Below are 72,089 nucleotides of genomic sequence, written 5' to 3' on the forward strand. Positions count from 1 at the left end.
CAAAAACATAACCAAAATAGAATTTTTTGAAGGATCGGTTAATTTGAAGTTTCTTTCTAAATTTCAATATGCTCAGCTTTGTTAACAGTGAGTTGCTTTTGATCCCTACTCATGGTGGTTAACTGATAGACTTTATGCAAGTATTCAGCCATTTTGCTTCTTAATTTGATCCACAAGACCCTACAAGATATAGAAGAAATGTATTTAAGTAACAATACATAAGCATTTTTTAAATTTTTAATAAGTATACCTATTGTGAAAGCTCCATAATTTGCTTTGCTGTACAACTAAACAAATTTTCAGCTTCATTTCCAATGGTAACAACGGGAATAGAAGTTGTTGGGTCATTTATTTCACCGACAATTCGACACCCACAAGTTTAAGTTGTTATAGAGTTACATTTTCTAGATTTTTACCAAAGAAAATACAATAATAAAATATTACATTGGAATTGCTAAAGTAAATTTCTTACACCCTTCACATTTAAAATATGTTTCAAAGCTCTCAAAAGCCTTTTTGTTGCATTGGTTGGAAGTCATGTACCAAAAGGATTGTTGTGGATCGAAATTTGCAACAGAAGCTTTTATGGAATGGGTAGTTTGCTTTAAAAGAATGGTATTGTGTTAGAATATTGAAATAATATATAAATATATCATTTAAATAATATAAAGAAATATATTTTTACCAAATTTGTAGAATTTGAAATATCTTGAATTGTAGTGACATTCGGCTTAGATGTGGTTGATGCACTATTTGTAAAAGATAGATGTTTTTTTTTTTGCATCTTTTATCAAAGCATATTCATTGTGGAGTGTCCTAGAATATAATATTTTATTAATATAGATGTTTATTATATAAGAAAGAAATATATTTTTATCAAAATATCTATAAAAGAATAGAGAAATGAGAATACCAAGCTTCTAATTCCTTTGCCTTAGCTATGCTAGGACTCACTGTTATCTTGCTTGAAGCTTTGGTAGAGAGAGATATTTGTCCTATTATGAATATTTAGAGTTAAATAAAGATAATAATTTTATAATATTTAAAACGCTAAGCTAATATTTACCAGTGTACTCTTCAATAGCCAAATCTTCAACAAGAATAACAAGTCTACAATTTTCTGCAATAAGCTTTGCCTATGTTGTAGCAAAATTATTCCATGTAGTAGGGATTGTAGGTTCCATGTTGTCACATGAAATGGTAAAAGAATTAGTGCATGTCAAACAGAATAATAAAAAAATTCAAATAACAAATTTATTAAAAGTATAATAAATAATTATTGTACCCATTTTATAGCTCTTTTTCCTCTTTTACAAAATTTTTATTTTGTTATAAAAAGCTTATAATCTAAATTTGCCCATCAAAGTCCAACTTAAGCTAAACATGGTTAAGCCATGGCCCATCCAAGTCAAGCACCAACCTTATATATTTAAGGCATCCTCGTTTTTACATCAAATAATAAATTTTGAACTTTCTACTTCTAATGCTGAAATATCTAATTTTCTTGATGGTATTGATTCCTTCAAGACGCCTAATCTAAAACTTCATCATATGCAAACCCAAGTTTCTAACTCATTTTATTTGTGAAAAGCTTGGGATTGAATTCTGTTTATATGTTGCCTATTTTTAGTATAGTAATTGTTTCAAAATGATGGGACACTATTGTAATTGTCCAAGCCATTCTACTATTGAGTGGGCATAAACTATTATAATTAGGGATGAAACTCGAGTGGTTTGGATTAGGATTAAAGTGATTGAGACCCAACACTAAAACCTTGGTCTCATTCTTCAACCGATCCTAACTCAAAGTTAAAAGCCCAAGTTTGGACTACCAAGAACTTGTGCTTCTCTTCCTTTTCGGCATGGAAGAATTAGAAGTGAGAGAATAATCTAAACATGGTGATTGTTATGGGAAGATCATTCTCTTCAACGCGAACGTGATATTTCATGAGTTACATGAGTAAGGAGAATATAAAGAAGTTGTGAAGGTGTGCTGAATTAATTTATTTTGAACTCATTATATGTGGTGCTTATGGCGTGAAGCTACATAGTCATCCAATACTGATGTTTTTGAGAAATGGTGAATTATATTAAAGGATAAGGAAAATACAAAGCTGCTAAGGGAGAGCTTCCCTCGAAACAGCCACAAATTTGGCAGCGTTTGGATGCAATGCAAACGCAAATATGTACACTACATATTTACCCATTTTTCGGTTTAAGAATGTAAACACAGTTCACATTTTAAACCGTTTTTTGCATTCATCTTGTTTGGTTGAAATCGGTGCAAAAGTGTGGGCCCATCATTAAATGCTCCAACTATCTTATGCTAACTTTGGTCAAAAAGTTAATTATCAAAAGAACACAAAATTGTATCCAAAAAATAGGTATAGTAATGGTCTCTTTTGAGAGTACAAAAGTGTTAGAAAATACATTTTTGCTTTGTTAATCATTACTTTTTTACATTTCAAACAAATGCTCGTAAATGTGAATCAGAGTACATAAATACCTCGGTTCAGTGTTTGTATCGCAAACAAACAGAACCAAAGTAAGAAAGATAAACCAGACCTGCCCCTTACAAGACAAAATCCCCATCCCAAATTAAAGAGTTCCAATGACCAACAAACATCCTAAAATTAACATCTCTGAAGCTATTATTTATAACACTACAATTTACTAATGCCTTCTCCACAAACCACCAAAGGAATAGATTTCTAGAGTACCTTACCCTGCTTGGCAAAAGCCTTAATCCTCTATTAAATCTAATGGTGTGCGATCTAGATGCTCCTACTTGTAAGGCAACTTGGACGCTTGCCACCAAATAGGTCACTCGAACTGCAAAGAAAGGGATGCATCAGAGAACCCAGGGTGGCAAACTCGGTGAGGTCACTCCAATGCTTAAGTCAGTAATAGTATATGCGAGCTGAGAGTTTGAGAATAAGGAGAGCTAGAATGCACTAAATTGTGCGTACCTAGGCCCTGAAGGGGTTGATGCCCTTATATAGTTGAGTTGTCATGGGTCTCACGAAATGACTCCGAGATCCTTGGCCTAAGTAGATGAGATCCGTTTCCGCTTTACAAGGGGAGTAACATACCAATCAATAAAGTCTATCATTACCGCCCGATCCGGACGGGGAGATGATAAGGCCTGCCTTTATGCGGCATGATCCCGAGAGATTCGGAGTCCGTTGAGAAGCTTCTAGAGTCGATTACGTGTCACTTCGGTACCAGGGCATCGAACTGGCTTTGGTGACTCTGTGCCAAGGTGGCTTTGTGCCGATGTAGCTTTGTACCGAGGTGCCCAAACACTCGGGCTCCCAAACTACTGACTAGGCTCCCCTTGCCGAGTTGCCATCCTGCTGGCAGATCGCGTCCACGTGACCTTTACTTACTAGGTTGTGCCAAATCACCCCTCATCAATTGCCCCCCACTCCTCGTGCCAGGGGTCCTGACCCGACACAGGGAGTTCATGACGAGCCCAGGTGGATTTGGCACGATGTATAGGTGGTATGGAGGAAGAACCTTCGATTGGACCTGTTTGACCGTTTGGCTCGACCAAGAAATGACCTAGATCACGTATCAGGTACGCATGGATGTCACGCCGATTATAAACTCTACGGATGTCAAAACGTGCGCTCAACTGATTTCAACCTCGGATAGCATGCAGCTAGTTTTTCTATGAGCCATTAGATCACGCAGTTCTTGACCGTTGATCCCCGGATATAATGGCTATAAATAGGGGCCGAAGGGCCCATTTTCTTTGCCACAAACCGCAAGTATGAGCTCCTTGAGGTCGCGTTCAAGTCTCCTAGCTCGGTGTTTACTATTCGCGTGTCCGAGGTCATCTCGCTTTCTTCAATCTTCATAGTGAGTTCGTCTTCCCTTGCTCTATTGTCTTTTTCCCTTCTTAGTCCAATATGTCTAGTCATAGTATAGATAGTCTCCTTGATGGGAGCGATGGGTCCGTCGGGGCCGAGGTGGGCACCTCAGCCTACGTTGAGGAGTTCGGTCCTATTGGGCATGTGCTTTGGTTGAAGATCCAGATTTCACTTCGGATAGGGCGAACGTGTTAGGACAAAAACACGAGGTGTCTGAACAGGGGGCATCCACCTTGCATCCCAACCAAAAACCAGATAGCTTTGCCCTTCCACTATGATCGCCGAAAGGCTGCAATTCTTAGCTTTCCACTACCAGCTCCTCGATAACCACGTGTATAGCATTCCCTTGGGTCAATACCCCTGGGATCATGAGTCAAACAAGATCATTGTTTACGAGGAGCTGCTCGTAGCAGGACTCCATTTCCCACTTTGTAGTCTCCGTAGTCGGGGGTTGGCCATTCTCGACGGAGTGAAGGACGACCATTAGTAACCCCAGAGTCTATCTAAATAGTGAAACTTCGGTGATGATCCGCTCTTGAGTTGATCTCAACCTGCAGTTGAAGGACTTCTTGTCCAAAGAGAAGCTCGTGAAAGCCGAGTTGAGTCCTCCGGGTAGGTCGTTACCTTGGCGTATGCACATATATTTTCTTCTTCGTAATTCGTGTTTAAATTTGTGCCTAACTTGTTAATTACCTATTGTAGAAGCCATGGCTGACATCCCCGCTGACGAGCTCTTCGGGAGCATGCAGAAGGGGAAGAAGAAGAAGAAGAAGAGGGCCTCCAAGAAGGCTCGCGTCCACGCCGAGACCACCACCCCTGACATCGGTCCATCATCCTTGAGCACCAACTAGTCGCTGAGCAACCATCGGTGATCGACTTAGTCGAGGAGGACTAGGGCAAAGTTACCCCACCCCGCATGCCCGAGGAGACAACGTCTTCTGAACCCCAACACGTGCAGGCGACCACTCCATCGAGTAGCGACACCTCCGTGCAGAGCATTTTGACTTCGAAGTTCGGCCTCCTCGAAAGCAAGGATGCGGTATTTGCCAAGGAGGTTGCTCGTTGGGCTGACTTACCGGTTGCTCAGCTCGGGGCCAAAGCAGCTACACATTGCATGGTGGTACGTACTAAACCTTCGGGCTATATTACACTTAGATTTTTCTCCATACCTAGATTTTGTTTCTTCTTTTGGCAGGTGAAAACTTTTCGATCCATGCCCTGGCCTACTAGTCCGAGGTGAACCTAAAATGAGCTCTCGAGGCCAAGGAGTCCTCCCGAAGTGCCCACTCTGAGCTTAACTTAGCTCGTAACGAGATCAACTAGCTGAAGAACGATGCGCGAGCTAAGAAGGAACTGTTGACTCTACTGATGACGGAGAAGAAGGAGCTAAAGGAGCGCGAGGCGCTAGTGAAGGAGCAGACTGAAATTCTACTCCAGGTGATGGAGGAGGCCAAGGTTAAGGCCGTTGAGGAGTACAAGTCTTCGGCGGAACATCGTGAGCAGCTGGTCGAGGCCGGGACAGCGGGCTACCACAAGGGTTTTAAGCTCAGCAAATGGTTGACCCGGCATGAATTCCCCCACCTCAACCTCAGTGCCATCACAACATCAAAGATCAACAAGGAGATGGCCGTCGAAGCTGCTAAGGACCCGAACTCCAAGGAGGACAGTGATGGCGACCTTCTCGGCAATGAGACAATGGGAGAGGGAGGTGGTGCCACCAAGGACCATATGGAGACCGATCTGCCTTCCGACACCTCTGTTGGGTATGAGGAGCCCCGAGTTGACTAATACCTCTTTTTTGGACCCCCTTGTAAATACTCGATGTCCCGTGCCTCCAAGCTCACCTAAATAGTTGTAATTTTTTTGTTTTTTTTTTTGCTATGTACCCGAAATGCTTCATTAATGGAATACAACATTTGCAAAACTTCTTGTGTGCCAAAAATTTTTCTAAGTATAGATTACTCTCGAGCTGTTGAGCTCGACTCAAATAGGAATGATCTAATGTCATTGTACGTCAGGGTGAACAAACACTGTAGGGTACACGCCCGACCTGTCTGTGCCCGGGCTATTTTGCCTTACCCATGCCAAAGCGACTGGGTTTTTTGGTTGCCCATGCCGAATCAACTAGGTCTTAACAAGCCCATGCCAAAGAGGCGACTGGGTCTTAGTGAGCCCATGCTGAAGAGGCGACTAGGTCTTAGGCTGCCTATGCCGAAGAAGCGACTAGGACTTCTCTACCCATGCTAGAGAGGCAACTGGGTCTTATATCATGCTGAGGTCTATTATCAGCTCGGCACCACAGCCCTTAAGCTTCTGGAAGTGACTTAAGGTCCTCTCTCTAGTTCGTCATCTTTAGGATCGGCTTGATAATCCTGTGGACTTAGTCATTTTTTCAGTTGCATTAGGGTTTCACAGATAGTATCTCCTTAGGTTATCAACATTCCAAGCTCGAGATACCTGTTTTTCTTCCATGGTCTCGAGCTCATAGGTTCCTTCTCCGAACACCCGTCTCACCCAATATGGACCTTCCCAGTTCGGACCAAGCTTACCCACGCCGAGCTCAAGTACCAATACCTTGCGGAGGACCAGGTCCCCGACTCGGAATAGTCGCTTCCTGACCTGGGAGTTATAATACTAAGCTACTCACTACTAGTAAGCTACAGTTCGAATGTGGGCCATATCGCATACCTCCTCAATGAGGTCCAAGTTAGTTTTGAGCTCATTGTTGTTTGCCTCTTCGTCATATGCTTCGAGCCGCAACATCGGTACTTCAATCTCCGCCGGAATCACGGCTTCCGTCCCATATGTGTGGTTACAGGGGGTCTCCCCGATCGCGGTCTTAATGGTAGTCCGAGAGGCCCAAAGGACACTAGGCAGCTCGTCCACCCACAACCCTTTAGCTCGTGCAAGGTGAGCTTTCAGTCTGCGGAGGATAGCCCTATTTGTCACTTCAACCTATCTATTTGCTTGGTGATGTGCTATCGAAGTGAAATTTTGTTGGATCCCCATCTCAGTGCACCAGTTCTAAAATTTGATATGCTCGAATTGCTTCCTGGTTGTTGGGTCTTCCCATAGCTTAGGTGGCCATCTAATGATGGAGGAGTCTTTAATGGTCATCAAGATCTCTCCTCGCTTCGCGTTAAGGTGAGTATAGTTGGTTCTATCCACTGGTGGGGTCCTAGAACGTCGACCTAACCTGTAACTTTGGAAGGGGGACTTGCTCCTCGAGCGCGGTGACTTGCTTCCTTGCATTGGGACTTGCTCTTTTTCCTTTTCTGCTTATTGTTGCTCGTTCCTTCTTCTTCTCTCTTTCTCTTTTCACCTTGCTGGTTGTTTGTCTTCTCGTTAATTTCATCTTCTGTGCTGATGAATTGATCGGCCAACCTGAGGAACTCGTTAATGTTTTTTGGCTTGTTTAATACGACGTGCCATTTGAATTTCTTTCCGAGCTGCGGTGAGGCGTACCGCTGGATCAAGGTCTGGTATCTACAAGCATGTCTCGTTGAAGTGCTTGATGTAGCTTCGAATTGATTCTCCTTCCTTCTGCACTACGTTCAAAAGGCTCTCCTATGGCTTCGGGCACTTCTTACTGGTGATGAAGTGGGCCGTAAACATGTCTGCAAACTGTGCCCAACTTCTGATTGAGCCCGGCGCGAGGTTACTATACCAGGTCCAAACTACGCCTCTAAATGTGGTGGAGAAAGTCACGCACATGCAAGCTTCGTCAGCGCTAGCAAGATGCATATGGGACTGGAAAGCGTCTATGTGATCATTGGGGTCGAAAGACCCATCATACTTGTTCAGTGGTGGTACCTTGAAATCTTTCGACATAGGGGCCGCTAGGTGCTCGGATGACAGGGGGATGGCTGGCTCAATAGAGCAGGCGCCATTCTCGTAGCCACAGAGCTTACCTCTTCTCTTTCTTGGCTTCGATCTACCGGGTGGCTGGGCTTCGCTGGTGAGCTGTTCCTTGCTGAGGAGCGGCGAGTCTTACGATGTTGCCACTGCTGCTTCTTTGCTAGTGTTGCCAGCCTCAGTGTTGTCAGGTATCTCGATCTTGCTCCGAATGATGGGGCAAAGTGGATCGGGGGTCCTTCTTGCCGCTTCTTCTTCACTGCGTGATCGGTGTTGGCTGTCATGGGGTACCGAGGGGTCTCCTCTTGAGCCCGCACCTCGGGCCCCAAGCTAGCAATCTACGTTGTCCTGATGCGGAAGCTGCTGGCTATGCCTCTTAGGCTGACTAGGTTTGGGCCTATCCTTCGAGTTCCTACTTTGTGAGGCTAGGGGAGTACGTCGTTCATCTACTCTACCTTGTGGTGGGGTTCATCTTGAGGGAGGGACCGGCACCTATGAAGTTCTCTCACTGCGGGGAGGAGACTAGCGAATACCTTGATGGGCCCGATGTTGGTTCTGGTTTTGAGTTTATCCTTGATGTTGATTTGTTGGCTGGTTTAGCTGCAGTGATGGGAACTACTGCTAGTACTGCTGATAGAGGTAATACTGCTGGAATTGGTGAATTTGTTGCGTCTGAATTTGCATTGTCTGGACGCTCTGGACGAGGTCGTTAAACTGGGAATGTCCGACCCCAGGGGAATCACAGAGGGCTCCGAGAACGTGGTGTTCACCTGGGGGAGCGGGACATTCACCTGTTGGGAAGTGTGCAGCACGGAAAGTGATGGAACCCCTGAGACTGTCAAGGGGATGGTGACCTGGCCAATGGTCACCGAGGGACCCTAGGGAGTGACCGTTTGCTGCTCTTGCCCCCCAATGATGTTCATGTAGCTGGAGGATGCCATTGAGACCAAGATTGAAGTGAGATTGAGACTAGGATAGGAATGACCTTTTGATCGTTTCCACAAACGACACCAATTGATGGTGCACGATCTGGATGCTCCTAGCTGTAAGGCAACTCGAACACTTGCCGCCAAGTAGGTCGCTCAAACTGCAAAGAAATGGATGTATCAGAGAACCCTGGGTGGCTAACCTGGCGATGTCGCTCTGATGCTTAAGTCAGTAATAGTATATGCGAGTTGAGAGTTTGAGAATAAGGAGTGCTAGAATGCACTAAATCATGCATATATGGATGCTGGAGTGGTTGATGCCCTTATATAGTTGAGTTGTCGTGGGTCTCACGAAATGACTCTGGGATCCTCGGCCTGAGTAGATGAGATCCGTTTCCGCTTTAGAAGGGGAGTAACATACCGATCAATGAAGTCTATCGTTATCGTCCAATCCGGGCAGGGAGAGGATAAGGCCTGCCATTATGCGGTGTGATCTCGGAAAATTCAGAGTCCGTTGAGAAGCTTTTGGAGTCGATTACATATCACTTCGGTACCTGGACATCAAACTGGTTTTGGTGCCGAGGTGACTTTGTACTGAAGTGCCCAAACACTTAAGCTCCCAAACTACTGATTAGGCTCCCCTTGCCGAGTTGTCATCTTGCTGACAGATCACGTCCACGTGACCTTTACTTATTAGGTCGTGCTAAATCACCCGCCATCAGAATCAGTAGAGATTCCAAATTTGCAAGGATAACCGAGCTCACGCCGAACAGATATAGCACATGGGACCATACTAATGTTAGTCTTTGGTTTTATATGTTTCCTGCTTATCTCTAAATTCTGATAAAAGGTTGGTTTGTTTGGGTTACAATTTCAAGAGTAGCTATGTGAGTTGTAGACATTACATTGGAGTGGTGAACAACATATTTCAGTTTTCTTATATGTAACCAATAATCTTGTTTGAGATGGGGAAAAGCCTGACGCTACTAAGAAGTATTCAGTTTCAGGCATGCCTTCCGGTTTAGTCTTCTTCCCATTAGCGGCAATTTCGGTTATTTTCGAAATCCAACAAACTAAACACTTGGAGTTCCAACGTGACAAGTGTTGATGCTGAAACACCCTTTGTTACTTTTGTCTTATTCGCCTTTTAACACCAAAATCATTTGTCAAATATTGGAGAAGAGAAACTTATTTTCCAATGCCAATATCAGGGTGTTCACCCAATCGGACAACCGGCATTTGCAGGGGCGAGAATGGGACAAACACGCATTTGCTATTACGAATGGGACAAATCAGGGTGTTCGCCGAATAAGAGAATGGGACAAGCATTTCTAGGGTTAATATTGAAAATGTAAAATCAGGGTGTTTCAACAATCAAACATATAAATGAGAAAATAAAATTTTCTTTTCCCACTCCACCCTTTCTCATTCCATCCTTTATTGGCAACCAGACACACCATTGGTGATGATTTCCATTGGCCTTTGGAGTGACACTCCCTATGTATCTATACTACTTTAAAATGCAGGAATTGCCTCAAGAATATTTTTGGAATTTTCTAAGGACAAAATTTACCCCTCTATATTTAAATTTATTGATGAAGAATTAAGGACAAATAGGGTAATCAGTTCTTGATATTAAATGAGTTGAAAATAGGTAATTTAAAGATATTCAATACATTCAATTATCTCTCATTAAATCCAATATTTAAGTTATCAACTTGCATTCATGTTCATTGAATCATATATTTAAGTCATTTTTGTTTCTTCTCATCATTAAGTTCTATTAATTAAATTCGTACTTAATAAATTCCAATAACATAAAAGGTAATACTTTTAAAAAATACCTAGCAAAAATAGTGTTTTCATCTAGGTAGTGGTAAGAAATTAAATTGTTTTGGGTCAAATGGGTTAATCCATGTTGCCACGATTAAATAATAAAATTAAAAAGTAGATAAAATGAAAAATAGAAATTAAAAAAAAATAGAAACATTTTTAATATACATATTAAACAATAATAAGAACGATAAATAACAAGTGTTTTTATTAATGATGGAAATGGAATATAAAATTTAAAACCAATTGGAAATAAAAATATTTTCCTATTCTCTCTCATTAATCCTATATTTAAGATATATTTTTCTCATCATTAAATTCTTGTAATTAAATCCACAATATTAATTTTAATAGTATAAAAATAAACATTTTGAAAAGTTATTTGAAAGCAAAACCATTTTCTTCTCTCCAAGTGGTGGGTAAGCAATTCAACCATTTGGGGTTAAATGTATTAATAAATAATATCATAATTAAATAATAAAAAATAAAATAAATAACTATGAGATGTAAGAAGTATTTTTATTAATGATGAAAATGGAATGCCAAATTCAAGATCTACCTAAAAATGAAATAATGTCATAGTTGAATAATAAAATTTTAATAATAGAAAATACAATTAATCACAAAAATAAAAAAAAGGCAGAGAAATTTTGGGCACATATTTCATGTTATATATTTATAAAAAAATAAAATATTGGGTATATCTTTAATATTGTGCATTCATTATATTGAACAAAAATAAGTTTTATACATAAGAAATAATTTTATCAATGATGGAAATATAATACAAAATTTAATGTCAACCTAGAAATCAAACAATTTTTACTTTTAGATGGTGAGTTAGTTGTTTGAATCAAATGATACCATAAACAAATAAAAATTAAGTGCGATAAGTAAAAAATGTTTTATATAATGTAAATGAAATATATAATTTAAAGGGAAAATTATAGTCAAAGTCGGTTGTATATTTAAAATTCATAGGTTGGTCCAGAAACCAACATGGGACTCTTAGTCCATGTTGGACATAGCAAAAAACCTATACTGAAAATAGGTTTTCAATTTCTCATCCACTCCCTCTATATCTCGTTCTCCCTCCCTTCTCTCTCACTCTCACAGTCATCTTTCGATCTCTCGCTCCCTCTATCTCTCCCACTCTCTTAGCTTTGGTCTGTAGCCAAATCAAAACCTCTCTCTCTCTTTCTCTCTTTCTGTCTCTCTCTCCCCCTCTCTCCCTTTCTCCCCCTCTTTATCCCTCTCCCTATTGTTCTCTCTAAATCTTTCTCATTCTTGTCCCTCACTCTCCCTCTTGGTCAATATCTTCTTCTCTCAATCCCTATCGTTCTTCAGTTGGTGTAAATTTCATAGCCAAGAGCTTCTTGTGATTTTTTATCAAATTGATGTAATAATTTTTGAACCATACCAAGTTGGTCTCATGTTTTTTTATATGATCTAATTAATACCATATAAGTGTGTAAGAAAAAAAAACTAGAGAGGGAGCGGGAGAGAAACTAAGGGAGAACGATAGAAGTTAAGGGAGAATGAGAGATCGATTGAGAAAGATAATAAGAGAGATTGAGGGAGAACGATAGGTAGAGAGAGAGAATGAGAGAAATTGGTATATAGAACGTAAATATAAAAACCAAAATCCTTTTTATTTATTTTCAAATCACATAGTCGTTGAGCAGATAAAGATGATTGTGATTGAGAGAGTGTGAGGGAGAGGAAGAGAGAGAGAGAGAGAGACTAAAAACCCTTTTTTATTTTCCAATCACTCAACATTAAAGGGCAATTTCAATATAAGCTTTTTGTTGTGTCCAACATGGATTAAGAGTCCCATGTTGGCAATATTATAATTTGAAATATAGAGCTGGTTGTTAGAGTTTTCTTGGTTTATGAACTAACTTGTAGCCTAATTTTAAATGTACAGATAGCTCCGACTATAATTTCCCTAATTTAAAACTAATCCAAAAGCAAAGCTATTTTATTATCTAGATGGTGGATCAATGATCTAACTTTTCAAAGAAATCCATGATATCATAATTGAATAATAAATATTAAAGTTTATTTTTAATCATATTGTTAATTTTCAATTTGTATCTTAACTATATGATATATCTAAAATTCAAGTAATTAATATGAAGAAAATTTTCTCACGTGCAATGCATGTGCTTAATTACTAGTACATACAAATCCACCAAGATGCAACATGATGGGTTCGATCAAGGTTCAAAGTATCGATACGATACTCCCCGTATCGAACATATTGTATCGTATCTTTTGGTCTCGATACACCTATTTACAGGTGTTTCGGGACCCTGGTTTATTTTAATAAAAAACCATTAAAAATGTCTTTAAAAATCACATTTACAAAAAATTAAAAAAAAAACATTGGTTCCGATACGCCCTCGTATCGGTTTTTAAGTACCGATACGCCCTTGCCCATACAGAAGGGCGTATCCATATTTTGAACCATGGTTCCGATCCTATTTAAAATGTACACGTGTTAAGATGAGATGTAATAGGGGCGTATCGGTACACGTTTTCATAGGAGTTAAAGGCTAAAATGAATTTCAGAGTTCATTCATGAATCTGTTTCTCTCTAACTTTCTTATAAACCAAACAGAGAATTCAGCCAAGATCGTTGTAAATCATGAAATTAATATTATAGTGTGTAGCAGAGCCTCGCAACACAACCTTGAGGGTTTTGTAGTTTTCTCCTCTCCTTCGTCATCCGTTGCGGCCGGACGTGAAGAAACAGCAATGGGAACCACCGCAGTAGAGAAGACTGCAGAAGAGCTCCGTAAAGAGATCGAAGAGCTTCACCGTCAACAGTGGGAGGTTCGTCTTCCTCTCTCTTCGTGATATTTCTTTAAGCGTTTTTTTTTTTTTTGATTTGATTTGATCAGTTTCTATGATGCAGATCACCGAGCGCCTTCGAGACCCAAGGGGACTCCGCCGAGGAGGATTGGCCGGAAATGGACCTAGAAACATTGGCGCCAACAGAGCAGGTCGTCCACGAGGATTTGTCAGACCGGTAACCACCCACCCCATCTCCTTTTTGGCTTTTCATTAGCTTCTTATGTGTAATTTGTTTAATGAGTTCCGGTTCATCGATTTCAGGCCGATAGGGTTGATTCTGAAGATCAACCTCCTCCGAAAAGACGACTATCTTCGGCTGTCGTCAAGGTACGGATGCTTCTCTGCACTTCTGGTTCCATAAAAGATGAAGCTTTGATGTTGATTTTCTTTTCTTGTGTATTTATGTAGATTGAAGATGGGGAGGTCACTGAGGATTTGGAAGGAGCGAAAGATGTGAAAGAAAATGATTCAGCTGCAGAAGATGGCAGCGATGCCAAGACTGCTACTGAGAATGAGACAGAGAAAAGGTTATCGGACCCACAACGGCCGAATCAGCGCGGTGGATTTAGGAGAGATGGTAATCGAGGAACAGCTAAGAAGGTAGAATGGAGAGTTCTCATCGTGTATTTTGTTTTCCTTTTTTCTTTCATGGAATGCTATTTGGGAACTGATATCTCATATACTTATTTTTGGGTATTTAGGATTTTGATATTCCGACACAACAGATTCCCAGGGTTTTGCCGAAAGATGAGGACCCAAGTCTGGTTAATAGGAACAAGAGAATGTTGGGTCAGCTTTTGGGGACACTGGAGGTATGTTTAGATGATCTCTGTGGTATTGTAGATTTGCGGTTCTATGCACATCTTGACAATTTAATTTTCTGAGAAACAAATAGTGTATGCTGATCCTCGTAATGTTTCTTTCCGAATGGTTGCTTTTGGTAGCTGATTATGAGATTTAGATTTTCTAGCAAGTGTATAGTGCGGATTTGGATGCATATACTCTTCATCGTTTTTTTTTAATTGATTAACAAGATCAGGAAATATGTATGACTTTCGAACTTGTGCATAATTCATACTGTCTTGTTATACTTTTTGAAGGCTCTTTGAGAAATTGAGGATAGAAACTATGAGTTGGCACCAATTACCAAAAAGAGAAACAAAGATATTTGCAACTTTGCATGACTTGGTGGAAGCTTGATATTTGAATATAAAGAATTGTGTTTTGCATGTGAAATGATGTTATGTTCAAATGTTACTTTGAGAGGAAATGGAACAATTTTACTACTTGTACTTTGGGACAGCTGCAATCTAGTTGCTAGTTCTTCTTTGTTGATGACATCCCTTGTTAATGGTTTTCATGGGGCATAGTGATAAAATTATTTTCTTTTGATTTGTTTCTATGTAGATAGAGGAAAAATTAATTAGCCCAACATTACTTTAGCTTAGCACGAAGGTTCATTTCCATGAAGAAAAGCTTCAGTGGAAGCTGGAAAACTTAACTTACCCATTAGCAGAAGTGGGAGTGAAATCACCACCTTGTACTTTGTCTAATTTGAATTGAATGGTTTATACATTTTTAGAATCTTGGAGATGTATTGGCTGAAAGCTTTGGAACTTTTCAAAGACTTTTCTTATACTGACTTCACTAGAGGATGGAGTGCCATAGCCGGATCCTCATCCTTTTTCTCCTACAGTACGGGAAAGTTGGACCCCATTGCCTTGCTTTAGAGTGAAACTGAATTTTGATGGAAGCTCTCTAGGAAACCCAGGCCTCTCAGGTATAGGGGGTGGCTTTAGAGATGAGGAGGGTAGAGTGTTGGCATTTTACTCAGGAGTCAGGCCCTTTAGGGGTTGGAGATTCCTTAAGGGCAGAAGTTTTCACCTTATTCCAAGGTCTCAGGTTGGCAAAACAATGGGGATTGCAACAATTAGAAGTGGAGGGAAATTCCAAACTGGTAATAGGATGGATACAAGCAAGAAGCTTGGGCACGCTGCTTTTCAGACAACAGCTTAGAGAAATCTTGAGCTTAGCAAGAGAGGTTGGGGTGCAGTTTGAATGGGCAAGAAGATCAGCAAATGGAATGGCTGATGCTTTAGCTAAGCAAGGAGTTAATAGGTATGAGTTGTTTTGGGCTTGTTTGTAAGTCTGATTTTGTCAAAGGGCTGTCCATCCGGCCTTTGGATGGTGACTATTGTAACCTATAACTATTATTATTAATGAAAGCTACTGTTACTCATAAAAAAAGAATCTAGGAGATGCATGTTTTTAGTTTCTAGCAACATTCGTTGTTGTAGCTTCATTTTTTTTTATCTCCATGGGGTTACACAACAGGGGTAGCCCATATTGTTGGTGAGAAGACCCCCCTGTACTATGGGGTCTGTGACAAAGACCTCCCTGTACTTTGTTTTGCGACAAAGACCCCCCCATATTATGACTATGAGACAAAGACCCCCTTCTGTTAGCCTTCCGTCCAAAATCCGCCGTTGCAATATTTTTTAATCTTCATACTACCCTTGTAATAACTATTCAGACAATTTTAACCCTCTTTTGAGTTATATGTTTTCTCACCTTATTTCTCCATTGCAATCAAGGGATTTCTCCTTCGCAACCAAGCTCCTTCGTGACCAAGTTCCGAGTTACAGTAGCAAGGGACATCTCCCTCACGAATTTCAGCCGCACGAGATTTCTTCCTCATGAGTTTCAGTCATATGCTCCGAGTTACAGTAGCAAGAGTCTTTTCCCTCACGAGTTTCAGTCGCAAGGGCGGAATACCTTGTCCTACTTCGGTGAGTGGTCAATATTAGGGGTTATCACTATTAGTATATGTTTTCACTTTGTCTGTAGTTTTATTAGGGTTATCACACCCTACAAATGAGAACACCGACAAAAATGGCCAGAAAAAAGCTCCAGCTATTGCCAACCCCGCCACCGCGTCGGGTCTTTGCTTACAGAGCTGGTTATGGCAGGATGACTTGTTGGAGTTGGAAGCAGAGATGGTAGGAGCTAAGGAAGGAGTTGTCGAATTTGGTGCGTTAGCCGTTGCAGAGGATGGGGACGAGGAGACAGAAGATGAAGCTCCGCCAAATGAAGAACTAAAACTCCATTGTTCAATGCTGTGAGTCTCTGTACTCCCCTGAGTCGAACCAGAGAAATCCACGTTCATGAAATCGTTGACGAATTGTTCCAGGTCAAGATTGAATGACAAAACCGGATCGGTTGGCCGGAGATTTGAGTATGAAACATAGATATTAAACGATCGAGTCGGGCCATCATAATCGATCCAAGCATTCACGGGATCCCTGCTTTTTAGCTCCACATTAACTGCACCCAAATCACCCACCTGAGTAGTAAGCAAGCTGTTCAGATCCAAATCCACATTTCTTTCAATAGGCCAAGGAACCCACCAATGTTGCCGACCGTCTCGTCATCCAGCGAGATTAGAAAAGTGAGTCCTTCGCCGATGGAAGATGGGTTGAGATTAGTGACTGAGAATGAGAAAAGTCGAGAAAGAAGCCGGAGGAGTCTCCGACTGGCAGAACCTGACGGGCTTACTGTACACGATCCTCTCAGCGCCGGAATTAGGGACAAACAAATTACGAGTGAGATGCAAGCTGCCATTACTCAAATGAGCATCTCTGAGAAGCTTCAGACTGTTTAGAGTTAAAGTTCCAAGATTAAATTGTGTTGATTGATAAACAACTGTGTCGTCGGAAAAACAAAGAGAGAGAAGCAAGTAAAGGCAGATGCCAAAGGGAATCTCGTCTGAAAACAACATTGCTAATCTATCCGACGATCCATTACTGCAAAAGAAAGATATTATTGTCTTTAAGCTATGTAGAACAATCGATCACAGGCGATTGGTTGACACTTCGACAGTAATGTCTTTTAATAATTTATTACTTCTCTTGTCTTTCTTTGCTTAGAACACAAGAAGACGACTAGGGGAATTCGAAGGCGAGGATCCAAAGGAATTTGACTAGACGGGGAAGGGCATCATATTGTAGCTGGGCGACATGTACTCATCTCTAACGGTTAGATATTGGGTGAAAAGGAATCCTCTCTTTTACTTGACTTCTAGTCTGGGAGAGGAGGACGTAGATTGCAGGCTGCAGACAACAGAGTTATTCTTAATTTTAGCATAGTGCTACCCACACGGACCTACGGTAACATCTTTCAATGTACAAATGGAATTAGGGGTGCTCATGGTTCGGTTAACCGAACCGTGGGGTGATTTTTCTAGATCGAACTGACCTGTGGTTCAGTATTTCGGTTTTTTTATTCATTGAAAATTAAAAAAAAGGAAAAAAAGAGATTGAGAGAGATGGGTGACTGAGTCTGAGACTAAGAGAGAAGAGACCGAGTGAGTGTCGAGTGAGAGAGAGAGAGAGAACAAAGAGTAGGTCTGGTCTGTTGGGGAAGAAGAGTCTGAGAGAGAGGGAATAGAGAGTGAGGCAGTTGTTAAGATGAACAACAGCTCTAGCCGACTGCAGAGTGCCTAGTTTCTCCTCCTTTCGGTTGACCTTCTCTTAGCATCTCTCGATCATGGCAGGACAGACGGAGAAGTCATACCTGAAGCAGCCGAAGGTGTTCCTATGTTCGATGAAAACCGGAAAGGGTGAAAACCGTTTCTGGTGTGGAAAAGCATTTTTGGGGTTCAAGACGCCGAGAGAAGCTATTGAAGTAAGTCTTGAACACCAAACTGGAAAGGTGGGATTGCTGATGGTGATTGATAAGTGGTGGTATTGGTTGCTTCAGGTTCGAACCTGTCTGCTAGTTGAGTAGAATTCATGGCAACATTTGGCTGTTGCGTATTGGCTACTTCAGGTGGTCAACATTTCGTTGGGTCTGTATTTGGATAGGACATTTTATTTCTAGCCTTCTAGGTCTCTGTCCATGCTCAATGTTCATTGGACTGCTAGTCTGAGCAGTCTTGTGCTTGAATTTGATTTAGGTAGGATAATTGTGGTCACTAGTGGTGGTTGCCGCCAAATGTTCTTTGATTCAAGCACAAGGCTGAAAAGTGAAAACCAGTCTGAGCAGTTTGGAAAGGCCAGACAGGCAAACAACCCAGACTGGCAGCAGTGACAAGTTTGATTTTCGAAGAGAGGTTGAAAATTGAACTTTTTTATTCGATTTAAAAAAAAAATTAAAAATATAATATATATAGTATTATATAAATATATTATTGTATATATATCGGTCGGTTCGGTTAATCGCCGGTTTTTAAATGGTTAACCGAAACCGAACCGAAACTATCGGTATTTTGAAAACATCGAACCGATTGGTTCGGTTAACCGATGTTTTTGTTCGATTTTGATCGGTTTGGTTTTTTGGTTTTTTTTGCTCACCCCTAGATGGAATCATGGAATTACTATCATTTATCAACCACCTGAGCCCCACATAGTGTTGCTTCGGCTATGGGCTATGGTGAGTGATGATAGTGCCTGTATTGATTGCTCCCCTTGCGACAGCGATAAGAGGCCTTTTTCTCCGGCAACAACGGAAATAGATTATCTTCTTTGCGGACGGCGACGACGACAAGATCTTTTCTAGCAACGAACACTCGCTTTCCTCTACGTCGGTGTGGCATTGGTGCGATCTCCGATAGAGAACGGACACTGGGATGGATTACACGACTACACAAGGGGTTTTGAATGGGTTTTAGGCAGTATTTAGGGTTTCAGGTAGGGTTTTACACGAGGGTTTTTAGTGGGTGTCTATTTTTGCCATTTTGAAAATGTTAACTCGATTTGTGGAGGGTATTTTCGTTAAATGACATGTTTTCTTAGCCAAGTTAATGGGGAAGGGGGTCTTTGTCTCACGGTCATAGTACGAGGGGGGGGGGTCTTTGTCACAGACCCCATAGTACAGGGGGGTCTTTGTAATTTACCCTTGTTTTTTTTTGTTTTGGAATCATATGAAAATGTGGATATTTGAAGCAGGTTATTTATGAACTTGCCTTTTGATCTATGGAAAGTGGTGGTTTAGAAGTTGGCAAGGGAAATTAGTATGTCTCTTCAAAATATGTAAGGTCAAAATTTGGTATTTAGTCATTTAAGGGTTGCTTCTATGAATTGCATCCTATGTTTACACGAGAAACTCCTCTCGTCATTGTACTCAAGATAAACATTCAATGAAGTGAGATTAGACACCTATGTGAATCAGTTGCCTTAAAATAGTCGATAGTTGACAAGAGAGATTTCTTGATGACTGAATACCCTCATAAGGTATCTGACAGGTTTTATTGTTCTTGGATGAAACCAAAATTTACAAGTGTGTAAGATGGGATCAAAGGAAGAAGTAATCAAGTATTAGAGAAGGAAGCAAGGGAAGAAATGGCATACCCCTATAATGGGGGGAGGGAAAAAGTGGAGATGAATCTCTGTATCATAAGTTGGTGCTGTTTAGGTTAAGTGGCTTGTTTTATTGGGAAGAATCCACTGTTCCAAAATTACACCTAGAGACTGATGCTGACCTGTAAATCTTGTTGGTATAGCCATGCACAACTGGAGGAAAGACTTCAGGTAAAACAACAATATCAGTTACCATGCAAAATAGAATATAATAATGGAAGATTCCCTTGCCATAAAATCACTTTTTTCACTTCATTAAGTGGCATGATGTATTGGATACCCCTTGCAGAGGCCTGCACTTTGGATGGATTGACTACTGTCATGCCTTTGAAATTTTCTCCTTTCTCCATTATATAGCTGAAAGTACCCTAAGTATTGATCCATATAGCCTGCAAAATGAGAGAATTCTTTTTCTATAAGCTTCAAAATGTCTTTCTGTTAATAGTTTTTTACAGGTCAAACAATTCTAATGCAATACGATTTGAAATATCTTTCTGTTAATAGTTTGTAGCTTCTGTTGTCTGCCCTCAAATGTGATCGAGCTGATAACATTGGAGAATGTTCATCAACTATTTCCCCATGTGCATGCATGCTTCATGTGATGGTTACTGGCTATGTTAATGATATTCCATTTTACTACTACTGTCAGTGTACTACTAATAACTTAGATCATGGGTTTTGTTCTTTCCTTGATCACCCAGCTTCACACGTGAGTTTGAATTCTTTAGCGTTATGAACAATGAAGCAATTGATAATTCCTGCATTAAAGGAATGATTAAGTTGTAAGGCAATAAAAGGCCATTCGCCAGGGGAGATATTATTTTAGAATAGAACGTTAATGGAGCAGATTTCTCTCATTTTTAAGTTCATATTTACCACAGATATCTAAGGCAGTACCAATAACCTTATTTCCAAATTTTCAGATCTTCTATCATATAAGATTATTATTGACAAGCATTGATTGTGGGCTTGTTTTATTGGTTACTGTGTTACTATTGACCTGATTTTCTTCTGTTGTTTCAGAAATTCCGGAAAGAAGACATGCATCTCTCAGCAACTGAAGCATACATGCGTCGGTCTAATTCTTTGCAAAGAGTGAGTATTTGTTAGCTTATAAACCTTTTATCACATAACAACTAATCTACAGTTAAAATGTTAAATTATTCTTCAGGTGGAAGGTTGGAAGAAAATGTAATAAACAAGTCCCCTTGTGGTAGATTTATCAGTTTTCCATCACTAAATATTCCATGTCCTTTGTTGTCATTTGTAGCTTTATTTGGTTAAGGTCTGGATACCAGGATTTGGGATCAAAGTGTCTTTTGATCCTAAAAACTTCTATGGTGTACAGGTAAAGAATGACCATTTATATGTTCTAGTAGTCAGTCTTCTCCACAAACCAAGGGTAAAATTTGGTGAATCCTGGCAAATGCTTGAAAGCATCTCAAAGGAAAATATATAGGAGATGGTTCAAATGTTACTACATAGGTCTTACCTCAAACTTGCCTACAGAAAATTTTAGAATAATGGTTCACAAAGGACAAAGCAAAGGGCCCTATCAAAACATATAAAGGCAAAATGAAGGGGAAGGACAAGAAACAATTGTATTTATGCTCATTAGTATGATCCATTTAGATGTCAGGTTACCACCCCTGTGATTGTTGCAAATTAATCTTGGCATGTCGTTCAATACTGTCCCTTGCAGCCCACCGTGTATGGTGTGTTGTGCAAGGTGCATTGTAATATTGTATTGCTGACATCCCAGTTTGCATTAAGAATGTATATTGAACTCTGATATGAATGGTCTCTGGTCCATATCCTCTATTTGGATTTTAATCGACTTCCTTGTAGTTTACCCAAAAAGAAGGGGAAATTTTTCTAAAGGAGGGGTGGGTGAACATGGTGTACGATGTTGTTCATTGGATACTAAATGTCCAGATCAGTGATCAATATTTTTGCTAGTTAATTAGCTGGAAGAATATATTTTTGGTAATAAACAAAGAAGAAAATTATTGAAGGCTAATTATCGTAGGTAATTCCAAAACAGTTGTAGACTGGGTAAGGAAAGTGAAAGGAGTCTCTTGGCACCTAAGGAATGGCCTTAAGAGGTTCAAAAGGTTCTATAGGGATATGCTGATTCAAATTTATTGGGTTAGAAGATCAGCCAACAGTTTGGCAGATGGTTTATCTAAACAAGGGGTGTAAAGACATTATGTTTTGGACCTATATGTAATATTTGGGGGTTTGGACATTCGTTGTCCTTTTTGTATCCTTCACAACTTCTGGTTGTACTGCCTTGTTTATTTTTAATGAAATCAATTCTCTGAGTTATTGATAAAAAATAAATAAATAAAGAAGAAAATTTTATTAATAAAGAGAAAAGTACATCAAATTTGGTGATCCCTTATCACCATATTTGATGTATTTCTTTTTTCTTTATTAATAAAACTTTATTATTTATTGTCAAAAAATTTCTTGCTAGCTAATTGAAGTTGTTGGGACATGGGACTTTGAATTTTGTTTTGTGGCTAATTGTTGGGTTATGCCAACTTGTAGAATATATTTTCACAAAAAAAGAGGGAAAACATCTTTCTTTAGAATGTATGTTCAATTAAACATGCAACACTTTGCCTAAACATGTTGATTTTCTCAAATTTTTTGTTACCTTCTTTGAGTTTCTACTCCTAAGCAAGGTTTCAAACTTCAATACGATATGCCCAATACGGGGTGTATCTTTAAAAGTCTGATACGAAATATGGTTGAAAATCACCAGTATCGTCTTTTTTTCCACCATATCGGACCCGTCTTGGATTGTATTGGGCCGTATCGGGGGAGTATCAGGACATATTGGGGAGTATCGACTGATACGCTACAAAAAAGATACGACCAAAACTGAAAAAAAATAAAGGGGGAAATCAAGTTTCTTTCCCCTTGAAATATGCTTGCTTTCACCCCCAAATGATTTTAAAACTCCAAACCTCATTCCTAGAGTGCTAGATATGCAGAAATTAGCAAGAAACAAGCGTGAATCCTTAACTCTTTTGAAGATTTTTCAAATTTTGAAAAAAATGGCAAAAATAGATAAGTTTTTTCAATTTTTTATACTATCATGTGATTTTTTTTTCTTGAATGTTTAAATCTATGTTGATCTACATTTCTTACATTCAAAATCACAATTTTTTCGTGTTATGAGTTGATCTATGGTTTCAGGAAGAAATTTGGGGAAAATATAAATTAAACAAAAAATTTGTGAATGTAATTTTTTCTTTGTCTATAAAGACTTAATATGTTTTCGATCTATGGATTTATCTATCATTATCAATAGAGCAATTGGAATTTCTTCTTTAGTAACTATTTTTTGAATATAATCTATAATGTTTATTTATTTTTTATTTTTATTAATTTTTGAAAGTAAAATATAAATAATAATTTCTAATTATATTTTCACTTAGATTTTGTGCCAATGCATGTTTTATGGTTGGATAGGAGAGTTGGGTTTTTCTCATCCCATAAAACTTAAGAATTATAATTTATAAATTATAATTAAGGCTGTTAAGCTAGGTTTTTTAATGAAATTATAATTAACTACATTGTATTTCTTCATAAAACCATTAAAATATATTATTTTAATGTATATATACCTCATTTAGGTATTATATTTAGTGTTATTGATGTATTTTTATTATTTATTGAAGTATTTATAGTGTTTCCATGTGTACCTATGTGTATCTTAATTTTCCTCCGATACGCACGTGTATCCAAGGTGTATCCCGATATGTCTCTTAAAAGTGCCTTTCTGTTACACTTGGCGTTTCCGATACTTTGAACCTTGCTCCTAAGTTTCTTGGGTGATGATTGAATCACTAAACTGTACTCAGGCTGAGCAAAGGGCACGTGAAGAAAGTGAAAGACTACGTCTGCAGGAGCGTGAACAAATTGCAGAAAAACGAAAGCGGGATCTGGTGTGCTTGCTTAAGCTTAGATTTGTCTATGGTTCAAGCTTGAATGTTGATGTTTAGTTCATATGATAACATAAGTGCTAGTGCTTCACTCTCTTATCTTTATGTTTTAATCTTTTCTTGTCAGACTCTGCGAGCTAGGGTTGCTGCCAAGGCAGAAGAAAAAAAGCTGGAGCTGCTGTTCCTTCAGTGGAGTGAGCACCATAAAAAGCTTTGCAATTTTCTAAGGTACATATAAATAGGAATTCAAAAAATAAAAAAAAAACAGAGCATCTTCTTCTTCCTCAACTGTACAATTGATACATATTTCCCTCATTGTCATTTGTAGCTTACAAGCACAATCTGGTTGTTCGCCTGCAGGTTATTTTTAATTTTGGTCCAAAAGTATCCATATTCACAATTTTATTGAGACAAAGATAAGTTTCTGTTCGTGAGCATAATGTTGGATGCTTCCTGCTTTGCAGGATAATAGAGGAAAAAATTGTTTTATTTGGATAATTTCTCACTCATGTTTGATTGGTTTTTGGATGTACTTTTGTCAGGACTAAGACAGAACCTCCAATATATTATTTGCCTGTCAAACCATTGGATGATGATGCAACCTTGGTTGAGGAGCGTAAAGAACAGGTAGAATTAATGCCCTTTCAAACTAGATTTTCTTTTCTGCTGACAGAAGAGTAAATATGTGCTCTTTTCAACAATGGGTAAGGGGCCTTTTACGTTTTCATTAACAGTTTATAAACTAGTAGCATTATTTTCCTTATCTGACCTTACAACTATTTCTTAGCTTCTGTAAAGCTATTAGTTGGATTTTCTGCTTTCGTTGGTTAATCTAGGTAGAGATCAATGAATGCCAGCTATTAGTTGGTTAATCGCTTGGCTCTGCTTCAACAAGAACCCCCCCCCCCCCTCCCCCTTTCAACTTGTGCTATGCATCTTCATTATTCTTAATATAAAAGATACTTATTAAAAATAAAGAAAAATGAGATCCTCCTTCCTCTTCTTCCTCCCTCCCCATCCCCCTCTTCTTAAGGAGGCTTACACCTCCTTGTGTTCGGGAGGCTTGTGTCTCTTACGTTCTGAACTACGCCTCACACGTCTAGGTAGTGGAACGCCTTTAGACGACCAATAGCATTAATGAGGTGTGGATTGGTGTAAATAGAAGGTACTAAAAGAGCAAGGGAAAGACTAAAGAAAATATGACCTGAAGTGGTAAAAAATTATTTAAAGGCTTATAATTTGAGAGAAAAATCTGCCTTTGGAGCAAAATGGCAGAACTGGAGTCACTGGACTTGTGTAGCCAAACTCAAATAGTTAGATATAAGGCTGAGTGAAGTATATTTTAGGCTGGGTTTGCGATTAAGGCTATATAAAGAAGTCTCAGCTTCTTGCTTAACATTAGCAAACAAAGAAAAAAAAAACTTTGTTTTCTTTTTGCTCAAAAGCCAGGAAAGTCAGATACATAAAGAAATGAATCAATAATAGGGCTGGGCAATTGAATGATATTATTTACCAGATGGCAAGTAGAAAAAGTTAACAAGGGTTTCGCAGGAAATACTCTTATCTTAAGGGTGGGATTCCTTTTAACCATAAAATGTATAACTATACAATTGCTGCTATTCATAGTTGGAGGGTCTTGGGGACACATTATGGATGGCTTGTAGGTTTTTAATTGGATTAATAATAGGTGCAACTTGGGTTTCAGCTATGGTTGGAAAACTGGATAAACGTACATATGCTTTGGATATTTGTCTAACAGAGTTACAGATGGCTTCTTTCACAAAATGAGGGAAAGTTGACTGAGATGTCTTGGCCATGTGTATGAATGACCAATAGCACCAGTTAGGAATGGATGGTGCAAGTAGAAGGTTCTGAAAGAGCAAAGGAAAAGGCTAAAGAAAATATGGTCTGAAGTGGTAAAATATCATCTAAAGGCTTATAATTTTAGAGAAAATCTGCTTTTAGTAGAGCACAATGGAAGAACAGGATTTATCTGATCTCAAATAGGTGAAAATAAGGCTGAGTTAAAGTATATTTTAGGCTGGGTTTGGTATTAAGGCTATATAAAGAACTTTCAACTTCTTGCTTAAAACTTGCCAAACAAAATAGTTTCGTTTTCTTTTTTGCTCAAAAGTAGGAATGCCAGATACAGAAAGAAATGATGGAGTTTAATAGGCTATTGAAAGATGTTAGCAGGGTTTAGCAGGAAGGAAGGGTTTCCTTTTAACCATAAAATGTATATCTATACAAGTACTGCTATTCATGGTTGGAGACACATTATAGTGAAGGGATGGGATATCCATCTCATGGACGCCCAAATCTTGCGGAATGGATAGGGCGAATTTCAAAAATTTCTCCCATCTTTGCAGGGAATCGAATTCCCTATTTCAGTAAACATATTTTCAAGGATCAATCTTGAATCAAGAACCAAATCAGATTTGAACCAAAGGAAGTAGGAGGGAGGATATACCTGATACAGAGAGTCAATATCTCCTAATGGAGGTGTTCACGCCTAAGGAAGGATCCAAAATCTGCTCCCACTGAAGATGGCGGAGTGAAGGATGGAGCAGAATCAGCAACGTTCTTCCAAAAGAACTTGACCCTTCGCAAGAATCAACTGGATGGCTTGTGGGTACAGCTCCAACCAATCTTTTCCCAAAAGATTGGAATCAAGATCAAATCTTGATTTCTCCCAAGAACTGGAGATCGAACTAAAGGGAATGGCAATGACAGGAAGGAGGCGGCAGGAGAGAATTCGCAGTATGCAGGAAATCTCTCTTTCTGTGATTTCTTTGCTCTGAAGAGAATTGAACCTTAATCACACAAAAACTATATTCGCCCCTTTCTTCTTTCATAATCTTAAAGGGATCAGCTCTTAATCAGATTAGGAGTTGCTAATCCAAATCATATTTGAGTTAGAAGTCCCTTTAAGTGATAAGGGATAATCCTTATCTTATCTGCAGATCAGATCAGCCATCTCCTAATCTAATTAGGAGGTTTCCAGATCTAAATCACATTTAGATCTTGGACACTCTAAGTGGATAGGGTCTAAGCCCAATCCCATCAGCTGATCCACTTCAGAATTTGCCCCCCTTTAATTGACTGATCAAATCAGCCTAGTTCGAAATGGGCTTAAGGCCCATTTAAGGTTATGTACTCAATTAGCCTTCCAAATTACTACCCAGTTGGGCTTCCTTATATGGCGTGGGACTCAAACATTGATCTACACATCAGCCACATGGGTTCAGCCCAACCTTTGTTACAAGGCCTGGCCGAATACACTGTTATGGACAGTGCACCCCCTGAATCCCATCTTATGGGCTTTATGGGCCCAACACTTACCCTAAGTGGTCCTTGGGCCAAGCCACCTTGTAACACCTAGGGACTGTGGGCAGATGCAAGATTAGCCCATCAGGTATTATTCTCAATGGTCTTACACTTAACATCTCAGCCCATAATGATCATACACTGCCCGACAAGAGAGGACCTCTCCCTCGGCTGCAAGGAACAGTGTTGCACTCTCTACTTATATGGATCCCGGGAATTAAAACCTTTTGCAAACATTTTAGAAACCATAATATATACTTTTATATCTCATATAAAATATACTTTGCAAAAACAAATATCAACGGTTGAAATCGGCTGCCGGCAGTCTTGGTTTCCATTAGAGAGAGTGCATCCCCGATCATTACCTTTGTCCGACAAAGGGGCTGATCCTTTCACTATGATCACCCACTCAGATGAATTCTCGGATTGTCCCAACATACCCAGGTTTTGACCCTTGCTAAGGATTTCACTGATTGGTACATCAAAGACGGCCCAATCCGACATCTAGTGTAGTATCATAGTCGAGTCTAGGGGTTAGGTGTAACTTTCCAGTTTTGCCCATCTATCTCCAAGGTCCAGGGCAATACTGGAAATCTGGTCCGGTTCAAAGGTTCTATTAATCCTACACTGTATGTGCCTAGGGTCTCACCCTGGCAGCTGAGACAGGCCACCCCAACCGACTTGGTGGCACTACAGTGTCAGCCTTGTCAGGATAGGTCTCCCCAGACCGATCCACTGGCTGTGAACATTCTAAACTAACACGAGTCTCATTAAGTGTCCAGTTTAAGGGTATTACACAGAAACATACTAAGGGAACATGAATCAAATATGTACTTTTATTCATTTACAATAAATTCATAAAGTACATCATTCTTGATTGAAGCTAAGGGCATACAAAACTGTCTAACATATAGATGCTTCGTAGGTTTTTAATTGGATTTATAGTAGGTGCTATTTGGATTTAAGCTATTGATCGGAAAACTAGATAAATGTACATGTGTTTTGGAATTTTGTTAAACAGAGTTGCAGATGTCTTCTCTCACAGTTACTCTGTTGCAGTTCTCATACTGATTGCACACACCTAGATGTTGCTATTTGAGGAGGGGGCATGGACCATTTCTTGTAAAATAGTGACAAATGAATTAATATTGAATATATTTGAGACTTGTGCTGGAATTGTAATGGCCCATTAAGCTGTTGCAGAAGACCAAGGTTTAGATTAATATGCCTTCAAATTTGCTGCGTGTTAGGCTTTTCTAGAATGGAAGGCTGCCAGAAGGGAGGAGTTGTCTGGGTATCAGATGCAGATATCAGAGCAATATATTGCAAATGTGGAAATGGAACTCGAGAGGTGGCAAAATGCTAGGAATTCAAGAAAAGGGAACAACAATATGAACCTACAAGAGACAATGGACAAGGAGCTGGAGACCCACAGGCTGGAACATGGGCCCAAGACAAGGAAGATCCCTGGAACTGCCAACAATGATGATGAGGAGGATGTGGAAGACATCAATGTTGGAGATGATGATATGATGGATGATGTTCTTGTAGTTGATGAGAGCAGGAGGGTTGACGATGCAGCCAAGCTGGTAGAAGGTAATGGCAATGCAAGTCCTGGCATTATGGATCAGTAGTAATGAATTATCTCATACTCAATATTGCTCTTGTTTGTCCTAGTATATGTTAGAACAATTTTAGCTTTAGATAGGTTGTTTTCTGATATTGTAATGTTATATTTTATCGGTTATGATCTCTTTTTTATTATTATTATTATTGTTTTCCATCCAGCTTCTATCTGTAGATGATGGATATTTAGATTATCTTTTTCCTTCTGAGTTTTATTGTTGGTCAAGAGTGATTGTGGTTTAATTTCTGAATATACCAGAACGTGGGTTTTCCATTGACCATTGGTTCGATGCTCATTTTTGATAGTATGTGGTCCCATTCTGATCTTTCTAGCCTAAACATATGAGCGTGTCCCTGATTACCTTCTTTTTGGTGTTGTGATTTGTGAAATCACAGCATGCCTTGAACACATGCTGAACTTGGAATTCAATTAGACCGTCTCTAGTTGGGGCTGTCAGGAAGTCCGTCCCCTAGTGGACCTCATTTTGGGCTCTGGATCATTGGCATTGCCTACATTTTTTTCCCTTGACAAGCACTTGCATAGTGATGAGCTCTGGCGTGTATGAAAAATAGAGACAACTTGCATTGGCATTGCCTACATTTCTGGGGCAGGGTTTAACACATCGGCTTGCCAAGGCGAGGCACAATGATCTTTTTACAGGCGTAAGCCTCAATGTGTGAAGCTTATATTTCGTGAGACCTCATTATTTCAAGAAAAAACATGCGAATTTACTGGAAAATAAGTTGACTAGTTGTAGAAGAGCTTTAATACAAATTCTTACAGATACTCAAATGGATATTATTAAGGACTCAAAGGCTCAGTTTGTTCTCAAATGGATATTACTAAGGACTCAAAAGGCTCAGCTTGTTCTCAAATGGATATTATTAAGGACTCAAAAGGCTCAGTTTGTTCTCAAATGGATATTATTAAGGACTCAACGGCTCAGTTTGTTTGCAATGTGATCGTCATTTGCACTGGTGTAAATGAATGGGGCTGCAAATGGGCTGTGTAAATTCTGCTTTTCTTTTGATTCAGATTTGAATTGTCTTATTTATTTATTAGAAATAAAATGAAGTGGTTCCCAATTTATATGAAAATGGATGGAGATAGGAGGATTATTTGTTTGGGACTGAGATGGGAAGCAAGATGGTGGTGCAAATTTTGTATCAGTTTTTGGTACAAAATTAGCACTGTCAGTAAATGCAAATGAGATAAAAGTACTAATTTTGTGTCAGGTGGCAGTGCAAATCATTTTAACAAATAAATAAATTTTAAACTGAATAGAGTGCAAAATTTGTATCTGTCCATCTGGTTTAGATTTACACTGCAAACAAAAAGAGCATAAATATTTGTATTAAATATAAAATACACCGGGAAATAGGATTTAATGGAGTTTGATTCTTTTACAATGCTAATGTGCCAAGCTGACACATTTCTGATTTCTGGTTATTTTTGAGAAGTATTTATCTTTTTTCTGGTTGTTTTTGAGAAGTATTTATCTTTTTTATGTTTTTTTTTTAATGCTAATGGAGTTTGATTTTTTTATTTCTCTTGAACTTATCCCGACTTTTAGATGCTCCCAAAGCCCTTTGTACATTTTCTGGTAAAATACGATTTCCTACAATATGCCAAATAGGGCATATCAGACTAAAATTGCACACTTTTGTTTATTTTATAATTTTTAAACATGTTTAGGGGAGACTGGATCTTCTCCTCACATAGGGCGCCTCACACCGACTTTACACGCACATCTTACTATGCATTGGGAACATCTTCCGTACTTATTAGTTTTTATTCACAGGAGACGTTTCCAATGCACAGTGGATGTGCTTGTGAGGCGCCCATGTGTGAGGAGCAGATCCCGTTTTGTTCAGGGGTTGGTGTAAGACCTGGCTACCCCCTGCAACAAGGTCTTACCCCGAAACTTTTTGTATTTTATGTATCGACGAGTCACCAATATGATACGTATTGGCCTTTGGGGGTTGCAAAATAAGAGAAAAATATACAATATAGGGGGAAGAAGGTAATTTTATATCATAGACTAGTGGCGACCCGTGCGATGCACGTAATTTGTTAAGTGAAAGCTAAACAATAGAAACATGCAAGAGTATAAAATTGTTTTATATTTTTATATTAATAATTATAAATAAATACTAAAAAATATATTAAATTAGTCAATAAAAAGTGTAATAACAAATAATAGTTTAATTTCTATTAAATATTAAAGAATAAGTTATAACAAAAATACAATAAATACAATATGTACAATAAATTAAATTTAAAAAGTTAAATAATAGTAGTTTAATCTCCAATAATTATTGAAAATTTTCTGCTAAATAACAAAACAAAAATAGATTTACATATAATTATTAAAAATATATTTATCACAAAAAATCATAAATAATTACTGAAAATAAAATAAATATTAATTTTAGTATATATAAGTATACAATAAATATAGATTAAGATTTTAAAATTATTATTAAAAGATATTATTTTTTTCAAAGTTATTTTCTAAAAATTATTAATTGATATAAATGAAATTAGGTATTTACAATATTATTTAGTTATTTAAATAATATGATTATTTAAATTTTACAATATTAATCATTAAAATTATAATTTGTACTATTATTACATAATTACGTTATTAATTTTTAAAGTGTTAAATTATTATTAATTTGGATATTATGTTATGATTATTTTTCTACTTTTAAAATATTTCATTATTTAAAATATTTAGTTATTTAAATATTTAAATAAAATATAAAATATTTAAAAATTTTTGTTATTTGAATTTTATTTATTTTAAAGTTATTATATAATATTAAATATGTGGTTATATAATTATTTAGCTATTTTTAGTATTTTGTTATTTAAGATATTTAGTTATTGAAATATTTAAATAATAATTTATTTTTTTAATGTTAAATTTTTATTATTTGAAAGACATTTAAATTGAATAATCTGGAAAATCATAACTTATATTTTTAATACATAATTTCGTGATGAATTTTGTAAAAATATAAAATTATTAATATTAGATAACCTGGAAGTTGTTTTCTAGAATTTTTAATTGATATAAGTGAAATTATTTATTTATATAATATCATTATTTAAAATTTAAAATATTAATTATTTATTGAATTTAATAATCCATAAAATTATAATTTGTACTATTATTACATAATTTTATAATTAATTTTGTAAAATAATAAGTTATTATTAATTTGAATATTATGTTATAATTATTTTTATACTTTTAAGAAAATTTTTAAATATTTTATATATTCTTTAAATATTTTAAATAAATGATATTTATATATTTAATAATGTTTTAAATAGCACAGAAAATTCCATTTGGCCCTTTCAAATTGTAATTAACAGCAATTACATAAACCTCATCAATTATTATTTCGAAACTATAACTACATTATTAATAGTAATCATATTTGAATATATATTTAATTATGTTTTAAGTAGCATAAAATTACATTTAATTACCAAAAATTGTCATAAGTTAGTAGAAGTGGACAGAAATTTGCCAAGAAAATAACTAAAAATATATTACCAATATTTCTGAAAATATGATAATTTCTGGAAATTAATGGAAATAGCACAAAATTACCAATAATTAACAAAATTTGTCACAATTTCCAAAAAATATATTTTAAATATAAGAAAATTACATTTAATTACAAAGAGTTGTCATAAATTGGTAGAAATGGACAGAATATGATAATTGTTAAAATAATGTATACTTATTTTATAATAAATTCATAATAAAAAAATATGATAATTAATATAAATAGATAATATGATAACCAAGACTCTCCCCTAGTTTTTATCTATATCTACCTAAAGAAAGTTTAAATTAAAAAATTTAAGAAATATTTAAATATTTTAAAAAAATTATATAATAACTTTAAAATATTCAAATATATATATATATATATATATATATATATATATATATATATATATATATATATATAATTTTCTCATTTTTTGAAACAACAAATGAAATGCTCTCCTTCCCCATAAAAAATTACCTAAAATATCTCTCTCTCTCCTACACTTTCCCAATAACCTAAATAATTTCCTCTCCTAAAATTTCTCCTAATAGATGGATAGATAGATAGCTAGTTAATGATTTTATTGATTGAATAGGGCTAATTTTGTCATTAAATAAAACACTTGGCAGTGTATGTGGACCACTTCTCATAGCCATTATTGGAAGGTATGTATCTTATAAATAAAAGTCTTTGGCAGGGGTCCTTTGCAGGTATTAAAAAGTCAAGGTAAGCTTACAAAGTGTTTTTTGTTTATTTTTAAATTTGGATCTTGGCTATCTTAGTTTTTACAAAGTGTTTTGAGTTGTAAAGATTACTTGTGCATGCACCTCTTTTTTGTATTTTGTTTGTGGTGTACAAAAGTTATGATAGATAGACTAGTATAACACATTGTATTACTCATGCACATTCTTTTATATATATATATATATTTTTGTGGTGCATGGGTCTTGGGAATTGGCAATGGGAGGAAAATTGATAGTGGCGAGGTAACACCCCTATACCTTATGATTTTCTTGTTTAAATCTACCAAATTTTATATTGGTCTGTAAATCTAAACTTTTTTTCAACATCTCTTTTTGTATATTGATGCCAATTGCAAGAATTGTCAAAGCAAATTGTGTGAGGTCTCTTGGAACTTGTGATTTCCTTGTTCAAATCTACCAAAATACATTAATTTAGGATCTGATCTTTGATAATCTTTTCTAAGTCAAAAAATATTGCTAGTGCCTTGAACTTTAGTTGGTGAACTTGTTGAACTCCATGAAGAAAAGCCCACCTTTCAGATTGTTGAATTATTTTTATTGTATTTTTCTCTAAAAATTGTACTTTAGATTGTTGAACTCCATGATGTATGCAGGTATAATCTAAAGGGAATATGAAAATACTAGAATTTGGGAGGATTGGCCAATTGATGGGGGAAATGACTCATGCAGAAGTTGTTATATTTCTGGCATTATAATATATCCAAAGTTTGATATACAGATTAAACCAATGTTCTGAAACAAGACTGATTTGGTGAATATGATATTTTGTGTTTTGATCATATTCACCAAGACTGATCATGGTGAATATGATATTTGGTGTTTTCACAAAAAAGGTGAAAACCAACCTGTACTGAAACAAGGCTGATCTGTTTGATCAACTAGGTTTACTTCAATGAAAACTGACCTGTTTTGATAGTTTTGAGGTTGAGCAGCCAAATTATATTACCTTGCTTGAACTGGGTCCACTTCAATGAAAACTAGACCTCATGCATGTAATAAATCACCTCTTAGTGGTTCTGCAGATGGGTTTTTCTGCATGTGACTAAACCATTTTAGTGTACTTCCAACTCCTAGGCATGCACCACTAAGTGGTACTTAAACTTCATTAGATGAAACTTGTTGAGCTTCATAGTAATTTCCTAGTTCAACAATTTCTAGGTTTGAACTTATATTATTAGGTTTCTTGTTCGATTATTAGTTAGATACTGAATTTAAACCTACGTGGTTTTATGATCAAGAGCATTTGCAATATTTTCCATGGAAGGTTGCTAGATTTGTTGGCATTTTGTATTTGCCTACTCTTTTCTGTTTTGGATCTGCATGTTGATTCTTTTTGGTTTAACTAGATTGATTCGATTGTCTTGGGTTTAACAAGACTGATCCGATTCTAGGACTTGAACTGTTGACTTTTTGGTTTAACAAGACTGATCTGATCCTTTGCAACATTGGCCATGCACTACTCCAAATATATCCTGTTTTTCTTCTTTTTTTCCCATTATTGTCATCATTTTGCATTTTTTATCATGAGCCTTTGTTACTTCCCTTAAAAATAGTGAAGAATTTCTATCACTATTTTATAATAATTTGCATGCGTTGATTGTGGGAATTGGATTGAAATAATGTGACTTTTTTGCTTTGTTTTTGTTTTCCTTTTAAAGTATATGAGAAACACTTTTTTCCTTCTTTTTAAGTTTTTAGAGAGAAGTGATTGGGTAACAGGTTTTAGTTATCTACATATACACATGATGCGTCAATTCCTTTTATTTTATTTTTATTATTTTGTTTATTTTTTCTTATCTTTTGGCTTTGTTATGTAATGTAAGATCACCATTTCTTTTTTCTCCTTGACTTGGTGGGGAAGGCCATAGTGAGAGTACCCAGAAGTGATGCAATTGAGAGTAGTATATATATTTTTCACAAATACTGAATACCGCCATTTAGTGAGAGGAACTATGAATGATGGTTGTTGCTATATATGTTGTAACCTTGAATACCGGCACTGGCCAGTATATTTTTCATTGAATACTGAACTTTTATATACTATTCTTTTTCTTTTTCTTTTTTGCTTGTGATTTTGTCTCTAGGTATTCATGGATGGATCAGTGACTGATCTGGTTTTGTTAGCTTGATTCATAATAAGTGCATACATGTTAAATGATGGGTGGGCTTCATTTTTTAGCTTGTTTCTGGACTTTGTTCTACTTATGGTAAGAGAAGAATAACCACCTCTTGATAATTATATGGTTTATTTTAGGGAAAATTCCAGATTAGCACCCTGTATTTTGGGTATAGTGCCACTTTGATTCCCAAACTTTAAAATGTGATAATTTAGCACCCGAACTTTTAAAATGTGCCAATCTAGTACCTGCCTTTAATCAATCCATTAACCAGCCGTTAAGTGTCACTTGAAAAGACAAAAATACCCTTTGAGGGTCATCTAATTCTCTTTATCAACCATCCAAACGTTGATAAAAAATGAACAGTCCCAAATCCCTTGCCTCTTCTGTTCAAGAAAGTTAGAGTCACCAGAATGCCCATTGAGATGTAACCCCAACTTTCTTGAATAGATAAGGCAAGGATTTGAGACTGTTCATTTTAAGAGAATTACTTGGCCTTTAGAAGCTAATTAAGGTGCCTGTTTACATGAACAAAAATAGATGAGTAAAAAAAAATAATAATAATCACAGTTGCTTTATGTTGCTCCAGTGCAGCTACGCTCGACCCAAGAACTCAGAGATGATCTAGCTGTTAGGAGATTTATCAATTTCATACTATCAGGTAGTACTATTATATTATGATAGATTAGTAGCTGAAGCTGATTCAAAGCAGATCAAGGTCCGAATTTCTACATCATAACCTCCACCAGCCCGATATATGGCTTCCCTTCTGCAACTAAAGATCTGCGGTTGGAACGTCCGGTGATGAAAGCTAGTCCTGCAATACCTGTAACTGGATCATAAGAACCATGCATGTATATCAATTCATGGTCTGCAGGAATGCATATGAACTTTTGGTGATATGATAAATTTTGGGTCCGTTTGGTTTGCAGTAATAGGGGTCTGGAATCGGAATTGGAATGGGTTATTCCGATTCCAACTGTTTGGTTGGGTGGAATCGAAATCTTATTTCCATTTCTGCTGGAATAGCATTCCCCCATTTGAGGGAATGGTCATTCCCTGCCCCTCCCTTGGGAATGAAATCCATTCCTGCTAATTTTAATTCCCATTCCCATTCCTGTCTGAACCAAACAGACTATGGGAATGGACCATTCCTATTCCGATTTGAAGGATTTCGATTCCAATTCCAACTATAAACCAAACGGACCCTTAGTTGGAAAGGCTCTAAAAATGACTTTTTGCTCTGCTAATAATATCCCAAGGTGATTGCTGCAAACAGTCAAAAAGCTTCTTATTCCTTGCTTCCCAACGAGACATAAGAACATGCAAAATCTGCCAAAGACCTGTTCATTTTCTGTTGGCTGAGAGTGATGCTGATATGACTTAACCAAGCTAGTACAATTTCATGCAGAGGTCTTGGATGTGAAGTATCTGGATTCAGATCTATTTAGTTGTGCCTAGCACCAATTTGTCCTTGAGAAAGGACACTTAAAGAAAGGGATTTGTGGTTTCTGATTAGGGTGAGCTACATTAACTGAGATGCTTTGGTCGAGCACTTGTGTTTCAAATAAGTTACGAAGAGTAGCTTCGTGTTACACTCACGATTCTTGCGTTTGGAATGCCCATATTAGCTTTTTGGATTTTCGTCAAATACAACTTCAATAGTTTCAATGAGGAGCCTATAACACACTTGAAATCTAAGTGCTTTGACCATAAGTATCATATCATTAATATATCATTAATGAGATTGTGAAGTGTGGGGATGTCAAAATTCAAAAGGTAGTATCAATGGATAATGTGGCATATCCATTAATTTAACCACTTTAGTAGAAAGTGTTTGAGAAATATGTAAAGAGTACATGTTTATAGTTTGTGCGTGATTGGAATTAAATGCAAGTGGGAATACTTGATATTGTATGCCTTTAGATTCAATGGTGTTTGTAATTGACTATTATTGTGAATAAAAGTACAATTATTTCATGTATTGTGGTTTGTTTATGCTAAATTAACCCTTGTACTACATTTTAGGATTATGTTTGAGACACCATATTTAGACTGTAGTCAAAATGTTCTTAACCAGTGAATAAACTTGGGTGGTTTAAGTGATGAAATAGACTGTCTCATCTGCTAGGTTTGTGACACAAAGTGTGGGAATGGGTGTTTATCTAAAACAATGAATCAGACCAAGTTTCAAATTATTCTTGGACTTTTGGATAGGTGGAATAGTTGAACCATTGCTTGTAATCTTTGACTTGATAATGGTACCCAACTGGATATCCAACAAAGCTAATTTTGATGGCATAAAACCCTAGGCACCTTCTCCTCCTTCCTACTCTCATGGTGAATCAGAATAATGAGAGGTCCACGTTCACCTCCATCCTCTCAAAGCTCTCACCTCTTTCTAGACCTTCGCTCTAGGTTCCACTTGTCAACACTACTCTCAAGTAGAGAGAACCTGCTATATTTTTCCTTGAAGATGTTTTACGCCAATCCTATGATCTCTTTTGTTAGGCTTTGATCGACAACTATATGTAGGGGTGAGCAAATGGGTAGGTTCTACTTGGAACCAAATGGAACTGACCTCAAATCGGTGTTGAATTGACCCTACCCAATCTGTTATAGGGTAGGGTCTGGTTCCAAATTCTTGGAACTGACCCCTACCTAGGCCGGTTTCAGGGTCTGAGTGTTTACCCTACCCGAACCGACCCGATGAACCAACCTTGGTTGGCCTTGGTGGAACCTACCTTGGAACTAGGCTTGCCTTAAAATAAACCCCAAAACGCTTTTGGGGATGTGAATATTTGAACCCAAGTAAAGGTGTCAATTGGATTGGATTTGGTCTAATCCGATCCAATCCGTTGTAAGTTCACTTGCAAATGGATTGGACCCAATCCAATCCAAATCCAATACAAACCAAATCCAATCCAATCCATTAAAATGTAAATAGACTAGACTGGATTCAATCCAAACCAAATGAAATATCAAAAATTATATAAAAAGCTAGAACATATAAAGAATAACAAAAATATATTAAAATGAAGAAAATCTAAAAATTACAAAAATATACCCTTTTGGTATTGAAAAAGCACTTTTGTAAAGTGCTTTTACAAAAATACCTTTATGAAAGTACTTCATAAAAGTACTTTTATAAAAGTACTTCCGTAAAAGTGCTGTTATACAAGTACATACATATAAATGTTTTTGTAAAAGTACTTTTACAAAAGCGCTTTCGTAAGTGTTTCTGTAAAAATGTTTTTGTAAAAATACTTTTATAAAAGTTCTTTCATATAAGTGCTTTTACAAAAGTACTTTCTCAAAAGTGCTTTTGTAAAAGTATTTCCGTAAAAGTTCTTTTATAGAAGTGATTTCGTAAAAGCACTTTTATAGTAGTACTTCTGTAAAAGTGTTTTTATAAAAATACTTCCGTAAAAGTTTTTTTGTAAAAGTGATTTCATAAAAGTACTTTTATAAAAGTGCTTTTGTAAAAGTACTTTTCATAAAATTACTTTTACAAAAGTGCTTTTGTAATAGTGTTTTCTTAAAAGTGCTTTCATAAAAGGGATTTTTTGTTGGTTCAGTTTTGATTGGTTTTAAATTGGACAAGGGTTTGGCCTCATGATCAGATTATTGAGAATTTGGTTTAAGTCCAATTTAGACCAATAAGAATATGGACATATTTATTTTGGATTGGCCCAATCCAATAATTATAATGGACCGTCCAAATCCGATTTGAAAAGGTTTTGGATCGGATTGGATCCCATCCAAAACCTTGATTGACACCCATAAACCCAAGCACTCATATTTACAGAGGCCATGGTCTCACTTGACCATTGAGCTACTTAAGTCTTAAGTTATTTGATCATTTGTTTTCATTTTAATATTTGAATGTGTACAATAAGTAATGTAAAATGTAATATTTATAAAATTTAAATTTAAATTATAAGTTTTGAACCATATAATGATAATCTACGCACTAAATTATTCAATTTAATCAATAAAGATAATATAAGTTTTAAACTATATATTACATTTATTGAAAAATCAAGTTTTTAAAGAATATGTTTCTTTTCTTTTTCTTTTTTGAAAGGGGAGTAAAGAAAGAACAGGTCCCATGGGTAGACCTTGGAACCGACCCTAGAACTAACTTTCATAGGGTAGGTTCTGATTCCAAAAACCTAGAACTGACCCCTACAAGGTAGGTTCCAGGTTCTGCCATGGGACCAAACGAACCGACCCATGCTCACCCCTAAATGTATGCATAACTGATCTTCTCTTCTGGAGTTCAAAGATTTTATCTGCAAATCTTTCGCATCAAAGAGCGAAATCTAGGTTATTGCCTTGGACTCCAAGCATATTCTAATTTGTTTTGTATAGGAGGAAGATTATCTTAAGCTATGTTTGATTTGAAAGAAAATATAGCTAAGGTATGGGTAATAGAGGTTTCAAAGTTTTGAAAGCATATTCTGATTTCCCTTTCTTTCCTTATCTTTTCCTTCAAACAAACATAGCTGAGGTATGGCTAATAGAGGTTTCAAAGTTTGATGTTTTATCATTAGACTATTCAAGTGGGTTTTTCATTTCGAACTAGGCTAGGAACTTTTCATCATTCCGATCTCTAGATCAATTTCCCATTCCTACTGGTGAACTTTTATGTAGAGGGACTACTTGGATTGATTGCACGTGCAATCGACCTGGTACTAAAGTTTGATCAAACCACTATCACGCTCTCAAAGACTATGGAGGCTAGGGCTTGCATCGAAGTAGATTTCTCGAACCCCTGCCCCCATAGAGTTTGGATCAGATTTGGAAAGCAAAGTTTTTGGCAACAAGTGGTTTATTAAAACCTACCACACTATTGTGAGATCTGTTACAAAATAGGGCATGCAGCGGTAAACTAGAAAAAATATAGAAAATTAGAAAAGTTCAAAGAAAATTAATGATAAGGAGAAGAAACCAACTTCACTAGTACAAAGAAAACTAGTGAAGTTGTTACTTCAACGCTACCACCTAGCATCTGCTTGGCATCGATGCTGTTGCTCCAGAAAACGGTGATACATCAACACCATATTGGAAAAAATGGTGCTCCAGGAAACGTCAATATGTTTGAAACTGTTTTTTCATAAAAAAATGTGCTCCAAGTATGCCTTGAAAATCGAGAAGGCATGGTTTGGAGCAATGCCGAATTCGACGTTTTTTTAGATTGGAGCTTGTTGCTGTCAACGAGGATATGGTGTGGCAGTGACGTGGACTTCCTATAATGAGTACTAGTGCTGAAAACAGATATGGAGCACTGATACCAAATAGAAGGTGTTACTGTTGCTCCAGGAAATGTCCTACCTGGCAACAATGCTTCCAAAAAAAAAGAATACATTGTTTTCTTAGAAAATGGTGCTTCCAACCCACACATCAGAAGTGTTGTATCTGCAGCATCGATGCCAAACATATACCTAGTGATTATTTCCTTTGATGCATAAACTACTATCGAGTTTAATGCTACGGTAATGAGACCTACAGTTATGATAATGACCCCCTTGAACTTTCACTTTGTGACAATTAGTGACAATTGCCCTTTTGAAATTTCATTTATGATAATGACCCCCTTAAACTTTCACTTTGTGACAAATACCCCTTGGTCATTAAATCAAGTGATGGGAATGTGTTAAATTACCAAAATATCCACATAAACTTTTCTTATTTTCTTTTCTCGTATTTTTCTCTTAATCCTTAATTGAACTAAAAATACCTTTATTTTTTCCAAACAAAACTAGTTAAAATATCAAGAATCATTTCAATGGCATAGAAAAACAAGTTTCTTTAAATTCTTATTTCATATCATTGACATGAATGTCTCTCTTCTCTTAAAATAAAAAAAAAACAACTATCCACTCATTTCTCTAAATTAAGAAAAACCAAATAATGAAACCTTAAATTTATATCTTGAGAAAGAAACCTCTAAGCCATTCCATTTAAATATTTAATCTAACTAGAAATCTGTAAGGATGTATTAGAGCAAATGAGAGAACTTCAATATTATATTTAAAAAAATAGTCAAATCATACATAATTCAAATAAATAAGAAAACATTAGTTTGGGGTTTAAAAAAAAAAATAAAAAGCTGAATAAAAATCTTTTTTGAAGTTAATGGATGGAACTCTAATGGAGGGGAGCAGCATCTGTCACAGTGAAACTTTAGGTGGTCTTTATCGCAAATAAAAACTTAGTGGGACACCATAGTACAAATGTCTTTATAATTTATAATAAAAAAATATCATAATACATAGTACGGGGAGTCCAGATCTACTCCTCATAGCATACCTCACACCAACCTGATATCATGTCCTTGAGGAGATGTTCATAATACGAGGTGGGATGTGATTGTGAGGTTCGGTGTAAGGTGCGCTCTTGATGAGCATATACTCTAGTCAATCATTAAGTATAGATCATGTAGGGGACAGCAACTGACCACTGGATCCGAATTGTTTGGTTTTGGATTTGAGTAGGCGGTAGGTCCCAATTTGATTGGGTTAGGAGTAGCATTATCCTTGCTCCATGTGGATTTAGCAATTAGAATATTCCAACTCTGAAAGCTGGTGGCATTTTAATACAATAACGCGCGCCACATTCCCACATTTTCTCCTCTTTTCATTTTTATCTTTTCCCATAACACCACCGAAACCGCCAAAACCCCAAAAGGTTAAAAAGCAAGAAGACAGCCAAACAAAACCAACACGAGCAATTTGATCTAATACTGCATATTTGAGAGGAGAGACCGAAGCCCTCCTCAGGGCGCCTCACACCGATCTCACATGAGGCGCCCATGTGTGAGAAGCATATCCCGTTCCCATATCTCACTATAAAACTGCAACTCACTATAAAAGTGGGATCCGCCGTGTGATGTAAATTCATGTTGATAGAGGGTTGGAACGCCTTGCGTTGGCAGGTTATCCGGACTCCACCTCAGTGCGTCTCACTAACATCCATGATCCACCTCTACGTACGGCGCAGATTAGAGACAACCCTTTTATGAATGGGAGAGAGGGTGAGAGACAGAAAGCAATCGATTGTATGCCATAAAACCAGTGAGCCCCACAATTGTGGGGCCCAATAATTTTATGGTCTTGATTGTAAGGGCAATGAAGCCAAAAGTACTCAATAATTACCCCTCTTTTAGTTATTTTAATATACTAATGAGAGCAGGAAAAAGAGATTTTTCATGGTAGAAAAGGCAGGAAAAACAGGCCTCAAAATCTACAAACCTTTTTCTTCTTCTTCTCTCCATTTTCTTCTTCTTCTTCTCTCCATTTTCTGTGAAGAAGAAGAAAAGGAGAAGAGAGAAGAGGAAGGGCGTGTACATATATCAATTTGTTTATTTTGCTGAGAAGGTTCAACTCTTCAAGAAGCTCACCCTGCGCAGAGTAGCATAACATGGCGACCAGGATTAACATGAACTGTGAGAACGCCTCACATCCACCGGGCCCGTCGCAGAACCACCACCTTCACCATACCCAGCAGCGGCGCCACCACCAAGACGACTTCTACCACTATCCCAGCTCCTCTTCCTCGGCCGCCTCCTTCAAGGGCTGCTGTTGCTGCCTCTTCTTGCTCATGACCTTCCTAGCTCTCCTCGTCCTCGCCGTGGTCCTTATAATCATCCTCGCGGTGAAACCCAAGAAGCCCCAGTTCAACCTCGAGCAGGTAGCCGTCCAGTACGTGGGCGTCACGGCCGGCCCGTCGCCGACAACGACGGGGGCGTCGCTGTCGCTTAGCATAAGAATGCTGTTCACGGCGGTGAACCCGAACAAGGTGAGTATCAAGTACAGCGAGTCGAGGTTCTACGTGATGTACCGAGGGGTTCCGCTCGGCTTGGCGGCGGTGCCGGGATTTTATCAGCCGGCACACAGTGTCAGGCAAGTGGAGACCACCGTTGGTGTGGACAGAGTCTACTTGACTGAGGGAGACGCCGCTGATTTGGTTAAAGATGCTTCTCTCAATGATCGCGTGGAGCTCAGGATTACTGGTGATGTTGGGGCGAAGATCCGAATTTTAGATTTCAATTCTCCCAGGGTTCAGGTTAGCACTTAGTAGCTACCCTCTATATTTTAGCTCTTATCCTCAATCTTCTTTTCTCTGTGCTAAAGTGACCACATTCCCCGTTGCTACTTTGCTACTGGTCTAATTCTTTGCTAACATGCTCCTCCATGTACCCTGGTTGCAGAAAGTGCAATAGGGTTTTTAAGTTCTTGTCTGGTTTTGTCATTTTGTTTTAGCTCCGCCATTGAGATGCTTGCAGAGTTCTGTTATCTGTTTTCTCAGTAAAATATAAATGAAATATGAATGGGTTTGTGGTGACAGGTTGCTGTGGATTGTGCAATAGTGATAAGTCCAAGGAAACAGTCACTGACATACAAGCAATGTGGAGTGGATAGCGTGAGCGTCTGAAAGGGAACTCTTGTTCTCCTTCTCTTTTATATATCTCTCTGTAGTGTCCCCTTTTATTTAACTGGGAAATCCTGAATCTTTACAACCTGAACTCACTCTCCAGACAAGGAATTTGGTTTATTTTGGAGAGGGAGGAGACCCCATTGAGAGAAGATGGAGAAAGAGAAAGAAAAACCCTTACCCAATTGCACTCACTCCTCTGTATGGAAAAATTTTGTTTACATTCAAATGCCAATTTTCATTGTTTTGATTGTGAATGGAGAGAATTGAGTAGAGCAGAGCTTATTACTTTCTATCCTGGTATGTACTATTGCTGTGGTAGCCAAGAGTTGATTCTAATTCATTCCTTTCCATTACTGGATCTATATTGAACACTGTTTCTTTAAAGGGAATGAGATCAGTCTGCATAAAATAATAATTAATGTCTGGAGATAACAGTCTCTTGTTTTTTTTCCTCTTCTATTCCTTGTGAAATTTTCTTCTATGAAACGAACTACAGAATCATGTTTTCTTCTAATGGTGTTACTCTCAAAGACGCTTAAATGGTAGAAGATTGGTCGGATTATAAATTTCTTCCCAACTCTGATCTCACTCGTTGTCATCACCACCAATGGAATTATGGAAATGCCCAACTAGGTCTGAGTGTCTGACCAGGTTGTACAACTGGGTTGTGGCTTGTGCCTTGTGGGTCGGCTGGTCCGACCATTCGGAATGTAAGATCTTTAAAGCTGTCAATGGGTTGGGTCTGGTTCGTGATGTAATCTGGACAATCTGATATTTGGAACCGGACCAATTATTAATCGTGACAATCGGGTCTGACCCAATGGTATGTTTGGTTTGAAGGAAAAGGTAGAGAAAGGAAAAGAAAGGTAGGAAAAGTAAGGAAAATCTTTTCCTTTAAATCAAACACAACCCAATAGACCAGATTATACTCGGTATCTATAATTACTTACTAAAATCTCATTTTGACAATATAATCTTAATAAAACTGAAGTAAAATATTTAACGATTGATAAAATGTTATTTTTAATCATAGTTGTTTTATATACTAGTTATGAAATTTACCATATTAAACATTAAATATAACAAAAATTATAAAAAATGAGATTTTTTATATTATTAACTAAATAATAGTTTAAGGTCTTAAGCAGCAAGAATTAGCCCCAAACCAATTATTAATTGGAAGTTGGAACAAAAACATAGAACTAGAAAGTTATAAAGGGAGGTCAGATTGGCACCCCACAGACGTTCTATTTTTACATGTACATCTCATCATGCATTGAGAACATTTTCCATATTTTCCCGTATTTTTCATGAAAAGATCTTTCCAATACACAGCTGTATGACCCATGTAGGACGTTGTTGCGAATTCCATTAAAGGGCCTACAACATACTTAACAAAATAAAAAGCAATTAAGGAGTTCACAATCAACTTAATGACTTAATTTACTAAAAATAAAAAGCAATGACCATTCAGTTCATCAAAGTGGCTTATGTGAGTCAGCAATGGGTGCTATACTTCTATTACAAAGCAATGCTTTCTTGAGTAAATGAAGAAAAAAAAAGATGTTGCCATGTATGAAAAACTCTGTTTTGATGGGCAAAAGAGAATATAAGCATTAGGAATCTCAACAGGTTCATCCCACACCCATCCCAATAATTCCAAGCTGATACGATATTTTTTCTTTGGAAGAATGACGGTTTAGCGCAGGGTCAGAATTCATAGGCACAAAGTATAGTTGGGGTAGATGCCAGTTCGAAATTGATGCTAATTCATGGGCAGGCATTGATACATAGGGTACATGCAGTAAAAATCAGAATTCTACGATGGGCCTATTCATAATTTTTCAGGTATTTTTTTTTTTAAATAAGATTCAAAAATACTACATACAACGAGAATAGTATATCCCCAAAAATCAGCAAGACAAATAAGAAAAAAAACGGTGGAGAATAAGTGCGTATCAAATCTGACCCTATTTTTATTATAATACAACTATACTCAATCATGTCTAAATTTACAAATATTAAAATGCTATAATACGAATCAAGGTTTCGTAAATGGGACGGAAAAAGAACTGATTTAACGACTAGTTTCCCGGTCAGATAATCTGATCATTCAGTCCGAATCCCGATTGGACAGTTTTTAGGTCCAAAACTGGTCCCAAACTCATGACCGTTCCTGAGTCAACTGGGTCAAATGATCTGATCGTTCAGTCCGAATCCCAATTATACAGTTTTGAGGTTCAAAACTGGTCCCAAACTCATGACCGTTCCTGAGTCAACCGGTCCAACCATCAGATCTAATCCGATTTTCAAAACCATGATACCAACTGTCAGACTTAAAACGGGTTCACCTCATTCTGAAACTTGATTAAGGTTGACCTATATCCAAGCAAGTTAGTGCTAGGTCATTGATTGCGTATGTTCGGTTTTCTTAGAGGCGTAAACCCTTATCTGAAAAATGGTACTTTAAGCATTTTTTTTGCTTTTTTTATTTAGTTGGACGTTTTATGGGCATTTCAAGTAAACATTTTTCCAAATGCCCCATATAGATAAATCAAAGGGTTTTAGTTTTCTAGTGTTTATTTGATAAACCATGGTTTTCAAAACCGGACCGGAAAAATCAGGAATCGGTTCCATTTTCCTCAAAAACCGGATTTTCCCCCTAAAACCATTGATTTTGATTAGTGAATTTCTGAATCAGGCAGTTAATTGTTCGAACGGTTTTGACCGTTTTTTATTTTTTTGTCAGAATGGGCCGAGTGTTCGGTTTGAGCGATTGGACCATTTGACTCGGTAACCGAACCCCTAACCGGTTCGGTCACCGGATCAGTTTTAAAAATCATATGATAAACAGTAAAACCAAATAGTGATTTTATATGCAATAAACACCAATACCTATATAACACTGATATAATAATATTTTTTTAATAAACACCCACAAAACCAAACACATAATAATAGAGCCTTCCACCACGAATACAGCAGAACATCAATATTTACCTGTGGAGATATGCTTTCTCCACGTCTTTATAATGGTTATTGATAACAAGATGATTAATGTATCTCTTTGCTCCTCGGGTGTAACTGAATCCATTCTTCCAACAAAAGTAAATACTATATGAGTCCGGATCTACTACATTTGTTGTGCACTTCCATTGAATCTGTGACAGATGTCTACATGTGTAGTTTTATCGTGTAGGTTTGACCTTCGAAGCCATATATATTCAAGGATCAAGGGGACGCCAAATGACCATCTCTTCTACCATATCTAATTTGTATATGTATTTATTTTTTATTAGCCCAGTTTTGAAAGAATACAAATATAAATATATAGTGTAAAATTTTATATTTTGTATTATTTTGTATATATTTGTGTTGTATATATTTGTATTTGCAATCTTTTAAAATTGAACTTTAGTGAGTTATTTATCCGAGTAAATACAGTTTACCTAGGTAAGTTTTTCTTGGAAAACACTTATCCAGGTAGGTAAGTGCATTTACCCATGTTCTTTTATTTTTCATGTAAATAAGGCAATGAACATTTTAGCCATAAAAATCCATTATTAAAATGGGCATTTTTGTCCTATTCAAGTATTGACAACTTTCCCCCTAGGTGAAAAAGTTATTTATCTACCTAGGAGATGGGTATCACTTATCTAGGTAAGTGGTACGTAGGAAAATAAATTTTTCCCAATCCCCACATAAATCTAAAAAAACGAATATGAGATTCTTGATCAATGGGAACCAAAATCCCATTGGCCAACTTTCCTCCCTCTCAAAATCCGAAAAAAGAATGCCCCAGTAAGCTGTTGAAACTCCCTTGAAGTTTGGTAATTGCAGTTATCTCCCTTGAACTTTCTAGCATAGTTGCAATTAGAATCCTCCAAAGAGAGTTACGAAAATGTCCAAAATACTCATATAGTAACTTTTGACCAAAATGTTTATTTTCCTAATTTTCTCTTCATATGAATATCTAGCCCAAACTCTTTCAATCTCTTTTCTGAAATTGATTTATTTTCTAAATTTTCCTTCGTATCAATCACTTAGACTCCATTTGGAATGAGTATAAATACAAATATGTAGAATGCAAAATCTTGTATTTTGTATGACTTTTATGTATTTGTACTGTACATATTTGCATTTGTACTCTTTCCAAGGCTCAGTTTGGAAGGAGTACAAATACGAATTTATAAAGCACAAAACCTTAAATTTTGTATTATTTTGTTTGTATTTGCACTCTACATATTTGTATTTATACTCCTTCCAAACTGAGCCTTAATGGCAAATCTACAACTTTAAATTCTCTTTCTTCTTCTTCTTTTTTTTTTGTTTATAAAATTTGTATTTGCTTTTCTCTAAAAACAACTTCAATAGTAACTACATGGGAATTTTGGATATTTTTGTGCCTCTTATTAGAGGATTTTAATAGAGGTGTCAGAAAGTTTAGGGAACGCGATTGCAATTACCAAACTTCAAGGGAGGTTTTAACAATTAACCCTTTTTATGGGTGGCATTCCCTCTTCCTTATGTAGTTTGATTTTTAATAGTCAATCTTAATAAGTTTTGTAATTCATATGTATTTACTTTTGATATTTAATATGTAGAGAATGCATACCAGTACGACCTTCAAGCCTAACCTATTCTTATAACCTGGTGCACCTTCACTAGTTGGAATTTGTGATGCTCTCTCCCCCAAAAGAGAAAGAAACAAGAGTAAATAACAATGCCATATAATCTCTAGGATCCACGTAGGTTATTGACAAGGTTTAAAGCATCATCATCATAATGAGCAGGAAAAGGAGGAGGGTAATTTCAAGAGATGCATTAAGATATGTCAAGGAAAACTTGAATATGATAAAAAAAAATATGGGTGCCACTATGATACGGAAAAGATATTATATCTGAAAAACAACTGACTAATAAAGTGGAATCATAAACGTGATAGCAAATAAGGGTTTTTTTTTTTTTATCAAAATTCATGGATGGGTTTTGATTGGTCAAAACTCTTTCCATTCCATATCTTCAGGTCATGTTGGGGCCATGCCTGATTGGCATGAATTTGTCAAGTGGGAAGCCTAGCACGGCCCAAGGCTTTAAAGCATCATCATCATAACGAACAGGAAAAGGAGGAGGGTAATTTCAAGAGATGCATTAAGATATGTCAAGGAAAACTTGAATATGATAAAAAAAAATGGGTGCCACTATGATACGGAACAGATATTATATCTGAAAAACAACTGACCAATAAAGTGGAATCATAAACATGATAGCAAATAAGGGTTTTTTTTATCAAAATTCATGGATGGGTTTTGATTGGTCAAAACTCTTTCCATTCCATATCTTCAGGTCATGTCGGGGCCATGCCTGATTGGCATGAATTTGTCAAGAGGGAAGCCTAGCACGGCCCAAGGCTTTAAGCCCAATGGGCTATGGGCTAGGTTGAGCCTAGCCAGCTAGCCTAATTAGGCCGAGCTATGGACCAACGCATTTTTTAAGAAAATTTGAAAAAATAATAAAAATAAAAATTACAATAAAATTGAAAGATTGCAACATTGCAAGAACGAATTGAAAAAAAAAATTTATAATTTTATTCCATATGAATAATCAATTCATACAATAAAATGATTAAATGAAATTGAAAAAAACTTACAATAACATTATAAAAATACTTTAGTAAATTGAAAAAATACAATGGAAATTAAAAAAATACAAATAACTTACAAGTTACAAATAAAAAAAAAATCAAGATTTACAATAATCTCAAAACTTTTCTTCAATTCCAAGTTCCACTTTCATATTCTAGTGATACATTGGATGATGTGCCATATCCCCCTTTATCTTGCAACTTATCTTCCTCATTTAACCAATTTTTTTAGACAAGTACACATCTCTAATGTTTCATCTATCATTTGGTTCCTATTCTCATCAAACCACTTTGTTTCCTATACTAGAACAAGATTATGATGCTATTAAGGACATTGAAGGGGTTAGATCATGTGCCATGACAACAAACACAAGATAATTATTTTCCTGTGTTTTCCACCAAGCTAAATATTAAAATTATCAATTTCCTCAAATGTGAGAAAGGTAAAAAATTATTTTGCAAATAAAAATTTAGTTTATTGATGAACTTGAATTAGAAGAAAAACAAGATGAGGAAACAATGCCTCTACTTATTAAAGACCCACACCTCAACTATACTTGATGTCATACAACTACTACTACTACTATTACTACTACTACTACTGCTATTGTTGTTGTTGCTGCTGCTGCTACTACTAGGTTCAGTTGATAGCACTAAACTAGTTTATTTTTGTTTTTTTAATTCTAGATTCATAAATATTATGCATATCAAATAATATTTTTTTTTTAATTTTTTTTTTCTTTTTGTTTACCATTATCTATTTGCATATTTTCATTATATGAATTATGTATTATATTTACACCTATTTTGATCCTAGATCTAATATTGTATCTTAATTTTGATTGATCTAGGATTGTGAAGGCTTGGTCTTTTGAATCTGCATTAATGGGTTAATGAAGCCAACTTGGCTAAGCTGGGATGGAAAGTCCTTAATGAGGATAGTAATCTATGGGTCAAAGTGGTTAGGTAAAGTATTTGAGAAAGGAGAATTTATGGAGTGCAAAAAGTAATAAGAGGATTTCTTGGGCTTGGAGGGGTATCCTTAGTGCAAGAGATCTCTTAGAAAGAGGGCTTAGATGGGAAGTTGGGAATGGTAAATCCATTAACTTTTGGAATGATAGATGGATGGATGATTCATCTTGTTCAGTTCATGGCTGAACTGGCCCTGCGAAACACATGGCCACCCAGTTGTCGCCCGGCCACGTCATCCTAGTTTGGCCATGTCGGCCTAGCTCGGCCGAGCTACGCTATTATGGTGTCCCCCATCTTATCCTTTCAGCCACATCAACTACACGTCATGTAGATGAGCACAACTATGGATAAAGAGGAATAAGGAAGACGACTCCGCTGGGGAATGGGACTCTATCCCGAATACATTGGCGGCTAACCTCATCCCGACAACCCCGGAAGCTCAATCTGACCAAGACACGGAGCTTTGGCTAAAAAAGAGTACTCCAGGCTCGAGGTAAGGGGCCCCCAACTTCTAAGACCTACACTGCTATTCAGCTTGGACCAGCATCTTTATAGCTCGGCCCGACCACCTACCACCTCCTATGACTTGAGCGTCAGAGTACTTAACCCGAGGATAACTCATCGGGCCTCTAACTTCTTTTTCCTTGATCACAGGTCTTGAAGCGCGGCCTTGTCCTTGTATCTCGCCCCCCCCCCTGCCAGTAAGGACTATCTGGTTGCTCTCCTTAGTTCGTGCACTATCTCGGATTGAGTAGCATCACATCTATTGCTGAAAGTTCAAGTATAAGACAGGGTGAGCCAGATAATATGTGTGTGAGTGACTAGAGGGAGGATAAAATCCATAGATTTGTCCCTAATATTGTATGGAATAAGATAAAATCTATTTCCATTCCATCAGGAGAAGTTGTTGACAAATTGATATGGAGATTGAATCCAAGTGGTGAATTTTCGTTGAAGTTAGCTTATAAATTGAAATGCAGTTTGTCTTCCAATAGAGAAAATAGTGTCAACCGGAGAGCTCTCGTATGGAACCTGAAATGCCATCCTAAGCTCAAGGTCTTTCTTTTCTTACTACTGAAAAACAAGCTCCCTTCAAAAATCCTAATGAGGGCTAGGGGTTTAAATATAGATGGAGATTGTAGTTTTTGCGGGGAAGAGGAAGATTTAGACCATGTCTTTAAGAGGTGTGTGAGGTGGCTAAACATGTTTGGGTTGTTGTAAACCAGAGTGTGTTGGGCCCTAATGAGTTAGATCCGGATTTAATGGCATAGTGGTCAATTTTATATGAGACAGATTTGAAAAGTAAATGCAATATGATGGAAAAGTGTATTAATATCCTTTGGCAAATTTGGAAAAATTGACATCAGAAAACTTTTTTCAATAACTCAGCCCCTCCTCAACTCGTTGTGGAAAAAAATTCAAAGAATTTGGTTGAGTTTTTTGATACTTTGCAAGACCCGGGAACTTTAGGAGAAAGGAAAAAGTGGATACGTTTTACATGGCTTCCCCCCGATCCAGGATTGATTAAAATGAATTTTGATGCGTCTTGCTCAAGCAATGGGACGCATTCGGTGGCTACGATTGCTAGGAATCAGCATGTTAGAACAATGGACTTCAAAGGCTACACTCTTGGCATCTCTACCATCAATGTTGCGAAAACATGGGCTGTGTGGGAGGCACATAATCTGGCTGCAACTTTAGAGATCACGCGATTATTATTGAAGGGGACTTGAAGTTCATCATTTCTTATCTTAATGGTCAAGTCACCCATCCTTGGAATCTTAGGAAGATTGTGCAAGATTGCTTGTGGATCAAGGATCAGCTGATGCATGGTGTGCGGTATAGACATGTCTACAAAGAAGCTAATCAGGCAGCAGACTGGCTTGCTAATGAAGCTTATTTAGTTCTTAATGGTTCTATATCTTTAAATCTTTGTAACTTCCCTCTGGAATTAAACTTTATTTGCTGGAGCGACTTGTGGGGTTGTGCTAATCCCCGACTTGTGTAGCACTGCATGGTTTTATTAAAATAAAAAAAAAGAAATATGTTCCAATATTTTTAATGTTGATTTCCATTTCTTCAATAATATTTTCAAAATATTCTTCTTTTCTATGTTTTGCAAAACATGCACTAATTTCCATTTCTTCAATAATTGTACAGTCATTTGTAAAAAATCTTTTCTACAAATTCCTTCATTCCAATCAAAATCAATTATTATATTATTTGGAATTCTTACATTATAAAAGTTTGTTATATCTTTTCAATATGGTATAGTACTTTTTAACATAATATAAGTGGAATTCCATCTATGTTGGACATCTAACGGAAAATTTTATAATTCTTTCCTTATTGATAATATAACTTTTTAAATCCTATTTTCTTATACTTGAAGATCTTATATATAAAATACAATTTCTAATTTTTTGAATATATTGCAAAATAATGTCTAATCCATATTTGTACACATAAATTTAAAATATGGAAAGAACATCTAATATGAAATAAATTTCCTTCTAAAATATGTTTTAATTGAGATTTTAAAATACTTATAGCTAGACCGCTATTCCTAGCATTATCTGAAGTAATTGAAAAAATAAATTATTTTCTATACCATAATTATGTATAGTATTTAAAATAATAGTTACAATAGCTGGGCCAGTATATGTGGCCATTCTAATCATGTAAAACTTACAATTCTTTTATGTAAAACTCATGTGTTGTCAATAAAATGATTAGTTGCACAAATATACAATTAATATTATACCTAGAAGACCAAACATCTAACGCAAGAACAATTTTAGAAGAAAGATTTCCCAAAATAAAAAATAAATTTTGTTTATATAATTCAAAAATCTTTTGTATTCCTAAAAGCTTTTCTATATGTAGGATTTATTGATGTTTGTGCAATTTTTTCAAATCTAGCATATTTGGAAAATATAAATGGTTGTTCAACATGTTCTATATACCTAGCTAATGCTTATTTCATTTTGTCTAGGGAATAATGAAAATTAGTATATGATTTGGACCCAAAATCAATTGGGTTTGGATTGATTCATTTTGAGTTTGTTTAATATATTTTAGCATATGTCTTCTTAAATGGCCAGTGCCCCCACTACTCTGCATATTGCTCTTAGGTCTCAATCTCTTTCTTGCTAATTTTTTGAGTGTAAAAATTTTCCCAACAATTGCTGATTTGTTTTTTATTTGGTGCGTTAGAATCATTAGGACACTAGCATCATTTTGGTTGTAATATTCAATAGTGCTAACACCAATTCTGACATCGGTGTTATCATAATGTGATTGGGATTGGAACTCATCAAAGCCAACAAATTGAAAGGGGGTTTGAGTAGAACCAGTTATTTTAATAAATACTAAAATATAAAATTTATAAAACAAAGATCCAACTAACATGGTAATCACACTTTGGAGTCTGCCTCTGATCTGCTAGTTCAGTATTTCAACTTGAATGCAATGTTTTTAAGCCTCCCAAATTGTCAACTTCAATTTGAGACACTTGAACAAGCTGCAAGTGTCTCAAGTTGAAGTTGGCAATTTGGGAGAATTTTGGGGGGTATTTTTGGCATTTAATAAAATGACTAAGCAATTTAAACCATTCTTTCATCTAAGTGGTGGCTAAGCAATTTAAACATCTGAATAAAATTGGTTAACCCATGAAATCATAGTTTGATAATAAAAATTTTAAAATAGAAATAAATATAGAAAATTACAAAAAATATGGAAAAAATTGGACATATTTATTACAATTTTATTAATCAAATTAAAAAATAGGGGTGATAAATGAAAATTATTTTTATTGACAATGAAAATGAAATAAATAATCTAAAATTAACCAAAAATGAAATTATTTTCTTGTTTGGTGAAAATTAATAGTTTTACTTTTGGATCAAGTGTTGACCTTTAATGTCATAATTAAATAATAAACATTAATAAAAGATAATAGGACAAAAAATACACAAATTTTGCAAAACAAAATCGAGCATGTGTATAATATCGTATATTTATCATATTAAATAAAACAAATAAGTGCAACATATCAGAATTAATTTTGTGCACATAAAAATTTAAAAAAATATAGAAAAAATTGAACACATCTATAGTTCAGATTTTGCAATTTTCATCTGATTAATAATTGAATCAAATTCAAATTCAACTCTGTCCAATCCCGAATTAAAAATCTAAATCCAATTATATTGTAATATTTATTGGTTTTAATATATAATGTTTATATAATTATACTTAAAATTATAAAACATATATTTTTATAAATTATATTATATATGAATTATTTATATTAATTTATTTTATATAAATGTTGAAAAGTAATAAACTTTTTATTTTTTATTTTATAAATGAACGCAAAGTCAAATTAAAATCAAACCCGGATTGGATTCAAATGGAAGCTTTCAATAGCTTATCTGATTCAGATGCAAGTTTTCAATAATCAGATCTGCAGATTTGGATTCTTCTCAATTCCATCCAAATCTGATTCATTTATAGCCCTACAAGCAGGGGGCTCTCTCATATACAACATTCATTTAGAAGTCTAACATTTTAGGGTATAATATGAGTAGGTTTAGCGAAATGTTAAGAAAAAAAAAACATTTGGCAAGCTTTCCTAATTTTTCTTAGAATGCAATGGATATTTCTTTTAATATTTTTAAAAATGGTGTCATTTCCACCCTTCCATATGAGATATTAAATCTTGTTCTCTCTCTATTTAAGGTATTTTTCTCATAACTAAATTTTCTTAATTAGATTTACATCTAATACTTTTAATAATATAAAACTCATATTTATAAAAATGACCCAAAAATAAAACCTTCTTTTGTCATGTGGCAAGTAAGCAATTCAACCACACAAGTCATCAAATGGGCCAATCTATGATGTCATAATTAAATAATATATAAATTTTATAAAAAATTTTAGATATACTATTATTACCATTATCATCATCTAAAACCATAACATATAAAGCATGCACACACTTACTAGTACTTAAATAGTACGTATAAAACTAAACATTTCTATGTCAAAAAACAAAGCAAAACATTACAATATAACAAGCGATCAAGACATATTTTTTGGATAACAATAAGCAAGGCATATAGATATTATATAATAATTTCACCAATAATGCCTTATATTGACTCTCAATTGATAGAGAAAAAAAGGAAAAAAGAAAAAACTGAATAAATTTATAAACCCACGATGTACTTAGAGGCAACTAGACAAGCGTTATTTGGTTAAAATTGAATAAAAAATTTTGGTTTTGGTTTTTTTTATTTTAATTTTAAGAAATTTCAGTTCTGTAAATTCTATTTTTAGGTATTAGTTATTGATCTCAGCTTTTAGAATAAAAAACTTGATAAACTTGATTAATCATATATACATATATATACATAAAACACCAAATAAATGGAATTCTCACCTCTATCTACCCATACAATTAAAAATTAATAACTTTTATCGATGGAGATGGAGATGTAAGCACCCAAACCACTTAGAATCGAAAACCCTTAAATCTGTGGAAAAACCCACAGATTAACAGCCAAACCAACTTTGAGTGGGAAAAAGAAGTTAAAACTTGATTGTTGTTTTTCTTAAAAACGGTAGAACCATGAACCGAGTTTGAGATTTGGTAGGTCTAAAAAAGTGAACTTGGATATAGACGTCATTCCACTCAAACCCAATATACACACAGATGCATGACTGCAACCTGCAGATAAGCGGAAGCTTCCCTGTAAATGTCTTCACATGCATGCACGTATATAAGACTTAATTGACAGCAATTTATAGATAGATCTTATAGCATTAGCATGATTTGCAATCGTGGAATGCGTAAATCAAGGATTAATGGTGGGACTTTATCTCTACGCCTTTTTCTCTGTTTCTTTATTCACATGCACATGACGTGGGAAGAAGAGGAGTTTGAAGAGGAAACAGACAGACACAGAGAGAATGGATTTTGATTTAAATAGGTGTAGATGTGGAAAGTAGCAATAACTTTCTCTCAGACTCAGTGCAAAACAGACATACATACAGACAGATATGGCAAGAAAATATGGATTTTGAGTTAAATAAGTATAGATGCGGAAAGTAACAACAACCTGGATCTGAACTCAACAAGAAACACTGATCAGAAAAAAAAAAAACCCTAAAATAAGGATAACATAAAGTCCATTTTCACTATCAGCAATTAGGCTATTATCAAGGAAATCAGTAACCAATAAGTCATCCTAATATGGAGGTCAGTTCCCCTCAGCAACTGTTGTATGTCAACCCAATTAGATCAGCAATCCAAACCCAACCTATTATACTAATTTCTCATTGAGAATTCTTTTGTTAGAAAATTCTAGTAGATAGTATCTCAAAAGAGTCATTTTCTTTGTGCTAGTAAGAGCAATTTAATCCCACAATAGTTTGGTCAAGTCCCTAGAGAAGTGATTTACCCTCTTTGGAGGAGAGAAATATTTACCTAGGAAAATGACCCATATAAAAGAATACAAAGAACACAGGAAAGTGTAAAGGATGGAGTACAAATACAACATTTCTTAGGCTCAATTTGGAAATAGTACAAATACAAACATGTACAATGAAAAGGTTTTGCTGTATATATTTGTATCTGTAGATTCTGTACTCTGTATGTATTTATATTGTACATTAGTCTCAGTTTGAGTACAAATGCAAAAATATATAACATGCAAAACCTTGTATTTAGTATTATTTTGTATGTATTTGTATTCTACATATAATCTTTTTAAATTAAGCCTAATGTATAATATAAATACATACAAAATATAAGGTGTTTATATATTTATATTTATACTTTTTTCAAATTGAGCCTTTTAAGTACTAAAATATTCAACTTTATATTAAGATGTACAGATCTACCGAATCCAAGTATCTGATTTGCCTGTCAAGGATGGCTATTGTTCGTCGAGCTACCTTGGCTCTTCATGAATAGAGGAGTGAGCGCAGTTTAAAAATTACGGGACCCAAAAAATTCATCTGATCAGCAGTGTTGGAACAACATAGCATTAGGTTGCTTTTGGATAAGCTTCAGGGTTTGTGCATTTAACTGAGGGGTAGCCCAGTCGGTGGGCTGAATGAATTGATCCAGCAGTGGTGTGATTTCGAACCCCGCTATTATCAAAGAAAAAAGAGATTATAACAAATAATGGCAATTTTAGGGTTCTAATATCAATAAAAGTAATACTTTTAAAAAAAATTTCAAAAATAGGTTAATTTTTTGAAAATAATATCAATTAAGGGCAAAAATACTGTTCATCTTCTTCCTCTTACAATTCATTCATTAGTGCCACCACCCGCCGCTGCCTCCGGCAACGCTTCCACCTCCGGCAATATTGCCGAAGGTGGGCGGAGGCAGAGGCGGTGGCGCTGGTGGTCATTCCTCTACCCAACGCCGCCTCTGCCTTCACCCACCTCTAGCAATGTTGTCGGAGGCGGAGGCGGAGGTGGAGGTGGGCGGAGATAGGCGGAGGTGGGTGGCGGCGGACGGCGACGCTAATGAATGAATTACAAGAGAAAGAAGATGAACAGTATTTTTACCCTTAATTAATATTATTTTTAAAAAGTTAACCTATTTTTTAATTTTTTTTTAAATAATTACTTTTATTAATATTAAGGCCCAAAAATTGCTCTGCTATAATCCCCCAAAAAAAAAAGCTGTGGATGTAATGTTGTATTACTAGCTTGAAAGAGTAACAACCCCTAATGAAGTGTCAAGCAGTGATTAATACAAGCTTTCTACATTAAAAGACCAGAAGGACAAAGCACTAATAAGTTTGATTGAGCTGCTTTTATTGAACCACTATAAAAAAGCTACTACCTGTCCATTCAGCAGAAATTTAGTGCAGCTATTTTTGGATCTGTAAGGTAGGCCCTACACAGGAAGCCTGGTTGATAAAAACCCCATAAAGCCTGATACACTTCATTTCTACTAACCAATTGACTTTTCAGTGAAGCTACTTTTAATAGCTTCTTCAACAAGGCTTAGTCATAAGTTAATCAAAGCCGAAGCCTTCCCAAAGGGGCTCTAAGATTAGCTTGAACATAAAGCCACTTTAGGCTGAATCACACTATATTTGGGCTTTCGGGATTTTTCAACAAACATTATATATAGGTTGTTTGGCTGGGCCCACCTTGTAAAGTCAAAAGCTACCATCTGAAAGCCCTTCCTGATAGGTACCTCGACTTTCTTCTTTAGGGATGAATTAAAAGTTTTTTTTGTTTCACATTGTTATGATTTTAAAGGCAATTGTAATCAAAAGCTTAAAGCCCTTCCTGTTAGGATTTCAATTCCGGGTTCTATTTGATCGGCTCTGATCTTCTATCCACAAGATGTCCCACATCTACCTATAAAACATTACACCTGTGTATTGGGGACATCTCCGTTGTCATTTACGGGACATATTCCCAATACACGGTGATAGTAGGGGTTAATCGAATCGTAGGGTTAACTGTCAGTTTTTTGGTTCTTTTATATTTACAATATATATTATAAAAAATATATAAATATATAATAAAAAATTAAAAATATATATTATATTTTAAATAATAAATAATATATTATAAATATATTTATATATATAATGCATATTTATTAATTTATAATGTAGAAAATTAATATATATATATACATAAAATATAGAAATATATGTATACTGGTCGGTTGGATTATTCATTGGTTTTCTATATTAATTAACCAAAATCGTCAAACTGGTACCTTCGGTTTTTTAAAAATACCAAACTGATCGATTTGATTAACCGGATTTTCAGTTCAGTTCAATTTTTTTTTTCTTGGTCGCCTATAGATGATAGTGCTATGTGAGTAGGGGTGTACTAGGAACAATTTTGACGGTGTAATCGCAATTGATGAGAACTTGGCATAATATAGCTAAACACATTGCCAACCCCTAGAAATGAAATAGGCTTGGAGATATGGAACCATTGTTTTCAAACCGTCGTTGACCTGATGGTCAAACTGTTTAGCCCAAGAACTGTTCAGGCAACCAGTTCCATCTTGCCTTTAACTGGTCCTTAGCCGAAAACAATTGATTTGGTCAGCGATACATTGACCCATTCAACCCATTTAATGGTTTTGGCCTTTTTTTAGTTTTTTTTTTCAGTTGAAATGAGCATCCATTCAAACTGGACAGTTGAACCGTCAACCCAGGAACTGGTGGCTGAAACAGTTCCTATTCCGGATCGGTTTTTAAAACCTTGTATGAAACTCTTTATCAATAGGCATTTTATTATAAAGCCAGAGAAGCCAAAATAATATATACCGCACATATGCACTTGGGTTGATGCCTCAAGTTGCTGGACCCATCTTGCAGGAGCTGGCCATGACTATCCAGTCCATCCACCAGGCTCTTCAGGAGGTGCTTCTGCACTAATGAGAATATTTGGCTACTACTCCATTGGGGGACATGCATCCTACTGCCTCTTGATTTTCAGATTTAAACCCTAAAACATAAGGGTCCATTCAGATTCAAAATCCCATTGATTGAGATACTCATATTTTTTTTTTCAGATTTATATGAGGTTCATGAAAAATTCATTTTCCCTATTAGGTAAGCTATGCCCATCTCCTAGGTGGATAAATAACTTTTCCACCTGGAAAGTTGCCAATACTTGATTGGGACAAAATTCTCCCTTTTAAAAATATCTTTCTATAGCTAAAATGGTCATTGTTTTCATTTACATGGGAAATAAAAGAACATGGGTAAATGCATTTACCTGGATAAGTGTTTCTTGAGAAATACTTACCTAGGTAAGTGGGTTCCCCAAAAACGAATAGGGCCTAAATCCTAAACCCTAAATTCTAAAATCTAAACTCTAATCCTTTATTCCCTTAAACCCTAAAAACCCTATAACCTAAAGTCCAACTCCTTAAATCTGAAAGTCTAAATCCCTTAAGCCCTAAAGCTGGGATCCTAGACCTTAAAGCCTTTGATAAGATGCATGTCCTCCAACAGGGTAGTAGTCAAGTATTTTCCCATTTCCCCCTGGACTAAACCCATTTGCCTGCTTACAGACCTAGCAAGCTCAAGTAATCCACCCATTTGGCAGCTGCGTTTTTACCGTTGCAGTTTTGTTTAACTTGCCACATTAGCACTCAGCACTGAAATACAGCTATCTTAAATATATTAGACTTGGCGACATTTCTGGACCTAATAAACCTGATCAAGTCGTTTCTCCATGAGTTTGTGGTTGACTGGTTTGACCAATCCAGTGTTTCTGTTAATGATTCCTCTGCAAGCTGCTTCCATGTAGGGGTGTCAATTGGACTGGATATGGTTCAATTCGATCCAGTCCAATGTGAGCCCATTACAAATGGATCAGCTCCAATTCAATCCAATGAATATTTTGCACCATTTTGGATCAGTCCAATTCAATGTATGGATTGTCCAATCTATTCAAATTTGTTTTAATTTAGATAAATTCTAATCTAAGCCTGGTCTATTGATACCTATATTCTCATCTTCTATCAATGGACCAAATATTGGCTCAATCCAACCCAATCCAATATAAATTCATTACAAATGAGCCAAGTCCAATCCAATCCAATAAATACTTTGGACCGTTAAGTCTGGACTGTCCAATTTAATATATCTTATTGGTCCATCCAATCCATCCAAATTAATTTTATTTTATACGGTCCAATTCAAAACAGGTCCATTGACAACCCTACTTCCATGCTGAGTGTGCTAATTCATAACTCAAAGAGATTCCAATCTCCCCACGGAGATGTATGTTAAGGGACATGCATCACAATTAAATATGGTATTAGCTTTGGACTGATCTAGTTGACATTTTGACAACCATGCTCAAAAGAGGCAAAACCAGGGGACTAAACCAAGTGAATTGTGACTGTTTTCTTTTATCAAATTAAACCAAATACTAATTTTGCACATCACCTTGCTTCTTATCTCATTCCCAAATAAATAATTTTCTTCTCATATCCATTTTCTTTCATATAAAGTGGTGATTATTTTACATTTTTACTTCCTATTTGACTTTGGCTCAGTTTTCTTGCAGTGTGAATTTTGTTTTCAATCGTGCACAGAAGAGTTTAAAATCTAGTTTTGTTTTACTTCAGGTTTGAACTATGTTTTATTTGTTTATGAGAAGTAAAACCTGTGTTCCCACCTCCACCTTCTACTAAAGAGAATGTATGATGTGTTATTTGTTTAGGAGTGAGATGTAGAAAAAGATGATGTTGTTTGTTATTCTAGTGGGGACCTGTGCCATGCATGGGGATTTGTCAAGGGAAAATAAAACGATAAAAATTGATAACTATTGTAAGGAATGCAATGTTGTTTAAAATAATTAATCTTTATTTTAGTGATTTATTACAAAAATAATCTAATAATTTAGTAGTTTGGATTGATTATATTAATACTTTTTAATAAAAATAATAGATTACTAGTAATTACTTAATAAAAATTTATTTTTTCCATATTATCTATTAGTGTTCTATTTTATTTATTTAATTAATGATTAAATGTTATAATGTTTTGTAAGTATTACTTAAATATTAGTAAATATATAAAATTAGGTTGTAGTCATAATTAAATTAATATAAGCCCAAGCTTGAGGCTTAAAACTTTAGGTTGTGTTTTGATTGATAAAATTATTAACAATGAAGCCCAAAGGAGCTATGAGGGATGAGCAATCCCCATTGTTTAGCCTAATGAATTTTGAGTGTATTAATAGTTTTTAAGGTTGCCTAGCCCAATCGGCCCACACATTAAGCATAATAATATTTGTCTGGGCCTGGGACAAGGAGAGGCTTGCTCATGTTAATTATAAAACTATGGGTGTTTTATAAATTAAAAATTTTATTTAATTTTAGTCTATTATAAAAAATATAAAAATTTCTATTTATATATTAACATAAACTTTGTTATCTAAATATATATGTATATAACTTCCACGTCAAGCTTAGGGGTTGCTTATCTTGGACCCTACCCGCTAGGTTGTCAATGGACTCCCAAAGTCCAATACCTTATTCAACTTTGAATCGGATTATCTTGAATTTGGATGTTAGAATTTGCATTCGATTAATAATTAGATCAGATGTAGATTTAAACCCATCCAATCCAACTAAAACTTGTGTCCAATAAAAATTATTATTTTATGTATTTATGTAACACAATTATTGATACATATAGATATTACTAGTAAATGTTCACGTGTTGCTCGTAGTTTCAAATGACAAAAATAATAATAGCATAATAACAAAAATAGTAATAATAATAATTTTAGTCGTCTTATCAAAACCCATGCAATAAAGATGAGTAATCAAAGCATGGTGTGTATTGGTGAAACTGATGACCTAATTGTCTAGGTCAATGGGTTACGGATGATACATTTGTTTTCTTTTCTTCCCTTTTGTATTTTAACCAATGTTTTAAAAAACGACCAGGAACTGGAACCGTTCTAGCCACTAGTTTCTGAGTCAACGGTTCAACCATCTGGTTCGAATGAACAACCAAAAACCATTGAATGTGTCAAACAGGTTGATGGTTTGATCGCCCGGGTCAATGGGTCGCTGGCCGATTCAATGGTTTTTAGCCAAGGATTGGGCTTGGGGTAAAACGGAACTGATTATCTGGACGGTTCCCAGGCCAAACAATCCAATCGTCCAGGTCAACGGCGGTTCAAAAACCATTAATTACAACAATTCTCATTTTCTCAAATGTTTTTTTGTTTAATAAAAATGATGAATATATAATATTAAAGACATGCTTATTTTTTATAAATTTTGTAATGTTTTCTATATTTTTATTTTTAATATTTAATTTATGACATCATAACTAAAGGAGAAATATGGTTTAACCTATAAAAGGAGAAATGTACATTTGTTCAATTTTTAGAACATTGATTTTTTACCAATGCTTTTAATATTATGGTCAAACCAATCGGTTAATCAATTGACCCATCATCGTACCTGTATTTTGGGTCCATTTATTATCAAATTACTTGCTTGTAAAAACCATTGAGAACAGCTTAACTCTTTGAACTATTAAACTATTTGACCTAATTAATGGGGTCACAAGTTAGATATTAATTCTCTTTTTTCTTGACTTTTGTATTCTATCTCTATCATTAATAAAAAATATTTTTTTTATCACATTTATATTTTTAATATGATAAATATATAATATTAGATATAAGTTCATAATTTTCTACATAATTTCTATATGTTTAAATTGGTTTTAATTTAGATTGGGTCCAACCCAAACTTAGTCAATTGACACCCGTACTTTTATCTTCTGTCAATAAACCACATATTGGTTCAACCCGACCTAATTCATTATAAATCTATTATAGATGGACAAGGTCCAATCCAATCCAATAAATACTTTGGACCATTTAGTCTAGACTTGTCCAATTCAATGTCTTATTGGTTCATCCAATCCATTCAAATTGATTTTGATTCAAATAGGGTCCAACCCAAACTCGGTCAATTGACACCCCTAATTATTAGTATAAAATAAATCTTATTTTTTACACTTATTTTTGTTTAATATGAAGAATATATAATATTAGATACGTATTCAAATGCTTTCTATAAAATTTCTTTATTTTATTTTTTTTTTGTATTTTTATTTTGTTTCTATCTTTGCAAAAAATTTTATTTAATTATGACATTATGAGCTAACCTATTTGGTCCAAAAGGTTGAACCATTGACTTGCCATCTAGGCAGGAAAATGGTTTCATTTTTAGATCGGTTTTAAACTCTGTATTTCATTTACATAATTAATAAGAATACTTACTATTTATCACATTTGTTTTTGTTTAATATGACTAATATATGATATTAGAGCCTAAATTTTTTATTTTTTATGTTTTCACAATTCTTTGTATTTTCTATTTTAAAAGTTTATTATTTAACTATGACATCATGGGTTGATCCATTTAAACCAAATAGTTGAACCACTAACCTGCCACACAATATGAAAATGGTTTCATTTTTGTGTTAATTTTAAATTTTGTATTCTTCTATCATTAATAAAAAACTTATTATTAGTTTTGCCAAAATTTTTTACAAATTTTTTATTTCTGTATTTATATATATTTTAAAAACATCAATATTTAAGTATGACATGAGTTAACTTATTTGACTAAAATTGTTGAACTATTTAGCCAACACTTAAAAAAATGGTTTTATTTGTCGGTTTGTTTTAAAAATATAGTTTTTATACCATTGAGATCATTGTTTATGAATTTAATCAATGAAATGTAATGACAAAAAACAAAGGTAACTTAAATATAGGATTGAATGAGAGAGAATGAAAATTAATATCATAAATATAGGTCTAATGAGAGGAAATAAAATGAACTTAGTAGCTGTATTGAAATTACAGTTTCTACCCTTAAAGGTAGAATATGACTAAATTCAAAGAAATAAAAGCATTTTGGTCAAGAAAATTTCCAAAAACCATGGGGAGCAGCTATTCCTACTTATTATAGTAGTATAGATGCATAATTATATAACGTTTATAATTGATAAATTTAATATTTTATTTTTATATACATTTATTATACATATATACTTTAAAAATAATTAGTTTTTTAAATCTTTTTATTTTTCAGTCATTTCAAACAAACTAAGGTGATTGTGAATTAAATCCAAAATCCAACATAATAATTAGATGCAGATGCAATTGGATCCATTCTAAATCCTATTTGTTTATAATCCTACTACCTGCATTATGTGTGGGATTTTTTTTTTTTTTTGTTGATGCATATCTGAATTAGACCTAAGTCACAAGAAAATAGTTAATTGAGAGGAGAGAGTATAGTGGAATGAGTTATTGGAAGATAATCAAAAGAGTTAATGAGGAAGAGAAGAGAAACTTAATGGTGAGTTAATGGGGAAATGAATGTCTTAAAGAGTTCAAGTTGATTAGCTACTTGAATAATTTTGTGCAATTTTAAAAACAAAAACATACAAATTAGATAAATAGTAAGGGAGAAATGAGAGTCATGCTTGTTTTATTTTATATATAGAAATTCAGACATGGCACGACTTGTTTGCATCAGTTCTTAAGATGCAAAAGCTGCACTGCTAGTGAGTGCAGACGAGACAAAGTAGTAAAGTATAAGGTAGGAGTGCAAATCATGGTTACAGACAAATGAAAAGCTAAATCAGGTGCAAAATTTGTATTTAGTTCAGATTGCAAATACAGAGTCTATGAGGCTCAGTTTGAAAAGAGTACAAATTCAAACATGTACAGTACAAATACATACAAAATACAAGGTTTTGCGCTCTACATATTTTTTCTGTACTCCTTCGGAACTGAGCCGTAAAGTTGCATGATTGGGCGGGTAGAACCTCAGCTTAATCTCTAATTCACCAACCAATGTCAGGATTCTACTACAAAGCACCTGGTTGAATTCCAGTTTTACAAGTGACTCAACAAGATCCATCACTTCAGTAAGAGTTGTATTCAACAGAGTCCATTTGAATATGCAGATTTCAAGAGAAGTAGCATTGACACAGAAACACATGCACATTTACAAGAAACTAGCAACCTCAAACACCATAAAGAATTAAAGATCGAACTATTTCTCTTTGTCATCAACTAGACATCTAGGATGTACATGTTTCTGTTAGGAGGTAGGTTTTCTGGTTCACCAACTCTGATCTGAATGAGCCGTCCAGTACATTAGCCCACTGCATAAATATATCAGTTAGTAAGGTCACAGTGCATAATAATGATCCGGATGATTAGCCATGGAAATAATGATTTTAGTACAGATTAATAAGTCCAAAACTGCAATAGAATAAACCATTCTAGAACCCATATTGCCAATGTTTCATCCCTGGGATCAACTGTAACCAATTGTCTAATTCTTCACTCATGGGTTATGGAGTTGTCAGACATGATTATTGCTAAGATCAGGGCATACTGTGAGCATCTCTCTCCATCTATGTGTTGCTTGGTTGCATATCAGAAAAGCAAAACTGACCTCACAAAGTAATAACTAGATGTGCTTGCCCGCTAAAATAACAGAAAAAGCTTAGAGATCATACCAAAAGATTTCAATACATTTTCTCCTGAGACTGCATTTGGGAAGAGTGTAAATGCCGGTTCAGTGCAAATATGTACTCTGGTTCAGTTTTGTTAGTGTTTGGCAAAAATTCATTTGTGTATTGACAACGACAGAAAAGACAGTTTCCAAGGCATGTTTGCACCCAAAATGAGAGGAAATTTTACATCGCAAAAAAGGATGTAAACATTTGCAGTCAAAGTGATCAAATGTTAAAAGAGTATATTTCAATCTCAGGATTTGTATTTGCATCCATTACAACCAAAAATCGTTTGGCAAGGAAGTAAATTTGTCAATGCAAAACTAAATCAACTTTGCATTTGTATGGACCAGAATGCACTCTGCATATTTGCATTTACACTCTATTTGCACTCTTTCCAAACACAGCCTGAAGAAATCAAGAAAGTTGTATACAATGAACAAAAAACAAAACAAAAAAAAAAAAAAACTTGAGTGATTTTTAATTATAAAGAAAAATATCATAAAAAAATTATTAAGGCTTCATCTCATGGTCAGGTGGACATACCAGACATCTTTGACCAACATGTGGTTAATTACATGCATCACATTAGCATTCATAGACAACTGATGTAAAGACCTCAAGTTGAAAAAGTTATGCCAAGGTTTTGAGATGGCTAAGCTGGCCAAAGAATAAAGAATAATCTCAAGATTTATGATTTTGGAATAAGGTTGACAAATGCCAGAGCATAGTAATATAGGATCAATAATAGTATAGGGTTTAATAAAAAGAAAATCAATTTCTCTTAATTATAGTTTTTTCCCTTGTCAGAGAAAGAGCCTTCTCACATGTTCTATCGCTTCACCCTTGTCAGAGAAAGAGCCTTCTCACATGTTCTATCACTTCACCTTGTCATTTTTTTCTTTCTTTCTATGATCTATGGACATGGACACAAGTGTCATATGTTGGCGCACACACACACACACAAAAGCATCATTTCCAAATGTTAGTCCCAGCTATCTGGGGTCTTGGGACGGACAGACAGGATATGGTCCAATCTTGGCATTTTTTGCACAAAGCAGCCACTCAGACTCGAACTGACATTCTCACACTTTCCAGCCCGAGATTTTACCATTTGACCAAGTGATGGCCCCCAAAATTATGGTGTTTCCAGCCTCCTGCTTTCCTAACCATTTTATGGTATTTGCTGAGTCACCTTCAATGGAGAGGTTCTGAATACCCAGTCTGTTGATTAAGTGGATCCCTATAAGAGCAGCCATCACTTCTGCCTTTGTAGAATCAGCTATACCAATCGGTCCACTGTACACCCAGCAAATGTTCCTATTCTCGTCTCTTAAAGCTCCTCCAATGCCAGCAACACCAGGGTTACCTGAGGCACTTCCATCAAAGCTTAGAGTCCATGCTCCTTCCCTTCTGAGAGATGGATCCCTGGAGATGGGTGGGGAGGATGGGGAAGAGAACAGGAAGTTAACAGCATTCCTGTTAAGATCATTTACATTGATTCCTCTGAACACGTCTGAGCTAGCAGAGGCAAGGGACTTACTGGCTTCTACAAATGCATCTCTGTTCTGGATTCCAAGGGATTTAAATGCCATAGCAAATGGATTAGCAAAACTAGGTTCTATTTTAGAGACCTTGTATTGTGACAAAGTTCCTTCTGTGTAATCTTTAGGGGTCTGACTCCTGTTTTGTATTTATACACCTCCTTGTGTACCCCTCTCTTTTTTCAATGAAATCAGTAAACTTTTCTAAAAAAATTATGGTGTTTCCAGACACAACCAACCACCCCCAAAATTTAGAAACATGAACATGGCTAGGCATATACATACACACAAATGTAAGTAGGCATGTATATATTAAGAAGGAAATGGTACATATATGCATGGTCTATTGAATGACAATGAGGATATAATATATCCCCCCCCCTCTGGCCATCACAAAATTGATGTCAAGCACAGCATTGACAAGTGCTCTGTGGTAATTGAGGGCCTTCTGGAGGGAGTGGTTTTTCATAGATCAGACTTAGAAGGTTTGTTCAACCCCTATAAGCTTTCAAAACTCAATCAGCAATATAAAGCTTTATTTTAGGAGATTTATGAACTCCTACTTTTATGCATGTAAGGGTGGAGGGTGATTCATATTGCCGTCGTTTGTTAGAAGGGTGTCAGTGATGACCCTTTGGATTCTTTGCAACTATCATGGAGGCTAGAGCTCTGGCATCCAGGGTGAACATCACACTAAAGTAGTAAACATTACATTCAAGTAGATCCAGAAATGCGCTGACCATTTGGCTTGCAGGGCTAAAAGGAGGTGAGAGTTGTAATGGGGGCCAATGTTCCCATAATGGTTTTTGCCTGTATCTTACTCTGGTCACAAGTCATTTTGCTTCTTATTTTACCAAAGCTTACCTCTTTTAGTTGAGATAATGTATTTGGCCTTTTCTTTGACTTCTGGAGGAAGCTTGACCTATTTTTTACATCTCTAATCATCAATGAATGAAACAGGTCATTGTATGTTGAGCACTAGATCAAGAAACAAGATGCTGGAGTGATTCCGAGTATCCAATCAAAAGAGCAATATTAAAAAAACCAATCAACATCAACCATCTTATCATTGTTCCATTTGCTTGTTTGAAAAAAAAAAAAAGGCAGTAGATAAGAGTACAAAATAAATCCCTCACATGGTAGCATTATGAATAACCTAATAATTTGAGTCTAGACTGATAAAGACATATACTCTAACTTTTCAGAAAGCACTCATAGGCCAGGCTCAGTTTTGTCATTTTGTAGAGTGTCTTACTCCGTTTTGATGAATTAACCCTAAATTCAAATCTTTTTTTTGCCTACAACTAATATCAATACGGTTACCTTCAAAAAAATAGCGTTTGAATGAATAAAACCATATATTAAATTGTATCTATGTCTTATAGAGCTTAAACAGTTTAACCTTTGTAAGGACTTGAGGCTACAAGGCTACAACTCTCATGTTAATAACACAACACTTTTTACCAATTGAACTAGAAGGTTTTATTTCTTTCAGAATTTATATTTGCATATTGGTATATTTAAGTTTTTTATTTTTTTTCCAATTCTTTCTCATAGTTGGTGCCTCACTTTCTTCAGGCATGTGCATTACCTTAAAACCTTGTGACATGGGCTGCAGGAAACCCTTATGCTTAGTTGCGTTTCAGTTTTAAAACATTGGTATGCACCAATGCATACACAAATATTAAACCATGGGTTTGCCAAGTAAGTCTTAAAGTACATATCTCTGGAGGCATATATGCCTGGAGGCACACCTCTAGGCAAGGCACTACGAAAACACCTGGAGGCACAGAATGGAGTACTGACACTTGAGGTGCAAACTTCCAGCATAGAGGTGTGTGTTTTTATTGTGCTCTATACAAGAGCCAATGAGGCATACACATCATATGCATGCACATTTATGCCAGTTTTGATAATAAAAATATTAAAGATATAAGTAGGGGAACCATTTTATCATGTTCCCCATTATTAACATAATACAAAAGATGAAAAGTGAAAACCAAAAAATATTATAAACATTGGTTTATTGTAAATATTGTAATAAAATTTTAAAAATCTGCCTTGCATCACACACCTCTTGCATTCTGAACTAGACTTCACAACTCTGCGTATTAGAATGCCTCACCACACATGTTCCCTGGAGTCTTATTCATGGAGGCATACCTGTAATCAAGAAAGTTTCACATGTTCTCTCCATTCTCTACTCATAGGCAATTTTCAACCAGTGGCTAATTCAACATAAAAGGCCATTACCCAATGTTGGTCCCGTCATCTAGGGGGTCATGTTTTAGATTTAAAAAAAAAATGAAAAAAAAAAGAAAGAGAAAAGATTCCAATAGTCAACATCTCTTGGGAAGAGGTATAATGATGGTATTGTATGGACTTGTCAATACCTGAAGAAGTAAACACTAAGCACTTCAAATATCCCTCATCTGATGGACAATCTGGATTAGTTAAATATTCTCAGATGGCTAAATTTAGGTATCTGTCAAGACAAAACCCTGGCTAACCCATTTACAAAACTTTTATGCACACAATAAAATAATACTTATCTGTTGAAACATGAAAATAAGTAGGATCATGAATAAAAATTATACCTGATCAATACCAGCACACACTGCAAGACACCAGCAGTGCCTGTCCATGCTGAAGGTCCACTTTTTACAAGTGCATCTTGTACCAGTAGACCTACTGATGCTGCTAGAGACACAAATGATACAACATATGCAAGAAACAACCAAAGCTTCAATCTGCAGTTGCAAAAGATGCTTAGTGAATGGATCATTGCTGCTGGCTCTGGGAAATTAAAAACTACAATGTGCATTATCATAAGCTACAGTAGACAAGGATAAAAGAAAAAGGGCGGCCCAGTGTACGAGGCTCCTGCCAATGTGGGGTCCGGGGAGGGACAGATGTATACAGCCTTACCCCTGCACATACACAAACTATTTCTAAGATTTGAACCCAGGTCACCCAGCTTGTAATAGAGCAACCCAACCATTGTGCCAAGGCCCACCCTCAGGCAAAGATAAAAGAAGAAACACAAAAATTAATACATGGTAACACCAAGGCTGATTTTGCATGAAGGGGTCCCTCCTCCACAAGGCTCTATAGAGTCAAATGTAATAGCTACTCTACAGGAAAACCGGGTGAATTAGGAGTGGGAATTAATTTCAAAGGACAAAGGAGAGATCTCGTTGCCACATTTTCAAGCCAGGTTGGTTACAGAACAGTGAAAAAGATGGAGTTCTTGGCCCCACTGAAAACATGATTCTTGGGGCCTAGAGTTGTACAAAGAAAAGATGATTCTGCTATATAGTGTACAATATTATTGTACATTAGTAGCATACTAATGTATTTAGTATAATTCTTTCACGTACCGTACTAAGAATGATACCATTATTAGTTTACTTCAGTTAATATTAGATTTAGAATGCATAGTTCTTTGGGCTAGTTGACAGATAAGAGTACCCTCTCCCTCCATTTGCGTGTTACCATTTTCTTCTCTACTCTTTCTCTCTATAGAAGAAACCAAACAGACTAGAATGAGAGATAAGTGGAAGGGGACTTAGAGGTTGAGTGGGTAAGAGATCATTCTTGTGGATCATGGACACTAAGAGACTAAATGAGGGAGAGAAAAATCACTAGCAGCCAGGATGAACAGATCATTTAGATCAGTTCAGAGGTACACTTTTGTTAATAGTCTACCTAGAGGATTGAAAAGGAAGATTTGTGTTGGGGATTGGAAATGCCTGAGATAACTTTGTGTTACTCTTCTATTATATGAGATGACTAGGAATTGGTTCTTTTGATCCTTCTTACCATTCATTTGGGAAGAGTTTTGGAACTCCTTTACCCCAACTCCCCTTCCTATCCACCACTGCAAGTCTGTACATGTTTCTCTGTGTCTCACATAGAGAGACTATAAAAAGGCCATTATTCAGTGTTAATCCCAGCTATCTAGGGTCTTGGGAGGGGTGGACACAGGATAGAGATCTACCCTCCAGCATTTTAGTATAATGTAACCACTTATAGACTCCAAACAGAATTTTCATGCTTGTCAACCCATGATTTTACCAACTGCACCAAGCAACGGTAATTATTATAAAAAATAGCTGGATATATTTTTGAAAATGTTGGTTCGGCTGTTTTTAATGTTTATGTTAGTCATATTTGTGTCTTAAGTTCTTAGTTATTGGGCCTAAACTTGTTTAATGTTTTATTTGTCTAGGTGTCCCATCACTAATCAGGGGCATTCTAGTCCATTAATGTAACATTATTTTATAATCATCTATATAAGAGTGTAGGGCCGGCTGAAGAGATATA

At 35.9% G+C, this 72,089-nt stretch overlaps 3 protein-coding genes across 5 annotated transcripts in view; 2 read left to right on the forward strand and 1 right to left on the reverse strand.

Annotated features, from left to right (window-relative positions):
* The first annotated feature begins 13,134 nt into the window (after positions 1 to 13,134).
* Positions 13,135 to 28,774, forward strand: LOC104612068 (uncharacterized). Of its 2 annotated transcripts, XM_088896323.1 has the most exons (11): positions 13,135 to 13,327; positions 13,410 to 13,523; positions 13,610 to 13,675; positions 13,757 to 13,948; positions 14,050 to 14,160; positions 20,728 to 20,799; positions 23,580 to 23,663; positions 23,788 to 23,888; positions 23,989 to 24,020; positions 24,203 to 24,287; positions 28,238 to 28,774. In XM_088896323.1, the coding sequence occupies exons 1-11, from the start codon at positions 13,250 to 13,252 to the stop codon at positions 28,245 to 28,247; spliced, it is 945 nt and encodes a 314-aa protein (XP_088752449.1). In that variant the 5' UTR covers positions 13,135 to 13,249; the 3' UTR covers positions 28,248 to 28,774. The 2 variants fall into 2 exon arrangements, with proteins under 2 accessions (XP_088752449.1, XP_010277686.1); XM_010279384.3 differs by lacking the exon at positions 23,989 to 24,020.
* Positions 28,775 to 42,283: 13,509 nt separating this feature from the next.
* Positions 42,284 to 43,935, forward strand: LOC104612067 (uncharacterized). Its single transcript, XM_010279382.3, has 2 exons — positions 42,284 to 43,140; positions 43,423 to 43,935. Exons 1-2 carry the CDS (start codon positions 42,496 to 42,498, stop codon positions 43,507 to 43,509), a joined length of 732 nt encoding a protein of 243 aa, XP_010277684.1. The 5' UTR covers positions 42,284 to 42,495; the 3' UTR covers positions 43,510 to 43,935.
* Positions 43,936 to 65,321: 21,386 nt separating this feature from the next.
* The window catches only part of LOC104612066 (uncharacterized), a 16,525-nt gene continuing 9,757 nt past the window's right edge, over positions 65,322 to 72,089 (reverse strand). The window contains exons 3-5 of one of the 2 annotated variants that reach the window (XM_010279380.3): positions 70,361 to 70,513; positions 69,838 to 69,926; positions 65,322 to 65,862 (exon numbers count right to left, since the gene is read on the reverse strand). In XM_010279380.3, the coding sequence (XP_010277682.1) occupies positions 69,875 to 69,926; positions 70,361 to 70,513 (205 nt within the window). In that variant the 3' untranslated portion in view covers positions 65,322 to 65,862; positions 69,838 to 69,874. The remainder of the gene's footprint in view (positions 65,863 to 69,837; positions 69,927 to 70,360; positions 70,514 to 72,089) is intronic. The other variant, XM_010279381.3, reaches the window with a different exon arrangement.

Source organism: Nelumbo nucifera, chromosome 1 (genome assembly GCF_055504915.1).
Source record: "Nelumbo nucifera cultivar China Antique chromosome 1, China Antique-T2T, whole genome shotgun sequence".
Lineage (NCBI taxonomy): Eukaryota > Viridiplantae > Streptophyta > Magnoliopsida > Proteales > Nelumbonaceae > Nelumbo > Nelumbo nucifera.

What these genes read in the sequence shown, in the direction of transcription:
- LOC104612067 (XM_010279382.3), top strand. Translation starts at nt 42,496, where the DNA reads ATGGCGACCAGGATTAACATGAACTGTGAGAACGCCTCACATCCACCG. An exon ending in TCAATTCTCCCAGGGTTCAG is followed by an intron (nt 43,141 to 43,422) that starts GTTAGCACTTAG and finishes TTGTGGTGACAG; the next exon opens with GTTGCTGTGGATTGTGCAAT.
- LOC104612068 (XM_010279384.3), top strand. Translation starts at nt 13,250, where the DNA reads ATGGGAACCACCGCAGTAGAGAAGACTGCAGAAGAGCTCCGTAAAGAG. An exon ending in TATCTTCGGCTGTCGTCAAG is followed by an intron (nt 13,676 to 13,756) that starts GTACGGATGCTT and finishes GTATTTATGTAG; the next exon opens with ATTGAAGATGGGGAGGTCAC. An exon ending in AGCTTTTGGGGACACTGGAG is followed by an intron (nt 14,161 to 20,727) that starts GTATGTTTAGAT and finishes CTGTTGTTTCAG; the next exon opens with AAATTCCGGAAAGAAGACAT.